The 68,443-nt window shown below is 60.7% G+C and overlaps 1 protein-coding gene and 1 long non-coding RNA gene across 9 annotated transcripts; one reads left to right on the top strand and one right to left on the bottom strand.

Moving 5' to 3' along the window:
* Positions 1 to 35,661: 35,661 nt before the first annotated feature.
* On the bottom strand, positions 35,662 to 39,260 carry LOC137210646 (uncharacterized). 3 transcript variants are annotated; one of them, XR_010936675.1, is made up of 4 exons: positions 38,869 to 38,961; positions 38,228 to 38,299; positions 37,571 to 37,744; positions 35,662 to 36,120 (listed from the first exon to the last, which is right to left on the bottom strand). It is a non-coding gene; the product is annotated as an uncharacterized lncRNA (long non-coding RNA). The 3 variants fall into 3 exon arrangements; XR_010936670.1 differs by lacking the exons at positions 38,228 to 38,299; positions 38,869 to 38,961 and adding an exon at positions 38,998 to 39,260 and having other exon boundaries at positions 35,664 to 36,120; XR_010936667.1 differs by lacking the exon at positions 38,869 to 38,961 and having other exon boundaries at positions 35,664 to 36,120; positions 38,228 to 38,360.
* A 256-nt stretch (positions 39,261 to 39,516) lies between these two features.
* On the top strand, positions 39,517 to 65,371 carry CEP170B (centrosomal protein 170B). Of its 6 annotated transcripts, none has more exons than XM_067712567.1 (19): positions 39,517 to 39,668; positions 42,586 to 42,717; positions 49,663 to 49,752; positions 51,176 to 51,256; positions 52,023 to 52,079; positions 53,131 to 53,269; positions 53,926 to 54,030; positions 54,178 to 54,660; positions 54,903 to 55,627; positions 55,709 to 55,885; positions 56,310 to 56,400; positions 56,552 to 58,264; positions 59,617 to 59,755; positions 61,935 to 62,094; positions 62,328 to 62,471; positions 62,586 to 62,674; positions 63,122 to 63,215; positions 63,348 to 63,399; positions 63,551 to 65,371. In XM_067712567.1, exons 2-19 carry the CDS (start codon positions 42,613 to 42,615, stop codon positions 63,772 to 63,774), a joined length of 4,668 nt encoding a protein of 1,555 aa, XP_067568668.1. In that variant the 5' UTR covers positions 39,517 to 39,668; positions 42,586 to 42,612; the 3' UTR covers positions 63,775 to 65,371. The 6 variants fall into 6 exon arrangements, with proteins under 6 accessions (XP_067568668.1, XP_067568506.1, XP_067568461.1 ...); XM_067712405.1 differs by having other exon boundaries at positions 59,512 to 59,755; XM_067712360.1 differs by having other exon boundaries at positions 63,122 to 63,399.
* Positions 65,372 to 68,443: the final 3,072 nt, after the last annotated feature.

Below are 68,443 nucleotides of genomic sequence, written 5' to 3'. Positions count from 1 at the left end.
GACAGTGTCCAGGCCCCCTGACCCCGGCTCCGGCCAGGCTAGCGGGTAGCTCCGCAGAGAAGTCAGTGACCTGAGGGATCTCGCGAAATCCGGGGGCAGGGCCTCGCCTCCCTGAGTTGGACCCAGATGGGTTTGTTTTCACCAATTTGAACAGAAATCTGTGTAAAGAGAAACCTGTTCCCTTGCCTCCTTGAGCAGACAGCTGAGGCCTTGAACGTTAGGTTCTGGACCCAACTCCATTCCGTGTGTGTGTGTGTGTGTGTGTGTGTGTGTGTGTGTGTGTGTGTGTGTGTGTGTGTGTGTGTGTGTGTGTGTGTGTGTGTGTGTTGGGGGGGGCGTTCGCACTTTCTCTAACACCGGCTGGGCGTCCTGCAATTCAACTCCATTCCGACACTATCTATCCAGGTAAAGCCGGATCCCACAGCTAAGGGTTCAGCCCTACCAGACGGCCCACCCACTTGAGACGCAGGTCGTCACCTGTGCTTCTAACCCTCGGGCTATAGAGCAGAGGTTCCCACGACCCCTCGCTGGGTTTGATTGATTTGCTAGGGCAGCTCCAGAACTCCAGAGAAGCTTCCTCACTAGATCACCGGCTTATTATAAAAGAATATAACTCAGGGAGAGCCAGACAGAAGAGGTGCCGGGACGAGGGGTGGGGAAAGGTGTGAGCCTCCAGGCTCCCCCTGAATGAGCCACTCTCCCCTATTCTCCACGGGCTCACCAGCCAGGAAGCCCTTCTGGGGTATCGTGGAGGCTGCATGTGTGGGCATGATGGATGAAAACATTGGCTATCGATTTTTTTTTTTATATTTATTTATTTGGTTGCACCGGGTCTCAGTTGCAGCTCGCAGGCTCCTTAGTTGTGGCGTGCATTTGGGAGCTAGTTCCCTGACCAGAGATCTCACCCGAGCCCGCCCCCTGCGTTGGGAGCGTAGCGTCTTACCCACTGCGCCACCAGGGAAGTCCCTGGCCATTGACTGTTGATTCCACCTCCAGCCCCTCTCCCCTCCCCGGAGGTCAGGGATGGGGGGTGGGGGGGGTGGGGACTGGCGGTTCCACCCCTGTCATCACGTGGCTGGTTCTCCTGGCAACCAGTCCCCACCCTCAGGTGCTTCCGAAGTCACCTCATTCACACAACAGAAGACACCTTGACGACTCTCTTCACCTAGGAAATGCCGAGGGTTTGAGGGGCTCTGTGCCAGAAACAGGGACGAAGACCAAATATGTATTTCTTTTTTTTTTTCTGGCTGCGCTCGCTGCGTGGCTTGGGGGGTCTTAGTTCCCCAACCAGGGACTGAACCCGGGCCCTCGGCAGTGAAAGTGCAGAGTCCTAACGACTGGACAGCCAGGGAATTCCCTGTATTTCTTATTATAAATCATAATATCACGGGTTGTCATTGGTTTCTTCACTGGTGGTGCTAGTTTGCTAGGGCTGCTGTCACGCAGACACCACAGGCAGGGGCTTAGACAACAGGCGTCACTGTCTGGCGCCCTGGAGGCTGGAATCCCAGGTCCTGGAGGTGCAGGGCTGGCTTCTCCCGAGGCCTGGCTCCGTGCCGCGCAGACGCCGCCTTCTCCGTGTCCTCACGTGGTCGCCCCTCTGTGCGTGTCTCTGGCCTCGTCTCTTCCTCTTATCAGGCTGTGAGTCAGGCTGGACTAGGGCCCACCCTAGTGGCCCCAGTTTAACTTGGTGGCCTTTGTAAAGGCCCGTCCCCAAATGCAGTTGCGTTCTGAGGTCCCGGGGGCCAGGGCTTCTACAAGTGGAGTTGGGGCACAAAGTCCAGCCCGCACCTTTGGTGTTTCAGACGGGCATGGAGGCCGGGGGGCCCTGGCCTAGGAGCCGGGAGGCCCAGATCCCAGCCTGGCTCTGCGCAGATCCAGACGGGTCACTGCAGTTTTTTGTCAGTGACATGTGTTGATGTTTCCATTTCTGCCCGCCAACCCATGGGCTGTGGGCCGCCCGGCACTCAGAGCCACAGCTTTGGGGACATCGCCCTCCTCAAGAGCCTGCAGGCCCGACACCAGGCAGCCCACACCCCCTCCAGGGGCCGCCGTCGCCCCCGTTCCGTCGCAGGGCAGACTCCTCCTCCCCAGGGCGGCCCCTTGCCTGGTCCCACCTGAGCACCCCGCGCAGACTCTGCTTTCCTTCAGGGGGCACGGACGAGCCTTTTCTCCCATCAGCCCCCAGCAGCCGGGCCAGGAAGGGAAGCACATGTGTCCCCATCGCCCTTCACAAGACCCCAGCCCTCTGGAGGCTCGTGCCATCCTTGCCCCTCTGGGACCTCTGCCTGTCTCCCCTCCGCCATCTCCCTCTCCCGTTGCCAAGGCCTCTGAGATTCAACCCTGTGCAGGCAACGCAGTGCCTTCCCTGCCCTGGGCTCCCGGGCCTATTCCATCGCCCCCCAGGCCACTCCTGGCTCTGTCACCGCCAGCAACAGCATCTGCTCTGGGATCTGAACCTCAGACTCCCTTGCTCCCCGTTGACCTGATCAAGCTTCTCCGTAATAATTCTTCGGCCTCGTGGTTGTGAACCCCCTGACCTTGCCATCTTCTCACCACGTCTCCCGCGCTGCCCCCCTCTTTACTCACTCCCCCTGCCCAGACCTTGAGTCACTGGCCCTCTTTTTCTGTCAGACTCCTGGGCAAAACCAGAACCTGGACGGCTGTAAACATTCCCTTCGCTGTGGAGTCCAGGGAAAAGGCAGGCCTGATGGCGCTGCCTGACCTCCGTCATAACGGTATCGTAACAGAGACATGCAGATGAATCTCACAGCGTCTGCGATGCTGGCGGACCACGGCTGGACCGCCGCCCACCCCCACAGACGACAGTCAGAAATGCTGGACAGAAATATATGTTTTAAATAACACCTGGAAGGCACTGGAGAGCGAGTGAAGCAGGCAGAAACTGGACAGGAGCCCATCCTTGAAAAACAGAAGCTGCAACCAGCCAGACGCGTGCGTTTGTAGCCGCAGGGTCTAGAGACGTCCCAAGGGAAGTTACACACATAAATGGCTGAGAGGCACGTGGAAGAGTGTGAAATAAAACCACAGCGAGCCGTCACCACACGTCCATCCTGAAACTCAACGACCGACACCACCAAGCGTGGGTGGGGGACTTGGAGCCTCCGGAATGCTCCCACACTGCGTGCAAAAGGGATCGCGTTTCTCACCAAGGTCAGCTCTGCTCCGGGGCGCAGCCCAGGAGAACTGACACCCGTGAGCACAAAGGGACCCGACTCCAATGTTCACAGTGGCTTTTCCCTATTACCTGGAAACTAGAAACAGCCCAAATGTCTGTGAATGTGATGGCAGCACACTCACACCACAGCATAGAACAGACCCGAAGGGGACCAGCGAGTAAGGCACAATGTGGGTGAACGTCACCGTTCGGAGGGGAGAAGGCGGCCGGCCACGCACACTGACGGCAGGAAGCTTGAGGGCAGGAACAGCTGTCTAAGGGGGTCTGGGCGGAGGGGAAGGACGGACTGGGCAGGATGTAAGCAACCTTCTGGGGCGACAGACACTTCTAGAGCTTATTGGGGGTGTGCTGTGCAGGTGTAGCGTTTGTCAAGAGTTACAATTAAGCTTTGTGCATTTCAACGCATGTACTGTCAAGACTAAAACAGTTGCAGGAGGACAAGAGCAGGTGAAGGTCTAGACACAACTAGAATGGCAGAAAGAGGGTGGTCGCTGAAACTGGTTGACGGGTACAGGGAGTTTATTGTACTTAAAAGACACTTGTGTATTTGAAACTTTCCGTAATACGTTTATTTTCAAAATTTTTAATTTATTTTATTTTTGGCTGCCTTGGGTCTTCGTTGCTGTGTGCGAGCTTTCTCTAGTTGCGGTGAGCAGGGGCTACTCTTCCTTGTGGTGCACGGGCTTCTCATTGAGGTGGCTTCTCTTGTTGTGGAGCACGGGCTCTAGGTGTGCAGGCTTCAGTAGTTGCAGCATGTGGGCTCAGTAGTTGTGGCTCGCGGGCTCTAGAGCGCAGGCTCAGTAGTTGTGGCGCACGGGCTTAGCTGCTCCGCGGCATGTGGTATCTTCCCGGACCAGGGCTTGAAACTGTGTCCCCTGCATTGGCAGGCGGATTCTTAACCACTGCGCCACCAGGGAAGCCCCCCGTAATCACGTTCAGAGTAAAACAAATACACAGATACATTTTGCATCCGCCTGCCGAAGATAACAGCCTGGTACCACCCTTTCTTGGGGAGGCTGTGGGCATGACGGGCAGGGTGCAGGCTGGCACGTGTCCGATGTGGAGGGCGACTTGACAACTGCTGTCCACGTCACAATGGCAATGAACGCTTGGACCCAGAAGTTCTAGGAAGCTGTCCTACAGATAGGCTCACATATGTGCCGACGACTTATGTATACGAGTATTTATCCGAGCGTTGCCCAATGTAGCAAAACACTGGAAACGGCTTAAATGTCCCGGGGCAGGGGACTTCTTGTGTGTATTCTCCATTGTTTCTTTTGTAAATACAGGCAAATATTCTTTCCCCCCATTATCACCCCCCAAAAGTGGCATACTATGTATGCTGTTCTGCACGTTGCTTTTGTTTTCTTTTCTCACTTAAAAAAGGACCACAGAGACCTTCCCGGGTCAGCACACAAAAATTTCCTTGACCCTTTTATTTGTCAGTGGCTGCTCGGTGCCCCCTGGTGGGGCTGTACTATTGTATTATTTGGTCGCCTAGAGATGGACACCTGGGTGGTCTCCATGCTTTCGGTGTCACAGCAGTGCTCCGGCTAATAACCTTGATCGTGCACCCTTCTGCACAGGGGGCATTCGGAGTACACGCCCAGTAGGTGAAAGCACCTATGATCCCATCAGGGGCCAAACTGCCTCCGTGGAGGTCGCACCTACCTTCACCCCCTGCACCTGCTTCCCTACCACCTTGCCAGCCCAGTGTGGTCTCAAACTTTGGGATTTAAAAATATCTGACAGGTGAAAAGCAGCCTCTCGGACTCGTTTTATTTGCGTGTCTCTTGTTGCGTGTGGGCTTCCCTGCTTTCCTGTGCTCAGCCCCTGCCCACGCTCCCACAGGCATTTCTACCCCAAGGCTAAGGAATTCACCCAGGCCTTTCTAGCACTTTTACGGTTTCCCTTCTTTTACATTTATACCTTTGATCAATATTTTCGTTTTAACTGGTACATGCTCAAGCTGAGGGTCTAACTTTCTCACTCTTCACACGAGCAACGCTTTACTGCAGTGTCCACCGTCCCCCTCGCTGACTGGAGAGCGGCCCCTCCACAAATCCCCACGCGCGTCCAGGTCTGGCCCCTCCCGCTGCTCTCCCACCCCACAGTCCCCGCAGCCGAGCTCCAGGGCTGGACTGAATGGGCCTCATCACGTGTTCTGATATCTGGCGGGGCCAGCGGCTCCAATCTCTCTTTTTTTCTGTTTTTTTGGGGGGAGGGGGCTATTTCTGCCTGTTCATTTTCCACTGAACTCTCAAGTCAGCTCATCTAGTTCAGGGAGAAGAGCTGCTGTTTATTCTGTAATCCTCTCCAAGCAGCTTCTCTCCCAACACACCACCGAAACTCCAGGTCACCAGGTCAGAGGCCCTGCTGTCATTGTGCTCTGTACCAACCACCCCCCTCAAACCCTCCTCCCCAGCATCTCCCAGTTTTCTCTCTACCTCCCTGGCTGCTCTCCACCCCATTCCCTCTCTGCACGTGCTGGCTCTCCTCAGCAGCCCTCCTAGGCACCACCCCTGGCCCCGCCACGGTTAGTGCCCCCTCCCTAGGGAATCTCATCCTTTCCCATCCTGCGGGATGCCATGTCTTGCTGGGGCCTCCTAAACTGACGCTGCCTGTCACGAGCTCCCCTCTGAGCCCAGTCACGTATGCAACACCCACACAACTCCTGAGTGCCTTCCAGGAACACAAAGTGAAACCTGTACTTCCCCCCACAAACCCACTCTTCACCCGGCTGCCCCCATTCGGTAAATGAGGGCATCAGCGAGCCTGCTGTTCAAGCTGAGAGCCTGGATGTCACCCCTGGGTCCCTCCTCTGCCTCACTCCCCCCGGACCAGGCGAGTTCTGAAGCCTGTCCGCAGAACAGAGATCCAATCTCTCTCCTCCACTGCCAACACCCTACTCCAAGCGCAAACATCCTCCACACACTCCCCCCCGTGGCTTAGAATCCCCCGCTGGTTCCTTACCGCACTGGCAAAGACATTCTATCTCCTTCCTCCCCGAGTGACCAAGTCCCTGCCCTCCCTCTGACCTCATTTCCCAGCATCGTCCGGAGCCTTTCCTCTCTGAGGCCTGGCGTCACAGCCCAGGCCCAGGTCCTAAGCGTGCTGGGTGCTTTCCTGCCAGGCTGGGTTTTTTTCTGGCGGGGATGGCTGTCCTAGCAGCGGCTCACGGGTGGCCGGGGTGGGGGCTGGGGTCCGCGGTCTGGGATCCAGGGTCCGAGGACTGGGATTTGGGACCGGGGGTCTGGGGTCCAGGGTCTGGGATCCGGGGTCCGGGGGCTGGGGCTCGAGGGCCCGCGGACCCCGCTCCTTCTCGCCCCCCAGGTCCCACGTTACCCGCTGCCTCCTCACTATTACGAACGACCTGCCTGTCCTCTGATGCCACCTGCGGAGGTTCGAGAGGGGACAACTCGCCACGCCCCCCTCCCCGAGTTGACCCTGCAGCCAGACGGGTGGCGACGAAAGGCGGGCGGCTGGAGAAGCTGCCCTGACAAGTCCAAATGAGAACAGCAGGGAGCTGCCGGGGCGGGCAGTGGGCCTGGCGGGCCCCGGGAAGCAGCGACCGGGCGCCCCCGCCCGCAGCCCGCCCGGAAGTGACCGGCGCAGGCCGCGCATGCTCGCTCCCTCCCCCGGCGCGCTCGCGCGTCACGTGGGACGGCGCGCGAGTCGCACCGGGAAGTTCCCCCGGAAACGCGAGCCGCTGGGCGGCGGGTTCCGGCCGGCGGCAGTGGGCGGTGGGTCACGTGTTGTTCATGGCCCGTCCACGGCGCTGAGCGCCGCGGTGCGTGGTCTGAGCGCCACCGTCCGCTGGGCTCCCGTCGTGCCCGGCACGTCCTGCAAGCTAAGTGTGGGCGGCTGCAGGAGTGAAGGCTCAGTCGTTCGCTGACCGACTGACCGGGCGGTGGCCGGCCTTGTCCGGCCTGTCCATCAGTGTCCGGCACGGTCACTTCATGTTGGAGGCGTGAATAAGGGGGCATGGTAGATGGGTCATCCCTACGCACGGTGCGGCCATCCCGTGGGACAGCAGGACAGAAAGGGACAGGCCAATGCCTGTCCTGGGTGACTGGAGGAGAGACCGAAAGCCTACCCACGGATGGGATCTGCTGAGTCTAGGGCTTTGTTCAGGCCTCGCACCCCCTGTTGAGCCCTCCTGCTTCCCGTGTGCAGCTCCAACCCTACAGATGAGTAGCGACCGTGTGGTCCTGCTGGTCCTTGCTCAGCCCTGGGGCACAGGGGCAGGGCAGCTCTGTCCTGACTCTCAGCAAGGCAGTCTGCATTTCTTACTTCCAAGTCCAAGTCTCCAAATGGGAACCCTTCCACGGCCTGACTGGGCCCGGCTTTGGGGAGACATCTTGGTTTTGTCCCCAGCTGGGCTCACCGAGAGCTCACCAGGGCGGTTGGGTGATGGAACCAGCTTGCAGGAAGCTGCGGTGGAGCGTGGATTTCTCTCCAGGAGGCAAAAGAATGTTAGAGGCCTCAATGGGATGGAGGGGAATTCTGACCCATCTCCAAAGCCTGAGATAAGTGAGCTCTAGGAGAAGAACCTCCACTACTGTAGAGGGCTATAGTGCAAGTGGTATCCCCATTGGAGAGCTTGGTTTTGTACAAATCTAGGAATTCTTCAAAACTTTCCATTTCCCTAATCTTACCTCTGACAGTAAACAACTTGCTACAGAGGACATCCCTGGCATGAACTCCTACTCCATGCCCACTTCTAACTTCCGGTTGGTTTCTGTGCCTCCTGTCTCCTCCAAGTCTCTCAAGTAAATTTAAGCAGATGTCTCTCATTTCCTTAAAACCATTGTTAACTCTAGGTGGATGGATGGATGGTTGGCTATGTTAACCAAAAACAAAATAGCCAGTTATCTTTACCAGAAAAACAAGTTTATTCTGGAGCAGTAAAGAATTGAAATTCAGGACTTGCGACTATGGCAAACCACACGGAAGTCTGGCAAGGCAAAGGAGAGGACACTCTTTTCTAGAGAAGGGGAAGTTGGGACGGGCTGTTAGGAAAAAAAAAAGTCTGTTGGAGGAAACTGGGAGATCAGAGTATGGTGGGTTTTCATTGGCCAGATTGTGACTGTCTCTCATTGGCTGAGCTGTTGCCAGGCAAGGAGAAAAATCTTCCTTCCTCTGCTAGTGATAAAGCAGTGTCACTTCCTGCTGGGGATGAAGGTACCGATCTTCCTGTCCGAATCTGTGTTGATGTGGTACATGTATTGAGTAGTACCTGTGTGTGAGCTCCTCCTTCTGGCCTCCTGATTGCATTTGAGTGAGGCTTCCCATTATTAATTTTCACAGATACATGGATGGATCGTGGGATGAATGGATGGCTAGTATATCAGTTAGAAGCACTTTTAGCTTCAAGTAGCAGAGATTATGACAAGTGCAGTGGTTTGAACCAATAGGGGTTTATTTTTCTCCCATAACAAGAATCCTGGAGACAGGCAAGTCTGCGTTAGTTCAGCAGCCCAGTCATGTCAGACCAGCATCTCTGCAATCATACCAGGCTTCCTTTGTGCTCACAGAGGGTTGCCACAGCTCCAGACACCGCATCCATGTTCCAGGCTGGACAAAGAGGGGAAAGGATAGTGAAAGGGATGTCTATCTCTTTTATCATGGAAACAAAATTCCGCTTCCGGCGGTGACATCTCACTGGCCAGAACTGTGTCCCATGACCAGCGCTACTGCAGCACAGCTGGGGGAGTGGGCATTAAGCTTTTCCGGTGTCTATAGTGGAAGAGAGAAGGGGAGAAGAGCGTGGAGTTATGACTGTGGCGGACGTCTGGCATTGCGACCGCCCAGCATATTTTGAATATCCTCTCTGCAATTTGGTAGTTCCCACATCGTGAATTCTTTCTCTCCCACTTAGAATCCAGAAGGATTTCGTTGGTCAGCCTCCCCTCACCACTAGGGGCAGATGTCTGACTTGACCTGGGAGAGGGCGGCTGCACCAGGACCCCAGTGGGCTGCTGGGGCGACCGTTTTGCTGGACTGGTCCCAGCAAAGGCAGCTTATTTCTGGGGCGGGGGGTGGTGTCAGCTTCTTGCTGCTGCCGACACAGCAGCTCTGGGCGTGGTGGGGGCAGCAGAGCCTGAACCCAGACCAGTCCTGGCAGGGGTTTTGGGTACTGTTCCTGGAAGCTTAGCTAGATCCTCGAGCCCTCTCCCAGCCCCTTATAAATCCATATCTGCTTAAACAAGCTAGAGTGGATTCCTTTATCCACTACTGTTATGGGGTGGATTGTGTCTCCCCAGACGCTACGCTGAAGTCCCAACCCCCGGTACCTGCGAATGGGACCTTATTTGGAAATAGGGCCTTTACAGATGTAGTCAAGTTACGAAGACGTTATTAAGGTGGGCCTCAATCCAATATGCTAGTGTCCTTATAAGATGAGGGGAATTTGGACACAGACCCCCAGGGGAGAAGGCCATGTGACGGCAGAGGCAGACGTGGAGGGGCTGCGGCTTCGAGCCCTGGAAGGCCAGGCTGACAGCGGCCCCAGCAGCTGCAGGAGGCGGGGAGGACGCTTCCCTAGAGCCTTCAGAGGGAGCACGGCGCTGCCCACACCTTGACGTTGGACTTCTGGCCTCCAGAGCGCGAGAGAATAAACTGCTGTTAAGCCCCCGATTTGTGGTGCCTTGTTACAGCAGCCCCGGGACACGCATACAGCAGGTGAGGACCCCAACCCATCGTCCGAGCAACAGTGACCGGGTGAGTGGAGCGGGGGCCGCGGATGGACGTGTAACCAGGTATGAGTGGTGACGTCTGCTGTTAGCGGTGAGGCCCCCACACCCTGAGGAGAGCTGGAGCAGCTGACCCAGACCCCCTCCCCACGCTTTCAAAACAAGTTCTGCTGAGAGCTGCCACCCAGGGCCGCCGGCCTCCTGCCACGTGCCCCCACCCCTGACCTGTCCTGCCTGAGCCCGGAGAAGACGGGGTAGGGGGGGAGCCGCACAGCGTCCAGGCAGAGGCAGCGCCCCTGCTTCCTGTCAGCCCTGGAGCAAGGCGAGGGCCTGGCGAGGGCTCCACGGTCCAAAGTGCCCGCACGACAGACGGGCATCTCGCTCCAGCGGCGGAGTCCTCCGGCACCCACCCCGTCGGAGCAGAGCCAGCCGCAGGGGCTGGGTTTACCCTCCCTGAAGGCGGGCCGCACTCCGGGACACAGTGCCCACTCCCCGGAGTATTTCTGAGAGCGAGAGGCCCCTTAGAGCAGAGGGCACCCAACGGGTGGGAGGTGGGCCTGGCCACGGGGGGCCCCGGGGGCCGCAGAAAACAGCTCACTCTGCAGGTTCAGATGCAGAGGCGGCAGTCGGGGTGCGGTTCATAGGGGTGCAGGGCGGGGTGGGGGGCCCCTCTGTGGAGGGGCCGGAGAAGCTGGGCTGCTGTGCTCTGAGGGCAGTGGGCTTCCAGCCTCAGGGGCCTCACCCCCACCAGCCCTTCCACGGCTTTGGGAGGGACCCCAGAAATGTATTCTCATTGTCACATGTTTTTGAAAATTTGTAAAAGCTGTATAAAAAATGAATCTAAGTATATATGAAAGATGTGTGTGTGTGTGTGTGTGCGCATAGATATATACATTATATATTATGTATATCTACATGCGCTTGGGCTGCCAAAACAAAGTACCACAGACTAGGTGGTGTAAACAACAGAAATCCGTTGTCTCCCTGTTCCAGAGGCTGCAAGGCTGAGCTCAAGGGGTCAGCAGGCACGGCGTCTCCTGAGGCCTCTCTCCATGGCGTGCAGACGGCCGTCTCCTCCCTGGGTCCTCACGTGGTCGTTCCTCTGTGTGTGTCTGTGTCCTCACCTCCTCCTCCTATAAGGACACCAGTCTTGGGACTTCCCTGGGCATCCAGTCGTTAGGACTCGGCGTTTTCACTGCTGAGGGCCCGGGTTCCATCCCTGGTTGGGAAACTAAGACCCCACAAGGCACGCGGTGTGGCCAAAAGAAAAAAAATAAAGGACACCAGTCAGACTGGAGTAGGGCCCCCCTTAGTGACCCCACTTTAACTTGATTACCTGCGTAAAGACCCCATCTCCAAATGCAGTCACATTCAGAGGTGCTCAGAGTTCGGGCTCCAGCAATGAATGTTTTAAATCTGGGGGACACACAATTCAGCCCATAGCTATAACTGGATCTTTATATATATATTAAAAAGACTTTTTTTCTTAAAGAAGAGCTCAGAAACGTGTGCTCGTCAAGCCCAGGCCCACTGGCCACACCCGCAGGAATCCAGCAGCCAGGGAGCCAGGCGGGCAGCGGGCGGCACGCGGCGGTCAGGGGGCGGGAGGGAGGGACAGAGCCCCAGCAAGGCCCAGCCCTGTGTGGCCATTCCTGCCCCTTGCCGGGCTGAAGTCCCCCCACCAAGCAGGAGGAAGCGAAGTCACCAGGCAAGGCCAGGGAGGCCACGCGCGCAACTGAACCCTCAGCTGAGCGCTGGCCTCCACTGCCGGCTCCTTGGGAAGTGGGGGGGGAGAGGGCGTCAAAAGAAACAGCAGATTAACCTTAAAGCCTGTGTCCCGCCAGCCTCGGCCCTAAGGTTTGCTGAGTGCAGGGCCAGGCACAGATGGGAGGCCCCACCCAACCTGCACCCTGAGGTCCCCCAAGGAGAGTGTCAGCACCCCAGCCTGTCACCGCCTGCACACACCAGAGCACCCCCCACCCTGGGCCAGACCCAGAGAAGGGCCTGGCAAGCGGGGGAGCAGCTCGGGCCATCTGGGCCGGAGCTCTGGGGCCCAGGTACCAGTGCCTGGTCGGGCAGGAAGGGGGATGGGCTGTGAGGGACACATCCCCCGGCTGCAGGCAACTCTAGTGAGCGGCCCCGGATGGGCCGCAGCTTCTGGGCCCGACGGCTGCACTGCCCACTGCTGTCCACACTGCAGAAGCCGGTCCTGAGGCCACTGTCGGCCACAGGCTCTGTGTGGGGTCGCTAGGCCTGACGTAACAAAGTGCTATACGCTGGTGGCTTACAGCTACGGTCTTTTCTCTCGTGGTCCCAGAGGCCAGAAGTGTGAGGTCAGGCTGTCGGCGGGCTGGTTCCTTCGGAGGCTGCGTGGGAGGCTGTCCCGGGCGTCCCTCTGAGCTTCTGGCGGTTGTGGCGTCTTTGGTTTTCCTTGGCTCGTGGAAGCGCCACCCTGGTCTCTGCCGCAGTCCTCACGTGGCTCCTCCCTGTGCGTGTCTTGGTCTGATGTCCCCTTTTGTGAGGACACAGACACGTGGGATGAGGGCCGCCTGCTCTAGTACGACGTTGTCTTAACCCATCTCGTCTGCAGGGACCCTATTCCCAAGCAAGGCAACATGCTGAGGTGCCGGGGTCAGCACTGCGGCCTATGAACTGGGGGCATGATTCTCCCCATCGCAGCCTCTTTCCTCTCCGCCAGGTGCCACATGCTTCTCTCTCGCTGCCAGCACTTAGCCGGCTGGGGTTTTCACCAGATGGTGGGACCCGAACCCTCGTTCGCGAAGCTCCGGGTCCTCAGTGGTTCTCTCTGGGTCCCACAGTTTTTACGGCCCTTTACCACCACCCGGGAGGCTGTCATGTGGCCCCCGAGGCCCTGGGTCCCTGACACGGGGCTCTGTCCCACCCCACGTCTCCCTGGCAATGAGGACTGACCCCCTGGCTGGCACACTAGCCCCTTCACCAGCCGCTGGTCCCACAGCAGGAGGACGCCAGCGGCCCCGGGCAGTCTCTGCTCCACGTGCAGGAACAGTCCACGTTCCCTGGACGACTGGGGACCGGGACCCCCAGTCCTGTGGATCCCGCGTGGCCAGGACGGAAGGAGAAGATCCTCTGCTAGATTATCAGACGTCACAGTGAGTGGTCGTGCTGCCTCTACCCCGTGGTTCCCAGACGCGTCATGCATTGGTCCCTGTTGTGAGACTGTACCCCGTCCTGCTGGACGCATTTCAGCATCACTGGGGCCCCAGGAGGCCAGGCCACCTGTGTCGGGTGAGGGGCGTGGGACAAGCCCAGAGAAGTTCGTGGACACGAGGCCACTGCCACATGTCGTTGCTCTGAAATGAATCCCTTGATTAGAAGTACCGTTTGCAGAATGCAAGTGTCAGTCCGTTCGGGCTGTAACAAGGTGCTAGCGACTGCGTGGCTTACGGAGAACAGGAACTGATGTCTCGCGGTTCAAGGCTGGAAGTCCCACATCAAGGTGCTGGCAGGGGCCAACCTGCCTCCTGGTTCACGACTTCCTGTTGTGTCTTCTTGCTGTGCCCTCAAGTGGTGGGCGGGGCCGGGGGCCCCGCGGGAGCTCTCTTATGAGGGCACTAATCCCACTCCTGGGGGCTCCGCCCTCCAGACCTAATCACCTCTCTAATGCATCACCTTGGGGGTGAGATTTCAACATCTGGATGTGGGGGGCACAGGTGTTCAGTCCTCCTCACCAGGATAGCAAGTGAGGAACCCTGCAAATCCGCGATGGCAGCGCTCGGGGGAGCTGTCCAGGGGGGAAACACGCAATCCTGGGACACAACCAGCCCTGACCCCTCCCCCTGCTTCCAGGAAGCTAGGCGGCCCCTGGGGATGGAGCCGCGTCTCTCTCTGCTGCTGAGACAGGCACCTGGCAGTGAGGGCCGCTGGAGGGGCATGGCGGGGGCCGGCCGGGTGTGGGGGCTGCGGCCACCGTGCCTGCCGCCCTGAGCCCGCTGTGCGAGGGGGACGAGGTGACCGACGCCGCAGAAGGGGCCATTCTGTTGACCTGATCTTCGAGCGTCTCCTGGGCGGGTGTTGCTCCTGGGGGCGTTTCCATGGAACACGGGTGGCGTCAGGCTCTGCCCATTTCACGTGGTCCCTTAGAACACCTCTCGCCGACCCTCCGTGCCGCCTGCCACCCCACTCGTGAGCCCCACCTCGTGAACCAGGGCAGTCGTGCCCCAGGCTGTCCTTGTGACCTGTCTGGTAATGGCTTCACCACTGTCCTCCAGGGCCTCCCTGGGGGGCTGCAGCACTGTGAGGACAGCTGCCCGCTCAGACCCCGTGTCAGTTCGTTCCCATCTTCTCTCTTCTGTTAACCCGTCAATTGGGCACCGCGTGAGGCCACAAACACACCCTGAGGGCGGAGGCTGAGCAGCGGCCTCAGCGTCTCAGGAGGCGCAGCGTCTCGGGAGGCGCAGCCGTCTCGGGAGGCGCAGCCGTCTCGGGAGGCGCAGCGTCTCGGGAGGCGCAGCCGTCTCGGGAGGCGCAGCCGTCTCGGGAGGCGCAGCGTCTCGGGAGGCGCAGCGTCTCAGGAGGCGCAGCCGTCTCAGGCAAACACTCTCGCCTTCTGGATCTGGGGGGCCTGGGCTCACGTCCACTGTCTTCAGTTAAGGATGGGCACGCTGCGAGGCATGCTCAATTTTCCATTTGTGTGGAGGGACGGTCAGTGAGGGCAGCGCGGCAGTCACCCCAGGGCCCGCGGTCTCATCTCCCGGGCCCAGCAGCTCACCAGGAGCCTCTCCCACGGAGAGCTATGAGCTGAAGGGAGCACGACCTCGCTCCAGACATCTCGGGGTCTTCCCTGTGATTCTCCTGTTAGAGCCGCCAGAGGTTCCCCACAGAGCTCCACCTTCTGTGGGCCCCTCAGCAGCGCGAACCCCGAAGGAGTCATAAGCCTCAGATGGCAGGACAGCCTGGACCATGCCTGGCCCCACGCGAGAGCTCTCTTTCCCGCTCTGAGCCCCACCCAAACCTGGAAGCCCACGTGTCACTCAGTAAATACGCTGGGGAAACATATCCAAACAGGGTACGTGCTGCCTCCCAAATCCAAAATGACTCACCACGGGACTTCCCAGGCCGTCCAGTGGTTAGGACTCCGCGCTTCCTCTGCAGGGGCACGGGTTCCATCCCTGGTCGGGGAACTAAGATCCTGAAGCTGCCAGGCGCGGCTGGCCAAGCACGGCGCCCCGTTTTTCGAGGTGAGCGGCACAAATGATAGCTACTCATCTTTCACTTTGCAGGGAGGGCTGGCCACCACGCTCCAGATCACCAGACCCTGGAAACATCACCACCTGTACTTCCACGAGGCTCACCTCCCACCCTCTGACACACGTCTTCCCAAGGCATCTGGTGTCCTTACCGCTTCCTAATACTGGATCCAGTTAGGGTTATACAGTCAGTGCAGGGGCACAGGGCAATGTATCAATTGTGGCACGTCAGTGTGACCCAGTTCCCCGGGAGCCACGCCGGGACAGGTGCAGGGGGTGGGGGGGACGGTGCCATGAGGAGACCGGCAGCGTTCACTGATACCCCTGCCAAGTGAAAGCAGACGGCTTCTGATTTTCTAGGCTAGTCGGGATTGAGGGGAAACCAAAACAGAACACCAGACAGGTCACTAGCCGCGTGCTGGGTGCAAAGGGTGCAGTGGTTTGCTCCGTGAAGACACAACATCTGGAAAAGCTGCAGATGTCGCCACCTGATTAAAATGATCACAATATCCCGTGGTTCTTCCCGCCCAACCTGCAGATGCAGAGGGGGAATAAACACACCGAATGGGACGTGTGTTAGTTTGTGGTGATCAGGGGCTTCAAATAGCCCACGTTTATTCTCTCACAGTTCTGGTGGGCAGACGTCTAACATCAAGGCGTCGGCAGGGCTGTATTCCTTCCGCAGCCTCTGAGGGAAAGATCCATCCCCTTGTCTTTTCCAGCTTCTCGAGGCACCTGCGTCCTCTGGCTCAAGGCTTTTTTTCCACCCTCAAGGTACCGCCTAACCCCTGGTCCCTTTAACTCTGATCCCCCCTCCTCCCTTTTTTTTCTTTCTTTTTTTGCGGTACGCGGGCCGCTCACTGCTGTGGCCTCTCCCGTTGCGGAGCACAGGCTCCGGACGCGCAGGCTCAGCGGCCATGGCTCACGGGCCCAGCCGCTCCGCGGCATGTGGGATCTTCCCGGACCGGGGCACGAACCCGCGTCCCCCGCATCGGCAGGCGGACTCCCGACCACTGCGCCGCCGGGGAAGCCCTGTCCTCCTGTTGTAAGGACCCTTGTGATCGCTACGGATCACCTGGGTGACCCAGAAGCATCTCCCCGCTACGGATCAGCTGGGTGACCCGGAAGCATCTCCCCGCTACGGATCAGCTGGGTGACCCGGAAGCATCTCCCCGCTACGGATCAGCTGGGTGACCCGGAAGCACCTCCCCGCTACGGATCACCTGGGTGACCCAGAAGCATCTCCCCATTTTAAGATCCTTGCACTAATCACTGCCGCAGAGTCCCTTTTACCACGTAAGGTCCCATATCCTCAGGTTCCAGGGTTTCAGAGGTTGGGACACGGACCCCTCTGGGGGACCATTATTCAAAGAATCACCGCCCCTGTGTTTTTCAAGACTTTCACAGTGACACTCCTTTCATTCCCCTCCGGGATATACCGTGGGTTTGCGTCACAGTTTTGGCGAGGTTGGAGTGCAGGCTTGTTCTGCTTGGCCCTTTCTACCCGCGGAATAATAAAAATGTATTTGGTCTTTGTCTCCGTTCCCGGCCCAGAGCTCCTAAAGCCCTTGGAATTTTCTGAGTGATAGAGTGTCTTTTATTCTTCACAAGGAGCCATTTTTGATAATACCTGGATTAATGCTAATGAGATGATTTGGGTTGAGGCCCCTAGATGGCTTCAGGATGGGGCTGGTCACCAGAAAGGCCCAGCCAGTGGCAGAGGGTTGGAATGCTCAGCCCCACCCACTGACCTCCTGGGAAGGGGGAGGGGCGCTTCAGATTAAGCTCTATGAAAACTCTCCAACAACAAGATGCGATGGACTTCTGGGTTGGGAACACATCCAGGTGCCGGGAAGGTGGCGCACCCCAGTTCCATGGGGATGGGAACTCCTGTGCCCAAGACGCTTCTGGACCGCAGCCTTTGGACCTCTGCATCTGGCTTTTCTCCTGTATCCTTTACAATAAACTGGTAAATGTACGCAAGCATTTCCCTGAGGTTTGTGAGCCGTTCTACAAATTATTGAACCTGAGGAGGGCATCATGGGACCCCCGACTTACAGCCTTTGAGTCAGAAGCACAGGTGACAGCGTGGACTTGCGACTGGTACGGTAAGGGGCATCCCTGTGGGACTGAGCCCTCAACCTGTGGGATCTGTGCTATTTCCAGGCAGATAGTTTCAGAATTGAGTTGAACTGTAGGACACCCAGTGGGTGTCCGCTGAGGACTGGAAGGGTGCTTGGTGTGGGAAAACCCCACACCTGGGGTCCAGAGGGTTGTGAGAAGAAATGAGTTTCCCTTAAACTAGTTTCTTAGCTCTTATCCCATAGGTCAGGGAGCCAATATGGAAATGACTCCCGTGCCACGTCTGTCTAAGTCCAATACATCCAGGAGCGGGGAAATGACCGGGACGGTCCACGGCCCACTGGCCTCACTATGAGATGGACTTGGGTCAAACTTTTTCTATCACTTGACCTTCCTAAGCCTCCCCTCTGACGTGGTGGCACTTGGAGGCCCAAGGGACTAGTTCAGAGCCAGTATGTGGCCACTCCCAGAGGATGTGGCTGTTCTCCTTCCCCAGCTCACATGGTTGGTGCCCACGATCCTCTGGGACAGGCCTCCCACGTGAGCACCCACAGGGCCCCACCCAGTCTCGCATTCCACCCTCCCTGGCCTCACCCCTTTGGTCTCATCCTTTCATGGACAGAATGATTCCGGAGTGCCTGCCGATGTGAATTGGGGAGCTCTGGTAACTCACTTGGTGTCCCGTTAGCTCCTCCTGGACCACATCTGCAGTGGTCCCCTGGGGTGTGCTTGGACGGCAGTGACAGTGGTGAGGCAGGGAAGTAGGTGACTGTCCACCCCAGGGACGTTATTGAGGGATGGTCAGGAGGCCAGGCCCGTTTCTCCAGAAAGGCAGCTGCATCTTACCCACCTCTGGCAATGACCTGCGTAACTGAGGTCACTGCAGGCATGGAGTCTCGGTGCCCCGTGGCCCCTTCATGGGAGCCCGCGCTTTCACCAGTCCCGAGATCCATTTGGAAGGTCTCTTTCCTGGGGACACTCCTGTAACCAGCACAGGTTCCAGGATCAGTCAGGAAGCTCTCTTCATCCCAGACCGTTTGAATGCAGAAACGTTACAAAAGGTGCTACTTATGGAGTTGTGGGCGCACCTTGGGAAGCAAAGGGGAGGTGGTGAGAGGCACTGGAGCCTCTCAAAGTCAGGAAACCGTCACCACCTTTCGAGCCGAAAGGATAAGCGTAGCAGCTAACGTTTCCAGAGCCCACAAGGAGCTGGGCCCATGGAGGAGGGCTGCCCAGGGGCTGTTGTCATGGAGGGGCGTGGCTGCTGCCGGAGACCTGGCACTGACGCTGGGCAGAAGCTCAGAGAGATTACCTAAACTACCAAAGAATTCCCTCCCAGGTCACTTGCTCGTGTCCCCTCGGGCTGAACCCGCCAGAAGCCGGCTGGTGTGGGAGCCCGCATCGGTGCAGTCCACAGGGGCCAGCCTCCCAGGGCACAGAGCAGGGTAGAGGCTCCAGTGAGGGGTGAAAGGGAGGCCAGGAAATGAGACACCCAGGCGGTCAGCTGGCTGGGGGCTGCCACCTTGGAGAAGGGCCTGGAGCCAGGGACTGCTGCTGGGGCCCATGGGACACACAGCTGCCCTCTGGGGGCTCAGCAACGGGGGGGTCCGGCTGAAGCTGACTACTGCCCCAGGACAACCACAAATGATCCGCCACGACTGCGGAGACATCAAGCTGTAGGGATAACAAAGGCCGGGCAGGGGCAAGAGCAGAGATGTGTCCCCGCTGCGACGGCCCTTGCTGCCCGCCACACCTCCTCGCCCCCAAACAAGACGGGCCAGAAGCCAGGAGAGGGAGGGAAAGGCCTGCTCCGGAGGCAGATCCATCGCGCTTCTCCTCGGCCCGGGTTCTAGAGCAGGTGAGCTGACCACCCCCCCACCCCCCCACCCCCCCCACCCCTGCCAACTCAGGTCCGGTGAGTCACGGGTGTGGCCAGCAGTGAGGGATTAGGGAGGGGAGCGGGGCTGAAACTGGGTATGAGATGGGTATTTTAAACTAACCGGGATGTTTTGATGCCCGAATGTTGTGGACCCTGCCTGAGCCTGAGATGTGATTATGGGAGGGAAAGGGGGGATTGGACAGAGCACAGGGACTGACAGAGACAGCTCATTACACCCTAATGACTGAGACGCCTCAGAAGAACTGACACAGGTGGATGTTTGGGATGGATGGATGGACAGGAAGAGGACTGGGTGGATACAGGTGGATGTTTGGGATGGATGGATGGACAGGAAGGTGACTGGGTGGATACAGGTGGATGTTTGGGATGGATGGATGGACAGGAAGGTGACTGGGTGGATACAGGTGGATGTTTGGGATGGATGGATGGACAGGAAGGTGACTGGGTGGTTGCAGGATCACCAGGGATGTTGCCTGAGAGCTCTGGGAGGTTCAGAAACCTGGATCACGTCCTCCAGTGGATTACTTTGCTACCCTGTCTGCTCCCCGCTACCCTCTGCTCATGCCTGACTCAGTGACCTGTCGATGGGCTGAGAAGGCAGGAGGGGGGCAGCTTTCTCCTGGGCCAGGTTGGGGGCAGAGGTGAGGCACAGATAAGAAAGAGGTGCAGGTATACTCTGGGGCATGGTCGGGGCTCTCCTGGGGAAGCTCACCTGGGGACTCCAGGGGACTCTAGAATGCCCCCAGGGCCCTTCTGGGTGGGAGTCATGAAGGCAGGTCGCAGGATCCCGTGGCCCAATAAGCAGAGAGAAAAGTAAATATTTGGGGTGCCAGCTTGGCATATTGGTGGGAGGTGCAGGGCTGGCTGGCTGACCCGGGACGTTTGAGCAGAGGCGGGAAAGATACAGGCAGAGATTGTTGGTGTGTTGCGGGTGCAGCAAGGAGGACAGTGTGTCTGGAGCTGAGGCGGGGAGAGGAGGGGGGACAGGGAAGGGCACAGAGGCCTCGCCGCCATTGTAGGGATTTCGATTTTTACTTTGAGTGGGAGCCTCTGGAGGGTTCAATCCACTGGATTCTGACTGCATCAACTGCTGTGTGGACAGCACACAGGGCAAAGACGGAAGGAGCAGGGGACAGCGAGGGGGCCACTGCGATAGAGCAGGACAGCAGTACAGGGGAGATGCTGGAGGGAGGGCTGGGCGCGGGGGTCAGCGGCGAGGCTGGAGGATCTCGGTTCTTACGCTCAGGCCAAGGCGGGCACCGCCCCGAGGGCTCACTCAGCCAAGCCCTGCAGGGTAAACTGAGGGCTTTAAAGTTTCCAAATGAGGGCTCCTGAGCGAAAGATTTGGTCTATTTGGGCAGTTGTGAGGACTGAGAAAGTTGGGCGTCCCAAGTCATCCTCAGGCCACAGGGTGGCCAACCCTGCGCTCTTGCTCTGCGCAGAGGAGCGCCAGCCTGGAACCAGGTGTCTGCATGGAGAGGCCCCTTTCCTGCGGCGCTCAGGCGCCCTCAAGCATCCCGGACGGAGGGCTCTCAGCATCGGGGGCCGCTGTCAGCATCCGCGGCGCTTCTAGAGGCAGAGCCGCCTGGTTCCCGCAACCAGCGCGCCACCTGGCGGCGTCGCTCCGCCATAGCACCCCGCGCGGGCCTCCCCTCTTTCCCTGCCGCTAACGCGCTTCTCCGCGGAAACCCCTAACCCGCGGCCTTCGGAGCGCAGAACTGTGAGCAAACGCAGCCCTTTGAACACAGCTGACGCCGGTGGAATCTGGGTTCCCGCCCCGCGGGGAGCGGAGGGTCGCAGGATCCGGGGGTGGAGACCCGGAGCGCCCGTCGTCCACCCGCGCTGGGCCAGAGGGGTGGGAGAGGGCGGCGAGGGTCCGCGGGGGCGGGGGGCGCTCACGCCGGGGGAGCTGGAAGGCTGCGCCCAGTTCTCCGGGAAGGGGCGGGGCCGGGGCCGGGGGCCGCACCTGCCAAGACGCCGGCAGCCCGGACGCTCGGTCCCGCCTCACCCGGGCGCAGCAGCAGTCCTGGGGCTGCAGGTGACCAGAGAGGAGAGGGGTGAACGGGGGCTAAACTGTGTGGGGGGGTCCTAGGAGAAATGGGGGAGCACAGGGGATTTAAGCAGGCGCGACCCGGTCGGGTTTGCGCGCGGGAGGGCTGCTCTGTGCACTCAGCGGAGAATGGTTGGGAGAGTTGAGGCGGGGGCTGTCCTGGACGCCCCCACGAGTGCTGAAGGCCTCGGCGGCCGGTGGAGGGAGGGAGGAAGGGAGGGTGCCCGGGGCTGGGTAGCAGCTGGACGGAGATAGAGGCACCGGGGGCACTTCAGCTCTGGCGCTTCGATGGAACCCGAGGGGCAGAGAGAGGCCTGGGTGGTGGTGCCCAGGGTTTGGGAGCCAGCACGGGCCTGTGGTGAATCCTCGGGCCGGCCGCCCACCCCAGCCCGCCGGTGGGTGGAGGCAGGGCTGGAGGAGCGCCAGGGGGCACCCGGAGAGCCAGCCCTGGACCAGGTGCGGGTGGGGACCCGGCAACGGTCTCGTGTGCCGGGGGAGGGGGCGGGGTGATGTCCTCAAGGCAGCTCCGGTGCCCACACCCAGCCTGCCCTGTGCCCCTTCCTCCTCTTCTGCCCGCCGGGAGCCCGGGCAGCCCGGGGCTGAGGCCTGGTGGTGTGGGGACACACCAGCGCCCCGGGCTCCCCCATCTGCTCGATTCTCTCCGAAGCCATCACCAAAGCCGCTCCCTCTGGGGTCTCTGGACCCGCATGCGCCTCCGCGTGCCCCAGGCCCTGTCTCGGGTGGTCCCAGGTGCGGTGGGAATCCCTCGTGGGGGTGAACTGCCCGCAGCTTCTCGCGGGGTCGGGTCCTCCGAGAGGGGGCGGGGGGAGGGGGCGTGGCGCGGTGGCCTGGACGGCGGGGGCGGGGACCGCGCGGATCACTACCCCCTACGCGCAGGAGCGAGCGGGCTGGGGACTCAGGGAGGCCGGAGGAGAGTTCAGGGATCCAGGGCCCCGATGAGTTCGGAGAGAAAGAGGGATGGCCGGGTAGGTGAGCGGGGTCAGGGGAGGCAGAGAGGGTGACCCGGCTCCAGTGGCCGCAGGACTAGGGCAGCGCCCCCGGGTGCCCAACGCCGCCGCCTCCTCCATCGTTTTGCTTGGCCCCTCCCGGAGTCCCTCCCGGCCTCGGCCGCTCCCAGGATAAAGTGTTCATGTTGGTTAAAAAAAAAGTTTAATCTTGTTTCCTGTGTGATTTTCAAACTTACATGAGTAGCAACGTGCTAAAAAGCATGCTGTTTCTTTCTTCATGTAACGCATTTTTATTGCGGTATCCCGTACACGCAGTACCCGCCCAAATCTTAAGTGGACAGTTATATAATTTTTACTTGTGTAGACATCCCTGTAAACAACCGCGTTCTCCGTGCCCCCACTGGACACCCCTGTGCCCACTCAGCGCGGCCCAAGGGGACCACTTCTCTGGCCTTCACACCACACCAGTTTTGCCTTTTTTTGAACTTCCTCTAAGTGGACTCAGGGTACATCCTCTTCTGCATCCAACTTTTTTTTTTTCACGCAATAACATGTCCATGAGATTCATCCACGATGTGCGAGGAGCGGTAGTTGGTTTTTCCTGGCTCAGCAGCTGATGGCCCATGTACTGACACTTGGATTTCTCCAGTTTGGGGTTATTAGGAATAAAGCCACTCTGATGGTTCTGGCACATTCTTTTGGTGGATACAAACATGTGCTTATTGTGCTTTTTTTTTTAACTTAACTCACTCATTTTTACTGCAAATCTCTCCATTTTTATTCATTCACTCATGAACATTTTCTTGAGAAAGTTTACAATGCAAGTTTCACTAATATGACCATGGAAAGAGGAGGTCATAACACAAAATCCTGGGTCTCCAGAAGCACACAGCCTAATAGGCAAAACAGACTGGAGAGAAACAGGTGTCCTGGCCTCCCAGGGATTGGAAATGCAAACAGTATTCCACTTAAAAATGCGATCTGGTTCTCATAAGGTTTGGGAAATAGACTTTCAAACAGCGCACCCTCCAATATTCTAGGTATGCAACGCGAGGCGCACACAGCTTGAGACAGTGTGTTCCTGATCGTCTGAGTCATTTCGATGAGCTCCTCATAGAAACCAAATTATATCTATTTTCCTTAAACTCCATAATTTCCTTATCAACCTTCCTCACATGTTTTGGAAAAAACTTGCAGGCCTTCCGCTTGCTTAAAACGGATTTGTCAGTTAGATGGAGACTTTCCTGTGCTTTGATCACAGTTCAATGTAGGATCTCATGTTTGCATTGAAAGACCATTTCCAGTGGATGCTTCCTTCACACTTCTTAACCACAGCCATTCTGTCACTTATTCTTTCGTGAGCTTGCGATTCTCACAGCTGGAGTCCCTTATGCTTCTACCTTACCTGCCACGTCGGTGTATTTCTCTAGTCCCCCATTTTAAGAGCCCCCCGTAAACGGAGGCATCTTTCCTCAAATGTCGACTCACTTTGCTGCTTAGTCTTCGTCTCTTTTCCCTTTGAGACGTGATCTTTATCTGGATACGGGTTCCAATAAGGTGCTAAAGTAATTTCCAAGCTTTCTGTGTTTTAAGAGGTAACTCTACCCTAACTCTTCTTCTTACCACATCTTTATTTTGTTGTATGCGTTGGCCAAAACGTTCGTTCGGGTTTTTCCATTACATGTTACGGAAAAAAACCGAACGAACGTTTTGGCCAACCCAATAGTTCTAATTTCCTGTTGACGGACCATAGTTTCGATTTGAAAATTTTCCCTTTCGTAGGTTACTCTTTGTTTTTAATATTTATTTATTTATTTGGCTGCACCAGGTCTTAGTTTCGTCACGCGGGATCTTCCTTGAAGCACGCGGGATCTTTCGTTGCGGCACGCGGGATATAGTTCCCTGACCAGGGATCGAACCCAGGTCCCCTGCATTGGGAGCATCCTTTTGCTGTTATTATGTTTTATTCCTTTATTTTTTGTTGACATATAATTCAGTATAATTTACAATGACAGGCGCAGATCTCTTGAAAAACGCCTGTAGAATATTGGCTATAACACAATGTCTGTGACGCCTCTTTTCAGTCTCTTTTCTTTTTAAGAACTTTGAACTGAGATATAATTCACAGACCATAAAATTCACCCATTTAAAGTGTATATAATTCAGTGGTTTTCAGTATATTCAGAGCTGTGCGAGCATCACCCACCACCAAGACCTAATTCCAGAACATTCCCCCTCTGCGCCTATGAAGCATTGCTCGTTGGCCATTTGTGTGTCTTCACTGGAAAAATGTCTATTCAGATCCTCCGCTCATGTTTTAATTAGGTTTCTTGTCATTTTATTATTGCTGAGTTGTAAGAGTTCTTCATATATTCTGGTTATTAGACTTACCAGATATAAGATTTGCAGATATTTTCTTTCATTTTTTGGGTTGTCTTTTAACTTTCTTGAGAGCGTCCTTTGAAGCACAGAAGTTTTAAATTTTTTGAAAAATTAAATTTATCTATTTTTTCTTTTGTGGCTTGTGCTTTTGGTGTCCTATTTAAGAAAACTCTGGCTAATAATCTAAGGTCATGGATATTCATCTCTATGTTTTCTTCTTAGAGATTTATAGCTCTAGCTCTTACATTTAGGTCTTTGATGCATTCTGAGTTAATTTTTGTGTACGGTGTACGGTAAGGGTCCAACCTCATTCATTTGCATGTAGATATCCAAACTTCCCAGCACCATTTGTTGAAAAGACTGTCCTTTCCCCCAGTTAAAGGGTCTGGACACCTTTGCGAAAAATCACTTGACCATATATGTGAGGGTTTGTTTCTTGGCTCTCTGTACTCTTCCATTGGTGTATATATCTGTCCTATGCCAGTACCATAGTGTTTTAATTACTGTAGCTTTGTGGTAAGTTTCAAAATCAGGAAGTGTGGGTCCTCCAACTTTATTCTTTTTCAAGACTGTTTTGGCTATTTGGGGCCCCTTGCAATTCCATATAAATTTGAGAATTGGCTTTTCTACTTCTACGGGAAAAGGCCGTTGGACTTTTCACAGAGGTTGTGCTGAATCTGTAGATCCCTTTGGGCAGTGTTGACATCTTAACAATGTTGAGTCTTCCTGTCCATGAACACGGGATGTCTTCCCATTTATTTCATTTTTCTTTAATTTCTTTCAGCAGTGCTTTGTCGTTTTCAGCATACATGGCTTTCACCAAGTAGGTTAGGTTTATTCCTAAGTATTTAATTCTTTTAGATGTTATCTTAGATGGAACTGTTTCTTAACTTCCTTTTATCTCCGGAATTATCTGTGGTCTTAGGTACTTTCCACTACCTAACATTTTAAGTATATATATTTGCTTGTCTTCTGTCTCCTTTACAAGAATAAACTTCCATAAGGGCTAGAGTTTGGACTTGTTTGTTGCCATGCTAGCTTAACAGTGTCAGGCACACAGCTCAGTGCGTAACTGTTGAGAGCATTAACAATGACAACCATTTACCTATATCGGCGTTCACTTCCTTTACCGTAGCTTTTTTCTTGTGCCACGACAAAGAATGCTGCACTGGATAGCTGTGAACATATATTTCCTGCAATGGAGGTTTTATTTTTATGGCAGAAATTCTCCATCAGGGGATTGATGTCCACTTGTCTTTTTAATCGTATCTGCAGTTTTCAGACTGCTTTCCAAGGTGTTGTAATGATTCTCATTTCTGCCATCAGCATACAAGGGTCCCTGATCCCTTACACTCCCAGGACCACTAGGCCCGTTTTCAGTGTCTGGCAGCCTGAGGGTGGAGCTCTGTGTCTCTGGTGCTTTAATTGGCATTTCCCTGATGGCTCGTGACTTTGAACGTCTCCTCCTGTTTCTCAGCAGATTGTCAATGAGTTGCTCTTCTGTGAATTGCTTATTTATATCCTTTGTCCATCTTTCTACTGGTTCCTAAAAATCTGTTTCTTGTCAATTTCCAACAGCCTTCAGTCTATTATAGGTATTCATCATTTGTCCGTCGTCTGCTTTACAAATATGTATTTTTCCAAATTTATCATTTTTATATTGTTTGTTTATGGCTTCTTTTTCCACACAAAATTTAATATTCCTACAAAGTCAAATATATCTACCTTTCTCATATAGCTTTAGGGTACCTGGATTGAGGTAAGATGTTCTTCTTGACACTAGATTACATGTGTGCTGATTACATATGTGTTTTTTCCAGTTCTTTTGGCTTCTGCATTTATTACTTAATCAATCTGGCTCTAACGTTGACACACTATGTAAATTCTTCTTACAGATGGTTATCTGTTGTGCCGGCACATGGTTAGTAGATAACCCATCCTTTCCCACTGAACTTACCTTCCTCTTCTGTCATGAATGAAATTCTGCTGGAAAATAGTGACTCTTTCTAGCATTTCTATTCTGGGGCATGGGCCTATTTATTTATTCCTAGATCGATACCGCATTTAATCGGATTAGTAGCTTTAGAGGTTGGCCTCATATTTGGGATGGCAGACCCTCCCTTGCTCTTTTTCAGTCTTTTCTTGCCTGTTATTGGGCATTTATTCTTACATACAAATTTTAAGATTATTTTAGCCATTGAAAGGACCTTCCTGGGCTCTGCATGTACTCCTTTCTTTTGTTCAGGTCTTGCTTTATGTCGTAAGATTTTATAGCTTTCTTCATATAGACACTGTGCCCTCCTTAGTGGACTTCTTAAGGTTGTGTGTTTGTTTGTTTTGTCACTGTAGGGAATGGAATACATTCCTCATTTCTAGAGGCTCATTATCGGAATAGAAAAAGTGATGGATTATTCTATATTCTTCTCTTCCTGACTGTTCACCAGATTATTTTATTCACTCCAGTAGTTTTTACTAGAGCCTCTTAGATTGTCTGGTGTTCAGGCATATCCTCCTCAACAAGAGGGGGCTTTTCACTCTTCTTTTTCATTGCTTATGCTAATCCTCCCACCTCCATCTATATTCATAAGTGGGGTGGCTATCTTTTTGTACCATCTGTCCTCAGCTGCGGGGGAGGGGTCCCGCCTTTCCCTGTGGAATGGAATAGAGTCAACGCTCAGGCTGTCTGTTCTCTGAAGGCGAGCGAGCAGAGGTCTGCTCTTCCTGCAGCCCCGCTCAGCCCCCAGCTGTCACCGCCCGGCCTGGGTTCCTGCAGGACAAACCAGCTGCCCCCACCAGCTCCCGGGCGGCCCTCCCCGCTCATCACAGGAGGCCTTGATGGCCGGTTCCTGCCCACCTGGAGCCAGGGGTCTTTTAGCTGATGGCTCCTCTCAGCCTGGGGTGTAACTGTGAGACCCCAACTTGTAGGTCTGGGGGCCGAGGAGGGGGAGCCCAGAGCCTGCCCCCCACCCCGGGGCGGGGCATGGAGGAGACAGGCCAGCCCCTCTGCTGGGCGTGTCACCCATGCTGTCACCCGTCAGGGTCACAGAGACTTCCTGGCTGGCCCACCTGTAAGTGGAGGTGGTGTGCGCTGCTCTCAGGGACAAGGCAAGGCCAGGCCTCCAGGGACCGGCACAGGGTAGTGCTCAGTCCTTGAGGGGTCCCTCCCTCCCGCCTGGGGCCAGTGCTGACTCTCTCCACCCCAGGCCCCAGGGCCCCTCCTACCGAGTCTGGGCTCCCTCTTCCGACACCTGCACTCTCTGCACGGACGCCCTTCGCTGCCCTTCCCATCCCCGAAAAGGAAATGGGGCTGAGCGCAACCCTGCCACCTCGTCCCAGCGGCCTCCATCCTCTCCTCCCCCGCTCCCTGTGGACCAACACCTTCCCGCTTCCTCTGGCCCGTGCTCTTTCCTAGGTGTGGCGAGGGGCAGGTAGCAGACTGGGGATTGGGGGGGGAGGTCTCATGTACTTGACACCCTGGCAGGCGCAGCTGAGCTTGGACCGGTTTCAGGGTCCTGGGCTCAGGTCCTCCGGCCCCGAGGAGTTCTGCAGGAACACAGCAGCCACCAGCTTAGCAGAGAGCTTCCCGGCCGCCTCGTGACTCCCCTGCCCTCTCCTGCCCGCGGTGACCCCAGGGCCTCTCGGGGTGGCAGGACACTACCTGTCCGTGTGCCGGCCCCCTGCCCCCTCCCCGCAGGCTAGTCCAGGGCCTGCCCCTACAAAGCAGAGCCCCTTCTCCGCGAGCACCTGCTACTGAAAAGGAGAAGTGGGTTGGCTTTGAGACTAGGGTCTTGGTTGGGGATCTGGTCACTCGGAAGGGACAGAGGGACCATCTCCCCAGGTCCCTCCACTGCGTGCGGAGGTGTCTCAAAGTCCGGTCTGCCACCTTCTCCCAACTTGGAAAAGAGCACACGTTTAAAACCTTCTTGGGCTTCCCTGGTGGCGCAGTGGTTAAGAACCCGCCTGCCGATGCAGGGGACATGGGTTCAAGCCCCGGTCCAGGAAGATCCCACATAACGCGGAGCAACTAAGCCCGTGCGCCACAACTACTGAGCTTGCGCTCTAGAGCCCGCGAGCCACAACTACTGAGCCCACATGCTGCAAATACTGAAGCCCATGCACCTAGAGCCCGTGCTCCGCAACAAGAGAAGCCACGACAATGAGAAGCCCATGCACCGCAACGAAGAGTAGCCCCCGCTTGCCATAACTAGAGAAAGCCCACGCACCGCAACGAAGACCCAACGCAGCCAAAAATAAATAAATAAATAAAACCTTCTCATCTGTCTCCACTTCCTGGCCAGGCTCCCACACCTTGCCCCTGGAACGGGGCCTCCCAGCTCCCCTCGACGCTCAGTGGTTCCAGGCCCTTGCCCCGGGCCGTGGCTGTGCTACCACATTCTCCTTGGCCTCCAGTCTCAGCATCACCCACAAATCAGCAAGCTTCCCCACGGAGGAAAGCGGCCGAGAACGACAGCTCGTCTCAAGGTGATTCCCTCGGTCAGGGTCTCCAGCCCCTCAAGTCCCGGCTGCCTCGGTTGCTCGCCGATGCCTTCAAACAGCTGTTTGGTTTTTAATGTTTATGTATTTATTTTGGCTGCGCCAGGTCTTAGTTGCAGCACGCGGGATCTAGTTCCCTGACCAGGGTCGAACCCTGTCCCCCTGCATTGGGAGCATGGAGTCTTAACCCCCGGGCCACCAGGGAAGTCCCCATCTGTGTATTTTTTAAAATCAATTAATTAATTTATCTGTTTTTGGCTGCGTTGGCTCTTCTCTGCTGCGCGCGGGCTTTCTCTAGTTGTGGCGAGTGGGGGCTGCTCTTCGATGCGGTGTGCGGGCTTCTCATCGCGGTGGCTTCTCTTTGTTGTGGAGCACGGGCTCTAGGTGCACGGGCTCAGTAGTTGTGGCGCACGGGCTTAGTTGCTCCGCGGCATGTGGGATCTTCCCGGACCGGGGCTCGAACCCGTGTCCCCTGAATTGGCAGGCTGATTCTTAGCCACTGCGTCACCAGGGAAGTCCCCCCAGCTATGTATTTTTAAATATGGCTTTTAGAGTTGCTTTTGGTACAAGGTTTTGTCTGATGTTTGCTATCTGTCATATCTGGAAGCACGATTAAACATTAAGTGGTCTTATAAACTATAGTGAGTGCTATGGACTTGCTTGGTACGTGGTGAAAATAATCTACTTGATTTACTTGACGTAAGAAATTATCAAAATTGCGTGTGTGTGTGTGTGTGTGCGTGTGTGTGGCCGCGCCATGTGGCATGCAGGATCTTAGTTCCCCGACCAGGGATCGAACCATGCCCCGCCCCCAACATTGGGAGCATGGAGTCTTAACCACTGGACCACCAGGGAAGTCCCTGTGTGTTTTAAATTTTATAACAGTAATAAGAGAAATCAAGTTGCATTTATTTTAGTAAGAACTATATTAAGAAAGGAAACATATCAAGATAGAGTATTTATTTATCTTTTCTTTTCCTGCTCATGAAACTTCACCTGAGAGAGCACAAGAATCTTAAGCCCGTGTGATTCCCCAGGCGAGTGGTTTCTGCATGGGAATCTTACACCTAACTCAGCCCTAGTCCCATTCCAGAACAGTCTGAAAGCCGCTTATGTACCACAAAGGGAAGCAGCGTGCTAGCCACATGCAGGGTCTTGTTCTGATACCTGGGAGTTCGTTCGTTTGGCCTTTCCTGCCTCAGGGAGGCTGCAACCACTTATCTTTACTTGGAAGAATTCTGGTTTCTGCTTATTTGATCTGGGTCCGGTTTGAGACCATAAGATCTTGCTGCGTTTTAATACTTCCTGTTTGAGCCATGGAACTAGGAGAAACGAGTCTGCACAGCGTTATGTGTTTGGGGTGCAACAAACATTGATGGGCATCATGATATGGGCTGAAATTGTAAAGCAAGGTACCTGGCTTGGAGCAACAAGCGGACAGGGCCGTGGGCGCTGCCAGGGGACAGAGCAGATGCCAGGCGCCGGCCAGTGCGCACATGGGACTCCAAGGTAGGTTGTGCGTAACGACGTCTATAAATGCTGATGTAATGCAGTTCAAAAAATATGTTGATTTTTATTAAAATTTTACAACTGTACAAAGAGCACATGTACGTGACTTACAATACACAAAGGAAGTAAATGTCGAGAGTTAAAAAAATAATATAAATCTGAGACATGAAGCAAAAAATTCCATTCTGTGCATCAAAATGAAAAGGCATTTGCTTAATAAGAAGGGGCATTTCAATATATTAAGAAGTCCTCGGTTAGGGCTATCACAGAAGATGCAGTCTCACTGACTACAGAGGCACCAGGGCGTTACCTCGGCAGCCCCGCAGGCTGCCACACGCATGTGCACGTGGCACCACGTTGGAGGGTTGTACACCGAATCCATTCTTATTAGCCGTTCAACAAATCACCCGTGGATGTTACCATTCACCTTCCAACGGGGAGACCTCACCTCCAGCCACTGTCTTCCTCCAGTGACCCTCAGTGGCCTGGAGTTCTAGTGGCAGTTTTCACTGTCCCACTTCAGATGCAGGAGGAGAAGCCAAGTGGCCACGAGGAAGGCCACCAGGCTGTCTGAGTGCCGCCCTCTCGAGCATCCTGACCTGTCGGGAGCCTGATTTCTTCTGCTGCTTCCTGAGGTAACACTCGGAGATCCACAGGCAGGTCTCAGCCCTGGGAAGGATGGCCGATAAGATGGCAGCACCACCACCCCGTTGGGAGAAGAGCTTCGAGAGGGTCACCTCTGCTACTACGCTGGCAGTGGTCACCATTGTCACCTGTGCCACCGCTCACCAGCGGTGGGTGGCACAGGGCATTTGCAAGAATTAACATCTGACAGAAAATTGCCAAACGAGTCTGTCGCAATAGGAAGGGAGGGGAAGGGATGCCGCGCACCGTTCCTCCAACATGTTCACAGTGCCTCCACTCACATCTAACTCACGTCTAACATCTAACAGTGATGCTCCTAGTTCGAGGTCAAAGGCTCTGGAGGAACAGCACGTCTTGCAGATGTCGATGTGCTCTTTGCCTTCCGTCCTAGCATGTGCTCCTCAGCATGGCCTGAGGTGTGTGGGCTGATGGAATGGACGACACCCAGATTCTCAAAAGCTCAGCCCCAGCGGGGTTCTCCAGGTCTCTGGCACATGCTTCATCCTGGAGGAGGGCTAATGGAGCCTATGTCCAATGTCACCATCCCTAGAGAGAAGGGACCTCATCGGTGGTTTCCAGGTGGTCATGCTTGGTGGGGGGATGGGTACCACATTTTTATTAAAAAAAAAAAAATCACCAAAATGGCCTTTTCTTTCATAGATGTAGTGATTACTAATATTCCAAGAACAGTTTGGAGAAAGCCGACCTGAACATGTTATGCTACACAGATGGCTGGGCTGCAATGAACACAGCATTCAACCCAAAGTAGCTTAAGAGACAATGAGGGCTTCTTGTCTGTCTGACTTAATAAGAATGAGGTGTTTATTCTGGGTCCAGTTCAGCAGCAAAGGCAGGGATCTGGACCGGCTTTGCTGCCCAGGTCCTGGTCTTCTCCTCTTGCTCATATCATGGCTGCTGGAGCTCCAAGCATCACACCTCAGCCAGCAAAGGCGGTGAGCAGATGGCTCACTGTGTCTCACAGTGTCTTACCTCCCCTCATCTCTTCAATGGGAGGAACAGCATTCCCAGAAGCACCCTTCTCCACTCCCTGGCCGACAGCAGAAGTCACCTCACTTGGGCAAAAACTGGGCCTGTGCCCACACCCAGCTTTGCGTCTGGCGCATCTTCCCTGAGATCAAGAGCTCTGCACTGATGGCTGAAAGCACCTGGTTCTGTTGGAAGGAACAGGGCGGGAGGCTTTGGAGTGGGTGCCCTCAGGATTGCCGTGGTGGAAGGAGGGCTGAGGCGGTGCTGCAGATGTGAGCAAAGCTATTCCTTGTTCCCTGGGGGATCCCTGAGAAAGGGTCACCCCGAGTCGGGAGGAGGTGACTCCTGCAGCCCTTCTTCACCCGCCTTGTCCGTCACGGGAGCTGCAGGGTTATGGGGGTGTGTGTGTGCGGGGGGAGTATAAGAGCCTGGACCCGGAGCAGAGATGGACTCTGCCCTCCAGCCTGAGGGCGCGAGAGAGGACACCCACAGCAGAGGAGCACAATGCTCACAGCACGTGGCCAGGATGTGAATGGGGGAGGGGGGCAAGGGGGGCACGAATGGGGGGAGGGGAGCAAATGGGGGAGGGGGCATACCTAGGGGAGGGGGCATGAATGGAGGAGGGAGAGAATGGGGGCATGAAGCCGGCGGGGTGTGTGGGGCGTGGCCACTGCCCTGCCCACCCTTGGGTTCCCTTTGAGGGGTGACTTCTGCGTGGGGTGCAGGCCGACACTGTGTCCTTCAAGAGGGAGGCTCAGGGGTTATGGGGATATAGCCTGGCAGCCCCTCCCACCTGCCCTCAGGTTTAGGGGTGCAGGGGCCAATGACTGTCCTGCCACAGTCCAGCACCCGCTGCTCCCATGCCAGGCCCCAGCAGGACTTGTGCCCCCCATCCCCTGGCCTGGAGCCTGACCCTTCAGCTGCGGGGCTCAGCTGGGCCGAATAATGAAACATGGACAAGTGCGGCCCAGGCTTTAGGACTGCCCCCCTGCCATTCGCGGATAATTAGGATAATTACCTCAGCCCTGAGGCTGAGCCCAGAGGACAGGGACAGTGGCCAGGGGTCCTCCCACCTCCGCTGGGCCACCTGCCTCCCCCCTCTGAGCGGGACCCTGCCCCAGCTGCCTGGCCCAGACCAGCCCCGCAGGACTCTCCCCGGTGTGGCAGGGCCCAGGCCTGCAGGCGATCCCTGTCGTGTCCTGGGCCGGGCAGCTCCAACAGGCCTGGGCAGCCATGCAGCAGACACACAAGTGGGAAGCCGGCCCCTCAGGAAGGCCCAGCTCCTGGCTGCAGCTGACCTTGGTGTCTGGTCAGCAAGGCCGGACAGACAATCGGGATGGGAAGAACGGGCCCTGCGCCTGACTCTGGGAAGGTGCAGGGGCTGGGCCCGTCACCTCTGTGTCAGCACTGAGGTTTCTTTCTCCCACTAGCAGCAAATGCACGTGAAACTAGGGACTAAATGCAAAAATCCAAAGGCAAAGGGACAGCCGGGGTTCCACGGTTCTCGACCACAGAGAACAGGGCCGCTAGGCTGGCAGATGCTCAGGTTATGTGAGTTCGACCAGAGAACCTCGGCGAAGTCCTGGCGAGCGGGGTACGGGGTTGAGGAGGAGGCCAGAGGAACGTGGGCCAGGCCGCCGAGTCCAGTGGCTTCAAAGGGCAGCAAGGCCCTAGGGCTGGGGACCGGATGGGAGGGGGATGGGAGGCCTGCTTTTATCTTTTCTCTGCATCCCCTGGCTCCACTCCCACCCCCCAGGGGGTCTGCAGCTCTACCTCAAGCCCCAGGCACCAACTCGGTGCCCCGCCCCACCCAGCCCTGGAGCCACGTGTCCCCAGGATATGCTGGCCGCTCCGCTCCCTCGCCTCTTTCTGCACGGGGACCCTGCCCCCTCCTGACTATTCCCTACAGAAAACAGCAAATCTTGTCATTGTTAATACAGCTTCCTCGTTTAAAAAATTCGGGCCAAGGGTGGAAATGAGGTCTCCCCAACCCCAGTTCCCGCGTGCAGGGGCCACCCCGCGACCAGACAGTGCAGAGGAGGGAGAGGGGGCTGCGGGTTCTCTGAGAACACTGAGGAGCTGGTGCTGTGCCCCCCAGGGAGCCACCGAGTGGTGCCCACGGCTGCACGGCATCTGGCGTCCCTCAGCGGTGCCCTTGGACGGACCGAGGCCGAGCCGTTTTCTAGCTCTGCTTTAGGTGCAAAGCAGCGATGAAAATCTCGACTAGGCCTGGTGCACATGCGCGAGTATTCCTGCAGGACAGATCCTGGGAAGCAGACAGGCTGGCTGGACGAGGGCTTTTGTAAGGTGATGGGCACTGTCGCCCCACCTCCAACCTCAGACTCACACCCTAGCTCCCGTCTCCCCACCACTCCCGTCCCGTCCCTCTTCGAAACCTCCAAAGTTTGAAGGTCACGTGCATTTGCATTTCTCTGCTCATGGGTGAAGTTAAGCATCTTTCAGCTAACAGCCATGTGGGTTTCCTTCTGCATGCGTCTGGGCTGCTTGCCCAACTTCCAGTGAGACGCTCGGCCCCCATCCTTACTAATTCACAGGCCCGCTCTGCTGGGGAGTTGGCCCTTCCGTTGAGGTATGAGTTAGCAACAAGCTTTTCCCAGTTTGCGGCACATCCTAGGACTTAAAAGGTTATATCTATGCAAAATGTTGCAATTTGTAATTTACTTAAATTTATCAAAAAATTTTTTATGACCTGTGCTTCTATCATGCTGGGAAAAGCTTTCCTCGTGGTGAGACTATTAAACTGTCTCCAGTCTCCTGTGTTTTCTTCAAATGCTTTTGTGGGTTTGTTGTTGGCATTTGTATTTCTGGTCCATGTGGAATTTACTTTGGAGTGAGATAGGAGTCCAATGTCATGTTTCCTTCCGATGGCTGCTCAGCTGTCCCAACACCCTTTATTAAAGAACGCCCTTTTCCTCGCAGATTTTAAATGCCAAATAATAGTATGCTAAATGATCACACGGACCTCTGATCTGTGTGTTCAGTCAACCACCTATAACAGAATGTTCCGGTCGGCTCTGTGACAGATTCTACCCTCTGGCAGGACTGGCGCCTTCTTTTTTAGAATTATACAGGCTATTGTTTTTGGGGTTTTTTTGTTTTTTTTTTTTTTTTTGTGATACGCGGGCTTCTCACTGTTGCGGCCTCTCCTGTTGCGGAGCACAGGCTCCAGACGCGCAGGCTCAGCGGCCATGGCTCACGGGCCCAGCCGCTCCGCGGCATGTGGGATCTTCCTGGACCGGGGCACGAACCCGCGTCCCCTGCATCGGCAGGTGGACGCTCAACCACTGCGCCACCAGGGAAGCCCAGGCTATTGTTTTTGGTTTTTTTCTTTACTTTTTAAAATTGTGGGGGCTTCCCTGGTGGTGCAGTGGTTAAGATCCGCCTGCCAATGCAGGGGACACGGGTTCGATCCCTGGTCCGGGAAGATCCCACATGCCGTAGAGCAACTAAGCCCACAAGCCGCAACTACTGAAGCCCGCACGCCTAAATCCTATGCTCCGCAACAAGAGAAGCCATGCCAATGAGAAGCCCATGTGCAGCAACGAAAGCCCAGTGCAGCCAAAAATAAATAAATAAAAATAATCTATAAAATTGTGATAAAACACATAAAAACATAAAATTTACCTTTTATCAAGAAATGTGAGCTTTCTTTTTTTAGTGTTTATTTATTTATGTTTGGTTGCGTTGGATCTTTGTTGCTGCGTGCAGGCTTTCTCTAGTTGTGGCGAGCGGGGGCTACTCTTTGTTGTGGTGTGTGGGCTTCTCTCATTGTGGTGGCTTCTCTTGTTGTGGAGCATGGGCTCTAGGCGCGTGGGCTTCAGTTGTGGCACGCGGGCTTCAGTAGTTGTGGCACGCGGGCTTAGTTGCTCCGCACATGTGGGATCTTCCCGGACCAGGGCTTGAACCTGTGTCCCCTGAATTGGCGGGCGGATTCTCAACCACTGCGCCACCACGGAAGTCCTAAAATTTACCATTGCAAACATTTTTAAAGGTACAGTTCAGTGGCACTAAGTACATTCATGTCATCATACAACCATCATCACCACCCACTTCCTGAACTATTTTTTTTAATAAATTTATTTATTTTTTACTTATTTATTTATTTTTGGCTGCGTTGGCTCTTTGTTGCTGCACGCAGGCTTTCTCTAGTTGTGGTGAGCAGGGGCTACTTTTTGTCGTCATGCGCGGGCTTCCTACTGCAGAGGCTTCTCTTGTTGCGGAGCATGGGCTCTAGGCGCGTGGGCTTCAGTAGCTGTGGCACGCAGGCTCAGTGGTTGTGGCTCGCGGGCTCTAGAGCTCAGGCTCAGTAGCTGTGGTGCACGGGCTTAGCTGCTCCGTGGCATGTGGGATCTTCCCAGACCAGGGCTCGAACCCGTGTCCCCTGCATTGGCGGGCGGATTCTTAACCACTGCGCCACCAGGGAAGTCCCCTGAACTTTTTCTCATCTTCCTAAATCTGAAACTGTCTCCATTAAACACTCACTCCCCATCCCCTAGCCCCTGGCAACCAACAACCTTTCTATCTCTAAGAATTGCATTACTCTAGGGACCTCGTAGAAGTGGAATCATAAAGAATTTGCTTTTTTGAGACTGGCTTAATTTACTTGGCACAATGTCCTAAAGGCTCATCCATGTTCTTTCCTGTTTAAGGCTGAATAATATTCCATTGTAAGGATGGACCACATTTTGCTTATCCATTTATCCACTGAAGGACATTTGGGGTGCAGCCGCCTTTTGGCTATTGTAAAAAACGTTGCTATGAACACAGGTGTACGAATATCTATTCGAGTCCCTGCTTTCAATTCTTTTGGGCATATATTCAGAAGTGGAATGGCTGGATTGTATGGTAGTTCTATTTTTAATTTTTTGAGGAACTGCCGTACTGTTTGCCATGGAGGCTGCACCATTTTACATTCCCACCAATAATGCATCGGGTTCAGTTCTCCACAGACATTCTCACCAACACTGATTATTATTATTATTTTTTGATAGTCGTCATGCTAACAGGTGTGAAGTGGCGCCTCACTGTGGTTTGGACTAGCATCTCTTTAATGACTAATGATGTTGAGCATCTTTCCACGTGCTTGTTGACCACTTGGTTATCTTCTTTGGAGACATGTCTGTTCAAGTACTTGCAGGCTAATTATTCTTGCACCTTTATTTTCCTCATGGATTTCAGGATAGGTTCACATAGTTATAAAAAAAAAAAATCCTGTAGCTACTCTTACAGGTTGCATTCAATGCAACCTTGGGGAGACTGTGGCCTCACCCCTCCTTGGGTTTCCTTTCCAGTCCTCACTGTGGATTCCTGGCTAGTCTACCTTGTTCTTTCTACCCTCCCTCTGGCTCCAAGTATCACCCACACCTGATGAGGCCTCCAGCTGCCCCTAGCTCTGTCCCGAACAGCTCACCTGAGTGTCCCCAGGTCTCTCCATCGTTCTGCATCAAACTCTCAACAGCTGACCCCTGCACACCTGCTCTCCTGGCCTGTTCACCTGTTTCCCAGTGACAGTAGGGGGTCCAGGTGACCACTGGGTGCCGTCTTTGCCTCCTCTCTCTTCCTTGACTTGGAGGAAGTCAGCGTCCTGGCAGGAGAAAGGTGCAAAGAGAGAAAAGGACTTTTATAAAAGGTCCATTTACCAAGGTGCAGGCAAGGGGTAGGCGAAACCAACAGGGTGGTGAAGACCCGGGTAGGGGCTGGCCTCAGAGCCCTAAGAGGGTAGAAAGGGCCTCAGGGTAGGGACTGGGGCCTCAGGGAGAGGACCTCAGGGAGAGGACCTCAGGGAGAGGAGAGGTCTGTGCCCAGCCGGGAGGGAGCTGGGGAAATTCCCCAACCTCTGGGCTGGCTTCCAAACTCACCCGGAAGCCAGGGGAGAGTGGGGGATGGGGCCACCGATGCGGCCCAGAGCGCAGGCCATGGGGACGGAGGAAGGTGGGTCTGGGGGGCAAACCGGGAAGGCCCAGCCCACTTCTCTGCCCCCACCTCTTCCATTCCAGGAGTAGGCTTGGACACCTGACCATTCCCCACCCCCCACTCCTGTTCTTCTTCCTTCCATGCCCTTTGGCACCTGGAGCTCTCTGAAAGCCTCATGTGAGCAGGTCTCAGCCAGCAGCAAACGCTCCTTGGGCGCCACGTTGTCCTTGGGACGAAGTCCAAGCTCCTTGATCACCTGGCTACAGGTCCCTCCCCTGGCCTGCCCCTCCCCCCACTACCCCAACCCCTAGCAGTCCGCGCTCCCAACTCAGGTTCTTCCGGTGCGTCCCGCACAGGTGGCGCCGCCCACCGTCCGGCACACTCCCTGCACCCTCATAGCTCTTCCCTCTGTAGGTGGGTTTCCAACTACGTAGTGGGTATGGGGCTCCCCTCTGTACTCGAGGGTGCTGGACCCCCTCCGCACTCCAACCCCCAAGCCTGGCTCTGTCGGGGGCTGGTGACCATGGGTTGGTGCTCCCGGTGTAGGGCACCGTGAACGCTCAGAAGCGCCAGCCGCCCAGGCCACAAAGCCCAGACTCCCCGGCACACGCCTCCTCAACCCCAGCTCCCAGGACTTCCCTGGCTTCGCTGCGCACCTCCTCCCTCGGTCAAGGCCAGTCCCCACCAGTAAAGCAGGAATGCCTGCAGGGCAAACCCCCACCTAGGCGTCTCCCACAGCGCCCCTGCCCGCAGCGTTAAGCCCTTTCCCCCTCTCGCTCTCGGGACACCGGATACCTCTATTGTAGCGCCCAGCGCGGAGCGAGCAGCGCGTGAGAACTCACTCCGCGACCCACGCCCCGCCCTCGGGCAGGGCCCGGCCCGCAGTCAGCAGAGGGTAGGACTGCGTCGACGCCCACGACCCACCTCACCCAGCCCGGCCGAAATCCCGGGGTTGGGGCGCGTGGAGCACGAGAGGGCGGGCGCGGGCCTCTGGGGCTCACCACACCTCCTTCGCCCTCCACCCCTCATTTGGGCGGGCGGGGCCAAAGGTTAGGGCCCAGGGGTGCGGTTCGAGTTACGGGCTCCCGGAGCTTGGTTAAGCGTTAACCGCGGGCTCAGAGCCAAGACGCGGGGCTGCTGCGGCCACCGGGTTGCCCCCGGCACGCAGGGGCGGGTCCCCAAGCCGAGGCGGTACGAAGACCGTGAGGGGAGGGGTCTGGGGACAGACTTGTGGGGGCGAGTGGGGGAGGGGGCTGGGCCCGGTCGGAGGGGGTCGGGGGGGTGGGCGCGGGGGCAGGGCCCGTTGAGCCGCCGGGGGCGGGAGCCGCGCTCACCTGGCGCTCCGGGCCCGCCCTAACCTGGATTTCCGGGGGGCGGGGCGGGGGCGGGGCCTGGCATGGGCGGGGCGGGGCGCCCGCAGACGTCAGGGACCCGCCGCGCGAGGCCGGGCCGCCGCTCTGCCCGTGGGCTCGCCGGGCTGCCGCGAGCGTGCGGGCCGCGCCGGGCATGTCCTAGGCGGCGGCCCCGCCCAGCGCTCGGCCGGCCGGGCGGGAGGGCCGGGGCCGAGCCGGGGCCGAGTCGGGACCGAGCTGCAGGTAAGACGCGCCGCTCTGCGCCCGCGGCGGCCGGGCCTCCCTGCTCCCGCACCTGCGCGCCGACGGGGCCGCGCGGGCAGCGGGCGGGGGGCGGGCGAGCGGAGCCCGGTGGGCCGGACAAAGGCGCGGGGGTGGGGGCTGCCGGCGCACCTGGCCAGGTCGGTCTTCGCCCCCGCGGAGGCGGCCCAGGTCTGCGTCAGGCCGGGAGGGACCGCCGGGCGCGCGTTTACGCGGCCTGGAGAGGGGGGCGCTGGCCCGGGCGCCGGGGTCCCCGCCCAGGCACCGGCTGGGCCCTGGCCGCCCCCGGCGAGCGCTGATTCAGGAGAAGGCGTCGCTCCCTCCCCCTGCGGGCCCGGCGCTCCCGCCTGGCCTCCTCCCGGCCTGGTCTCCCCTCCCGCGGTCCCTCCCTCCGTCTTCCTCCACCTCCCTCTCTCCTCATTTCCCTTTGCCGCCGCCGCCTCTCCGCTGTCCCGGCCTCCGTTCAGTCTGCGCTTTCCAGCCGCCCGCCGCCGCTCTCTGCCCCTCCCGACCCCTGCCCCTGGGCGACTCCACCTCCTCCCCTCCCCTCCAGGCGGGTGGTCCTTCTGGGGGGACAAGTTTGGGGTGTTTAGTATTCTCCCTCCTAGCAACGATGGCCAGCCTAGCCCTGAACCGGCCGCAGGCAGCTTGGGAGCGTCCACGACTCCAGGCCTGGGCCTTTTCGAGATGGGCTGGCAGCAGCAGGGGCGGCCTGGCTCCGCCACAGCCGCATAACCCGGCTCTGGGGGTTTGGCCTCCCTTTGCCATAAGCAGAGGCTGTGGCCTCCTCTGGGTGGGGTTCCCTTGCCAACTGCCCGTCACGACCTGGTGGCAGGTGATGGCAGAGTGTGGGAGCTGGGCTGGGCTGGGGGCTGGGTGGGGACTCTCCTGGAGAGAGCTCTGTCATCTCCTCCGGCTGTGCTGCTGAGGCCTCCGTAGGCTGCAGGGGCTCGGGAGTCCCCGCCCCTTCGGCTTCCAGAGCTTTGCCCCTCTGGCTGGACCCTGAGGAAGGGCAGGGGTTCCGGGATGAGGGGCTCTGGCCGGCTGGGGCTGTGTTCTGGGTGGGTTTTTCGACATCTTCCCACTTGCTTGCCTGAGGTGACATGAGGGTTTGCCGTGGGTTACATGGTCACTTGGGCCTTCACCGATGGGTGGGGCCTGGTTTGAGACCTGGCTCGTAGGAGCCTCAGGCTAGGCTCTGGGTGTGGGTGTCGCAGGGACGGGGCCTGGGGATGCTCCCTAGGTCCTCTGCTCCCGCCAGGTGCCAGCACCATCTTCTCTCTCCCTCGTTATTGTCTCATGGCTTAACTAGCCTCCTGCTTGACCTGCCATCTGTTCTGCACACTGTGAGTCAGATCATGGACCCAGGACCTCCAGGGCTGGCCTCACGGGTGTGTGACACATGCTCTTGCATGGGCCCCGCACTCAGACCCTGCACTGGGTTTAGCATTCTGCTCTCGCTGTTTTGAAATCCTTCATAATTTTGGAACAGGCCTACTGCATTTGCATTCTGCACTTAGGGATGCAGCATGTCCTGGGCCCTCCAGGGCCTCCCCCTTCGCTCCCGGACAAGCCACAGAACTCCCGGGAGCATGCGGCCCAGCGTCTTGGCCCTGCCTGTTCCCTCTGCCTGGAGCACGGCCCCCAGATGTTCACATGCCTGCATCCGCCCGCTCCCAGTTGAGCCTTCCCTGACCACCCTCCGTAGATGGACCCCTCGCGGCTGCGCTGCTGTCCCCACCCCTATTTCTCTCTGTGTCACTCGCACCTTCTCACAAGCGGTTTCCCTTCTTGCTGCCCACCTCCCTGGCTGGAGGGAAGCCCCGTGATGCAGGGACAGTGTGTGTCTCTCAGATTCCAGGACACTACCTGGCGCATGGCAGCGCTCAGGACACGTTTTACCCACTGTGTGTGTGTGTGCGCGCACGCGTGTGTGAGCTTCCACGGGAGAGTGGCCAGGGCACTTGTAGGCGGTGCTCCGGGTGTGTGTGTGCGCTGTGTGCACATGTGTGGGGCGCAGGTGTGTCTGCACATTCTGGTACCTGTGCCCCTGAGACACGGCTCTGGGCAATTGGCATCTGTGTGAGAGCACGTGCACACTGGCTGCGTGGGGCCTCAGGCTGCCCCAGGGTCTGGTCTCGGGTGACATCGGCCCTTGTCATCACTCAGGCTGTCCCCACTGTGCCCCTCAGGCACCCTGATACTCCCCTGTCCGTCCTGACCATATCAGCCCCCAGGATCTCAGGCACCAAAGCACCACCTCCCTCCTGGGCACTGGAGGGACTGCCTGCTGCCCTGACCACCTGGTACTGTCCTGGCCTGGGGGCGTCTGCAGGGCAGTCACAGTGACTGCCAAGGGACGTTCAACCCCCTCTCAGTGGCAGGCGTATTGATGGCTCAGGGCTCCGGTCTCCAGCCATCTCCTCCTTGCCCCCTGCCTGGGCCCACCCCAGAGTCTCCAGCAGGGGAGGCAGAGGCTCTGGTTCAGAGTCTGTGTCCTGGGTGTGGGCCTAGCCTGTGGGGACCCTGAAGGGCCACGCTGAGTCCCACCTGGGAGCAGCTCCTGCAGGTCACGGGGACACACGTGGGTCCACACGCAGGCAGTGTGGCTAGCGCTCCATGCACCCAATCTCTGGCACCCAGAGAGAGAGAGAAGAGGCTATGTGTGGACCTAGTGTAAGGGAGGACCGGGCGACCTTAGCCTGGGAGGGGTCCACAGGGGACAGGCACACTCGGTGAGGGGCTGGCCTGGAGCCCAGCATTTCTGGAAGCGGCCACTGCGGTGGTGCCGTGAAGGTGCTTGAACCTCATCGGGGCAGGATCTGTGCTGGTCTTTGGGGTGTCCAGGGGCCCGGGCCCAGGCAGGGGAGCCCTGCTCTGATGACCCCTCACCCCCCAGGGCCGGACAGGCCTCGCCAGTGCCAAGATGAGCGCCACCTCCTGGTTCCTGGTGAGCGGCAGCGGCACTCGCCACCGGCTCCCCCGAGAGCTCATCTTCGTGGGGCGAGATGAGTGTGAGCTCATGCTGCAGGTGAGTGTGGGCACCTGGGCTGGGGCGGGGCCCCTGGGGAGGAGGCCGCCCTGGACCCACAGCGGGGCACTCGTGGGTGAGGGTCCCTGCCTCTGCGTATTGGACCGTTTCTGATGGGAAGGTGCTACCGGATTCTGAAGGTGTCGGGGCCCACCTTGGGAAGGTGCCCGAAAGCAGACCCGTCCACATCCTTGTCCGAGGACCCCAACAGGGCCGTGAATCAGGGGGCCACAGGGTCAGCTCTGACCATCAGAGCTGTCCAGTGGAAGGCTGGTGCCCTGGGCTGGGGGCTGGGGGCCTTTCTCAGGCTCGAGAAGCTGGCAGGGCCCTAAGAGCCGGGACACCAGGCACTCGGCAATTTCTCTCTGGCCCTGAGTTTGAGTTGAGCCAACCTTGGCTTCCACGGGGTGCATGGGTCCGGCTCCTAGGAATGAGGAGGGGAGGGGGCGGGGGACTTGACCCTGTAGGGCCCACAGGGGTTCCCCACCCTCGTGGGGTGATTGAGTCGGGTTCCCTGCAGCCCTGACCCCTCCTCAGCAGAGCACCTGCGTCCCTGTCCCCAAGCCCTCCAAGCTCCATGCTCCCACTGTGGGACTCTCAGGGGGTGTCCTAGGTGGGCTGCACTGCCCGGTCCAACCAAGCGGCCCACTTGGGTGCAGGGTGAGACCCCTCCCCTGTTCCATGCGCCGCCCTGGCTGCTGCCGCCCACTCACTCCCTGGGATGCATGGGGTTTGGGCTGCAGCCGGGGGTCCCAACCATGTGCATGTCCACTTGGGCAGCAAATGAAGGCCTGTCCATGTCCAGACACCCTGACTTCCCCCAAACGTCCTCTAATTTGCCTGACTCCAGACGCAGCAGGACCCGCCCTTGCTTGTTCGGTCTTTTCAGTATCTTTGATCTAGGGCAGTCTCCCTTTTTGTCTTTGCTTCTTGCCTTGGAAGTCGGTGGGTCTGTGCAGGGCTGGGTGAATGCTTCCTGTAAAGGGCTGGGTATACATCTGAGGCCTTGCGGGCCACACGCCTCCATCACAGCCACTCAGCTTTGCTATTGTTGGGGAGACAAACGGGCGCGCCAGTCAAACTTTGTGTCTGTTGATATGTCAATTTCATATCATTTTCACCTGTCCTGAAAGTATCTTTTTTTTGACCACGTAAAGTGTAAAGACTGTTCTCAGGCCACATAAAGCAAGCAGAGGCCGTAGGTCGCCCCCCCTCGGCCTCCTGGGGTGGCCGATGCGGGGGTCTTGATGTGGCTGGTGGCTCCGTGATGGTGTCACGTGACATGACCTCTGTCGTCTGTCCATTGGTGAGAGATCCACAGGGGTCACCACATAGGGCCCTGAGCCCTGGCGGGGAGTTGTGTGTGCCCTGCTGTGACTGTGCGGCTTGTCGATGGCCCTGCCCTTCCCGGGGTGGCTGGGAGGGCCTCTCGTAGGAGGCGGCACTTGACGGGAGCCTGTGAGCGCTGGGGGCCCAGCGTGCTTGCTCCTCCCCCACCCGCCAGCTCTGTGCCCTGCACCAGGCCCTCACCCTGCCCGCTTCTCTCCCCAGGGGGTGGGCAGGGTGCGCAGTGTGAGTTTGGGGTCCAATTCCTAGTTTCTGGGCCGATCAGTGTGGAGCCCTGAGCAGGGTGGAGGGAGGGGGGATCCTCAGCCCTCCATGCTGGGCTGGCCCTGGCCTGGGTGCACCTGCGTTTCTGCCTCAGGCTGTTCTGGGCAGCGTGGCCATGTCTCCACCACACGGGGAAACTGAGGCTCAGGGAGGTCACGTAGCTGTAGAGTAGGTGTGGGAATGCCGCCCCCTCCCAACACCTCCCCCCTCCAGCCCACCTGCCCCTTGCTCAGGACGCCCATCCTCTTGCTGTGCTGTCCTGCCAGCCCCCTTCACCCCATACTCTTCTGTGGAGCCCCTGCTAGGGAGTTCCTCACCTGCACACCACGGCCTCAGTCCCCACGCCACCGCCCGGATGGCCACTGCACACGCCGTGCCCCCCGCCCCCCCACAGCTTCTCCCTAGGATGGCAGCTCCAGGCTCCCGGGCCTCTTGGCGCGTGCCTGGCGGCCCCTGCAGCTTTCCCACTTGGCCTGGGCTCTGGGTGTACGTGACCCCTCCCTGGAGGTCCTGTCCATACCCACAGCCTCGGTTTCCACCTCTGCTCACGTGATGCAAATGGTGTCTGTCACCGTGCTGTCCCCAGTCTCGCGCGTCATCAGCTCCTGGGCACCTCAGAGGCAGCCCGAGCCTGGTGCCGAACAAACCCCCTTCTCCGACGCCGCCAGGTGTTCAGGGGCAAACCCCGACCTTCCCTCTCCCTCCCTCATGCCTCAGGCATCCCCGGGTGCAGGGATAGGTACCCCCGGCCACTAGGCCTCCTGGGGGCCACAGCCTCTCCCCACCTGCCTGGCTTTCCGAGATCGTCCACGCCCGCCCCGTCCCCACCCTCTCCCTGCCACGTGCTCCCGGAGCACCCTGGCCTGCCCTCTGTGTGTCCTTGTGTCCATTCCCACATTTGTCACTCGATGGTCACTGGCCCCACGCTGGAGCCTGGGGTCTCCATTCCAGGGCTGGGCCGCCCACAAACACATAAGCAGGAGCCAGGTGACCCCCCAGGAGCCAAACCCAAAGGTGGCACCGGGTTTGGGACCGGGGTAGGGGGGGCTCTGGGGCCGACTGGACATGGCGACGTTGTGCTGAGAGCTGGGGAGTGGGAGGGGCGGTGCTGGCAGGGGGGCTGGCGGGGGGGGCCCTCTGCCCGGCGGGGAGGGTGAGGCAGTGCGGCGCGAGGAGACGTGGCTGGGGAACAGGGGCCGTCCAGGAGGCTGCACCACAACCCAGGCAGGAGCGCCCACGTGTGGATCTCGGCGGTGGGGGGCGGGCGCTGTGTCCCAGAGGCAGAGTCGCCAGCCTGGCCTCGTGCCGCCACGCTCTCCCACCGGGCCGCCCACTCGCCAGGGGTCCTGGCCCCCAGGGCGAGCCTGGCACAAGCTGGGCCAGTGAGGACGTGAGCGGGGCCATGGGCCCAGGTCTGCCTGGCGCCCGAGCCCAGGCTGCCTGCTGTGTCCCTGGGCTCTGGTGCAGGGCGTGTGTGTGTGTACACGTGTGGACGTGCGCGGGCGAGTACCTGTGCGTCGGCACACGTCTGTGCGCACGCAGACACGTATGCGCACAGGTGCATGTGTGCACATGTGTGTGGGGGTTGTACATGTCTGTGTGTGTGAGAGAGAGAGCCTGTGCGCGTTTGTGGCAAGGTGTCTTGTCTGCCTTCGCCTGGCTCGCCACGTGGGAGGGGCGACAGCTGGGATTCATCTGCACACATCCTTACCCGGAAACCGCGGCCCAGAGACCCAGCTCGGGGTCCCCCTGCACACACGCAGGTCGTGGGCGCTGTGGCCCCGCTGGGGTGGCGCTGGGTGTGAGCTGGCAGGAGGGTGTGCCCCGAGCCTGGGCTTTGGGCCGCCGCCCGGTGCTGGGCGGGGCTTTCGCTCCTGGAGGGCAGATGCTGGGCGGGGCTTTCGCTCCTGGAGGGCAGATGCTGGGCGGGGCTTTCGCTCCTGGAGGGCAGATGCTGGGCGGGGCTTTCGCTCCTGGAGGGCAGATGCTGGGCGGGGCTTTCGCTCCTGGAGGGCGTCAGACCCAAGTTTTGGAAGCACATCTTGACTCCGCTTTAAAGTGACTACAGACAATTAGGTCCTTTTCCAAAAGTCCGTGTGTTTGGAGCCTCTTACAGCTATTTTACGCGTCTGCGCCCCATCCGCTCCACTTGCCGCGTGGCCTGCTTTGCGTCCTTCTAAGTCTTGAGTCCTGCCTGGGCCAAGGGGCCACCTCCCCCTCTGGCGTGGGCTTCCAGCCTCTGGGCACCTGGGCTTGGGCCGAGAGGGAGGGAGGGCGGGCGGGCTCTGGCTGCGGGACCCTTCCTGCCTGTGCCCAGGGCTCCTGGCTCTCGGCAGTCTGGGGAGGGGGTGGGGCAGCCCAGGCTCTGGGTACAAGCGTCGGGGAGCCTGGGGCTGAGCGAGGCGGGGGGGGGGGGGGGGGGGGCGAGGTAGGGGGGTGTCTTGCCGGGAAAGGGAAGGTGGGCACCAGGAGAGCGTGGCCCAGGAGAGGGCATGGCACCTGCAGGGGCAAAGTGTCTGGCCAGCAGGCAGGCCGGGGCAGAGCGGCGAGAGGGAGGGCTGGGGAGGGCTGCGGGATGCAGGCGGGGGGCAGATTGAGGGGTGCCGCTGCTGGGGCTGAGGGGGTGTGGCCAGAGCAGCCGGGGCTGTTGGGGGCTTGGTCGGTGGCCTTCCCCAGGGAGGCTGAAGGGCCAGGCGGGCAGGGAGGAGGAATTGGGTTTGGCCAGGCTGGGCTTGAGTTGGAGGTCTGAAACTTGGAGAGGGAGAGAAGGTGTTCAGGCCGGAAAGGTCAGCCCAGAAGCCCCTCTAGGGGCCACACCTTGGCAAAGGTAGTGGCCAAGCCTGAGGCACAGAGCACCCTCCTGCTGTCGGCCACCACGTCTGCCTCAGGCCGAGAAGAGCCCCCGTCCCGCCACGTCCCGGTGTGCAGCCACCAGCAGCCCCTCTCAGGCCTGCGGTCCCCGGGAGCCCGATACCCGGCCACGTGGAGGGCAGAGTCTGGCCCCAGTGGCATCCAGGTGTTGGGCAGGGCTGAGGCGGGCAGGTGGCTGGGCACGGAGGGGGCGCAGCCCCTCAGTGAGCCCCAGGCCTCCCAGCTGCCAGGCTGGACTCTAAGGAATGCCTGACCCACGGGGCCACCCAGAGGGGCAGCTCCCTGGCCTGCGGTGGGGCGAGCCCGAGCACGCAGGCCCCTGGGACACCTGCTGATCCTTGTCTAGGCCGCCCGGGGCCCGGGGCCTGGGGGCAGCTCTGCCAGCACCTGCAGCCGGGAGACCGAGGCCCAGAGGAGGGCGTGTGGGCCCCCCCAGCGTGCCCTGCCCCCACCCTGCCTGGGCCAGGACAGTGGGAAGGGCTGGCTCGGGGCCCAGCGGGAGAGTCCAGTGGAGGAGGTGGTGCCCACGTCCGGGGCACAGGCTGCGGCCAGGGTGGCCCGTAGCTGTCTAGCTGTGGGTGCCGACTTTGAGGAATTCGGGACGGGGAAAGAGATGAGGCCAGGGGCGCGGGGCAGGGGGTCTCAAGGTCAGACTCACCTCGCCAGAGACCCGTTGCTTTGGGAGGCAGGTGAGTTGGCGCTGGAGCCCCGCCAGGATCAGCCCTGGGGACTTCCCGGGGAGGGAGGCCCGTGCTTCCCCTGGCTCACGGGGGTGGTGCTGGGGCAGGCGGCTCCGGGCTGGCCTCTGTGTCCAGGAGGCCCCGGCTGGCCCCGCAGACTCTGTGCTCGCCTTGAAGCCTCCCCTGCACCCCTGCTCCCTTCTGGAGGACCCAGGGTCCGTGGCAGCATGAGGAGTGGGCCGGGCCCCTGCTGCTGCAGCATCACTGTGCATGAAGCCAGCCACCTCAGGCCTCTGAGCCCAGGAGAGGCTGGAGCCCTCACAGGCCTGCCTGCTGCAGTCTCCTTGCCAGGCCCTGCCCTGGCACCTCGGCCAGAGCCCATGTCCACCCCACCCCACCCTGCTGTGCGCTCCTGTCTCTGGGTGAGGGAGGCCCAGGCCTGGGAGCTCCAGTCCTCGGGGGAGGGTATTGGGCCCCACCCCCCGGAAACTGGCCATTTCTGGACGGTGCCGGGGGTGCTGGGTAGGTGGAGAGAATCAGAGAAAGTGGCTCTGTGGAGGTGGCCGCTGGGGGAGGGGTCTGGGCACTCCCCTGTGAGAACTGAGAAGGTGGTGGCGGGTGGTGACGCAGGGACTCAGGTGCTGGCTCACCCTCCCAAGGGCCGGGCCATCCTGTCCCAGGCGGTGGGGAGCGAGTGTGTGGGTCCCGTCGTTCCCGTGACATGCTCTGGAAGTGGGGGTCCTGGGTGTCTCGTGGGAGCCCTGCCGGGCAGGTACTGTCATCTGCCCAGGGCTGGGCCCCAGCACCCCACGGTTGGCCGGTCCTGCCGGTGTTTCCTGGGGCTGCCCCAGGCCTGGGCTCCTCAGGTGGTGGGGGAGGGACGCAGCTGCCACCCAGACCCACGGGGCCTCCAGCAGTGAGGTGTGGGCAGTGGGCTGGGCGGTGGTGATGCGCTCTGTGTCAGGACTGCCTGCCCCCTGGCTGGGCAAGGCGGCTCGTGCTGGCGGTGCCTGATGCAGCAGAATGCGACCCTGTGGCCCTGTCCCTGCTTCTCTGTCCCTGGAGTGGAGGGGCTGTGGCCTCCAGCTGAACTGTGTGAGGGAGCTGGGTGACTGTCCTTGGGGAGGGCTCCTGGGTCGGCTGGTGGCCAGGGCAGAGCTACCTGCATGTGTTCACGTGCGTGTGGCATCTGGGTGGCAGGGTGTGCTCAGGACGTGAGCCCTGTGCATGCGAGCAGAAGGCAGTGGGGTCTGAGGCACGTCACGCGTGTGTGCGCGTGTCCGTCACTCCGAGAGGTGTGCGCTGTGGGCTAGGCTGGTGGGGGGAGGGGTCAGCCCTCTGATCCTGCCGCCCCCGTCCAGCCCGGCCTGCCCTTGGGAGTGAACAGCGTGTCCCAGATCTTCCGAGCATTCCCAGCCCCTCCCACGCTGACCCAGGAGCAGTGGCTGGGATGGCAGGGGGGGCACTGGCCTCCTGGTGCCGTGGAGGGCTGGTCACAACGGGAGGGGCCCGGGAGGCAGGCTGGGGCAGGGGGAACCCCGCGGCCTGCTCCGTGGCCAGGACGGCTGGCCGGGTCAGGCCTGGGTGGGCCTTCTGGGGCACACACGCTTGAGGTGTGGAGGCGTGGGTGGGACCTCATGGGCTGCGTGGCCAGGGGCCTGGTGGTGGTATTGTGGTGGGGTGGGGGAGGGTTGGAGAGTGGGGAGCAGGGCCTCCTGCGGGGTGCCTCCACCTCCTGGGCCGCCTGGCCCGGTCGGCCACCCGAGGCTTTGTGTCTCCCCAGTCCCGCAGTGTGGACAAGCAGCACGCTGTCATCAACTACGACCGAGACAGGGACGAGCACTGGGTCAAGGACCTGGGCAGCCTCAATGGGGTGAGTGCAGGGCCTTTGTGCTGGCCCCACCCCTCTTCCCAGCCCAGTTCCACCCACACCCTGGCTCCACCCCATATTGTGGCCCCACCCCCTGCTCCTCTCCAGGGCCCGCCCCCTGTGCTGGCCCCACCCCCTGTTCTGGCCCCACCCCTCCATGACCCCTCCCATGGTGCTGGCACCACCCCCTCATGGCCACACCCCTCTGCGTTGGTTCCCCACTCCGGCTGGGCCCCCCATGGCTCCATCCCCTCCATGGCCCTCCCCCTAGTGACGACCCCACCCCCGTTCATGACCCCTCCCTCAGTGCTGGCGCTGCCCCAGCTCCATCCTCACCCTGGGTCTGCCCCCTCATCACTGCCCCACGCCTCTGCTTTGTCCCCACCTGGCTCCCACCAGGACCTCCTGCTCCGGTGGCCTCCTTGGGAGGGCTCCCACTGGGTAGGGCCTCTGGGAGGTGGGGCTGCCTGCTGGGTGAGGAGGGAAGTGAGCCCTCTGGTGGGCAGGGGAGGCAATGGGACCTCCTGCAGGCTGGGAAATGGGGCTCCTGTGACGGATGGGGCTGTGCTGGGGTACCCTGTCCTAAGGGGTATATGTGAGCTCTTCTGTGAGTTGGGGGCAGCAGGGACGAGGAGGTGACCAAGAGGAAGTTCCTGGCTGCAGGAGCAGAGAGGGGTTCAGGTGGAGGCAGGGCGGGAGGGACAGGGCGGGGCTCTCTCCAGGGTCCAACACCTGTCTGGGTGCCTTGTTCTTTCTGTGTTTGGTCTCCTGGCCTGGGAGGCTGTTTCAGTAAGAAAACAAACGACCAGCCTCCACCCCCTTATACCAGCTGAGGAGGGCCCTTCCCCCCTCTCCCCCAGCCTGTGAAGTCTGACGCCCTGCGTCCTGAGCTTGGGGTCCCACAGCAGCCTCAGGCTGGCTCTGCCTCGGCCCTGTGAGCACACCAGCAAGTGCTGGCTGCCACCCCCCGGTCCCCCTCAGAGTGCCCCCAGCCGAGGGTCTCAGGCTCTGCTGGGGTCTCTGCCCCCTCAGCCCCTCCTCCCTCGGCACACCGTCTGACCGGCCTTGCCCCGGGGCCACCCTGTGGGAGTGCCTCGCCGCTCCTGGGGGCTTTGGGGGCCGGCACGAAGCTCTGTGTGGATGAGAGAAGGGGCCACCTCACAGGGTGTCCGTGGGTTCTGTGCTTGTGGGGCTGTGTCAGGGTCCCTGGGTGCTGGGTGGGGTCTGGCGCCTCGGCCCCCTCGGCCGGTCCTCCTGCGGCCGTCTGTCCTGTGGTCCCGTTGGGGTGTGAGGCTGGTGCACCCGTGCTGGGAGGACGGTGCCGGGCCCAGAGCAGCACAGGAGGGCCTGGTGGTCCACTTCTGGGGCCTCCAGAGTCGCCGGCCCGCCTGCCCCGGCTCATCTCCGCCACCTGCCTACTCCGCAGACATTCGTGAACGACGTGCGCATCCCGGACCAGAAGTACGTTACGCTGAAGCTCAACGACGTCATCCGATTCGGCTACGATATCCTTCCGGGGGCGCTCACCCCTCCTGGCCTCCCCCTCTGTCCCCAGGGCCTCAGTCGCCCTGTTATGCTGGAAGTGGGTGGGGGCCTCAGGGGGTTAGAGACAGGAGGGTGAAGCCCGGGCTAGGCTCCGCCCTGAACTCCAGCCCCTGCCGCCGCCTGCCCCCCAGCCAAGGCCCCAGCCACGGACACCTTCTGCCCACGCTCGGGGCTGAGCTCACAGAGAGCCCGAGGAATGGGAAAACTTTCCCGGGACCTGGAGTCCTGGTGTTTCTGGGGGCCGCCCAGGCATGGCTTTCTGTGCTCAGGACGTGGGTGAGTGGGGGCCATGCCTCCGCCCTGGGCACACCCGCTGGCGGGTGTGGACCCAGCGGCTGGCTCAGGCCCTCCGCACCCTGAAGCCTCAGGAGGCCGGGGGCTGAGGGGTGGTCTGGGACGGGCACTGGAGCTGGATGCAGGCGGCATGGCCTCTGGGGCCCTGCTGGGCTCCTGGGCTGAAAGTGGGGTGGAGAGCATCCCCGCAGACCTAAGGTACGTGTGTGCGGTGGCCTGGAGCAGCCCCTGTCCTGTCCCCTGACCGGGGACAACACGGCCTGCGGGCTGTCCCTGCAGTGTGGACGCATGGCCAGTGCACACACGTTGGGGGAAGTTTGCAGGCATCTGCACCAGCGCTCCGCCCAGCCCACCTTCCCTCTTCATCCACCACGCCTGGGCCCGAGGGCCCCGCCCCCTTCCTGCATCCTGTTCTCCTTAACGCGCTGTCACATTCCAACATGTACGTGCTGGAGCGGGTGCAGCACCGCGTCCCTGAGGAGGCGCTCAGGGTCAGTACCGGTGCTTGGCCTGGGGCCCCTGCATCCCTGTGTCCCTACAGCCCTCCGCTTCCCACTGCCCATCTCCCCCAGGCCTCTGGGCCGCTGTGCGTCAGCCTGGTTTGGCCTGCCCTGCCGGATGGCCCAGTCGGGCAGGTGGGGAAGATAGTCAGGCGACCCGCCCCACCGCACCCCCAGCTGATGCAGTCACAGATGGCGGGTGTGGCTGGAGCCCCAGAGGAGGCTGCTTTGCCCAGCAGGAGGGGGTGGGTGGGAGGGAGGGCCCAGGCCCACCCAGCATCTTGGGTACCGGGAGGACCCTGATTGGGCTACCATGGGTGGAGGTGGCCAGGAGCAGTCTGGAGGCTAGCAGGGAGGCAGCCTTTGGGGACAGCCTCGTGGGAGGTCCTGGGTGAGGGGCACCCTCGAGCACCCTTCCTTCAGCTGGGGCTCGAAGGTCCCAGGGTCGGTCATGGCAGGTGGAGCCTCTCCTTTCCCCTTGCTCCGTTGTGCAGGCGTCATGGAGCAGACTCAGGGGACCCTGCCCAGAGCCGCACCCAGGAGCCCCATGGCGGGGGGTTGGGGGGGAGGCTTAGTCCCATTTTCCAAAGTAACCATGGGCAGCACAGGGAGCGTGGGTGGCCTGCCTAGAGTCACACAGCCAGTGAGGGGCAGGGCCGATGACCGCTGAGCTCAGCCAGGTGGGGCCCGGCACGCGCACACACACGCACACGTGCACGCACGGACAGGCTGCTGCTCCCCACCTCCCACTGCTCCTGAGGGCTGTCCCACTCCCTCTCTGGAGGGGCCTGTGGGTGGCAGTCTCCCCTCTGACGGCTGCTGTCCACTCCCTCCTGGAAGCTTGTGGCCCTGAGGATGCCCCCAGCCTTGGGTGCGGCCCCCCAGCTTCGAGCCTCGTGACACGGGCAGGCCTTAGGCTGTCTGCTCCGCGGGGGTTGTGAGGGGGACCTCATGCCACTGTGGGGCAGAGGAGAGGCCACACAGGTGCCCTGGGCGGGGGCGTCCTGCCGAGGACGCGCCTCACCCCAGCCGCTGCCCACAGCACGAGAAGTACACCAGCCAGCTGCAGGTGAGCGTCAAGAGCCCGGCGCCCAAGACGGGCGAGGCTGTGCCGGAGCAGGCGCCTTACTGCGAGGCCGTGAACCCCAGGCCAGAGAGGGGGGACCGGAGACCGGGACCAGGTAGGATGGTGTGCAGAGGGGTGCGGGAGGGGCGGGGTGTGCACACAGGCCTTGGTCCACCTCATCCAGGAGCTGACCTTTCACCCCGACGTACACACGTTCCCCTCCCCGCACAGCCCCCCAGCATGTGTGCCTGCACTCCTGCACCCCTGTAGCCACACTCACCGTGCACTCCTGCACCCCTGTAGAAACAGCCACCTGCCCCACGTGGTTCAGTCAGAGCGCAGTGGCTCTCAGCCCCAGGTCACCTATTAGTGACCCGAACCGTTTACAGGCCCTGGGGGAGAGGCCAGCCCTGGGTGGGGCTCGCTGCTGTCCTCCCGCCCCTCTGTCGGGCAGGCCCTAGGGGCAGAGGGCCCAGGCCGGGCTCAAGGGATTGCCTGCCCCAGGGCCGCAGTGCTAAGGACAGTGCAACCCCAGGGACGAGCCTCCCTGGAACAGCCGCCCCATGGGGAGGTTGTCACTGCCGTTGTCACCCACCAAGGTTGCAGAAATGGGGCTCAGGGTGGCTGGCCAAGGTTCTGGGCAGCTGCAGACCCGAGCTGGGAGGTGGTGCCGGGGCCCCCTGCAGACCCCAGCATCTTCCGCAGCTCCGGGTCTCCGCCTCTGTCTGTGCTGGGGCCACAGGGACCCAGGCTCCAACTCTTCCTTTGCAGAGGCGGCGGCCTACCGCACACCCCTGTACGGGCAGCCCTCCTGGTGGGGTGAGGACGATGGTAGCAGCCCGCCCGAGGAGCGGCGCCAGGATGAGCCCGACACGGGTAAGTCCTGGAGGGCAGCCTGCTCTGGAGGTGCCCTCGGCGGGGCCGTGGGCAGGGAGACATGGCGCCCATGGTCCTCGCGGAGGTGGGTGGGGCGAGGGAGCCACCGTGAGCACGTGCCTGGCCTGAGCACGTGTTCCCCCACAGAGCGGCCCAAGGAGCTGGCTCAGCGGGACAGTGACCTCGTGGGGACGACGGCCGCCTTCCGGGCCCCCGCGGAGCCGCAGGGCTACTCGTTCCGGCGGGAGCCCAGCTACTTCGAGATCCCCACCAAGGAGGTCCCCCCGTCGCGGGCCCCAGAGGTGCCGGCACACGAGGCGCCTACCAGGGATGCGGAGGCGGGCGGGGGCGGGGTGGCCCCCGTGGTGCAGAGCCACGCCTGCTTCACCATCGAGTTTGACGACTGCAGCCCCGGCAAAGTCAAGATCAAGGACCACGTCACCAAGTTCTCCCTTCGCCAGCGCCGGCCCCCTGGCAAGGAGCCCACAGCCATCGAGGTGGTCTCTGCGGAGACCAAGGTGGCCGACTGGCTGGTGCAGAGCGACCCCAGCCTGCTGCACCGGGCCGGCCCCGCCGATGACCGGCACAGCACCAAAAGCGACCTGCCGGTGCACACGCGCACCCTGAAGGGTGAGTGCACGGCTGCCCGCCCTCGCCTCGGTGGCCTCGTCTCCCGGGTCCGTTTACATTGCCCGAGAGCCGCCTGCCCTGTCGGGGGCCGTCCGGCCTTGTCCTGTTGCTTCTCTGGGCCATGTGGGCTGGGTCCATGGTGGGGCAGTGTGTCCCCGACCACACGACGGCGGTGGTTGTGTGTCGACCCCCGGGCGTCTCCTTTCCCTCGGCCTCACGCGTCGGGCCCCTGCCCCCTCCAGGCCACAAGCACGAGGACGGCACACAGAGCGACTCGGAGGACCCCATGGCCCAGGCGGCCGGGGCAGCTGGGGTGCCCTCGGAGGCTGGCGGGGAGCAGGTGCGGCTACAGAGGCAGCTCAGGCGGGACCCCCAGGAGCTGCTGCACGGCCAGCAGGCGTTCGTCATCGAATTCTTCGACGAGGACACGCCCCGCAAGAAGCGTTCCCAGTCCTTCACGCACACGCCGCCCGGGGACCCCAGGCCCGACAGGCGCCGCGGCCCCGGGCCGACCGACAGGGACCGCCCGGCCGCCCCCGCCCCGGCCTCGACCCGGGGGGCGGGCGGCAGCTCGGGGCCGCAGCGGGCCGGCTCTCTCAAGCGGGAGAAGGCGGAGGAGCGGCTGGGCGGCCCCTCGCCCGCCGCCCGGGCCCCGGCTCGCCCTTTCGGCAGCGTGGGGCGCCGCTCCCGCCTGGCCCAGGACTTCATGGCCCAGTGCCTGCGGGACGGCTCCCCGGCTGCCCGGTCAGGCCCCGAGAAGACGCCCCCGACGCCGCCCGCCCCCCCGCTACCCCGCGGGGCCAGCCCCGCGGCCCCCTCGCTGCCGCCGCCACCCCCTGCTGACCCCCAAGTGACAAAGGCACGCAAGCAGGAGGAGGACGACAGCCTCAGTGACGCAGGGACCTACACCATCGACACGGAGGCGCAGGACCGGGAGGTGGAGGAGGCCCGCCGGATGATCGACCAGGTGGGCGTGCTGCAGTCGGAGCCCGGGAGGCCGGCCTCGGGCGCGGGCTCTGACCTGCTGCCCGGCTGTCCTTCCCGGCAGGTCTTTGGGGTACGGGAGTCCCCTGAGCTCTCCAGGGCGTCCTCGGCCGCCTTCCGTCCAGTTATCAGAGGGGACAGAGAAGAGTCCGGTGACGGAGTGGCCCAGCGGATGGCCTTGCTGCAGGAGTTTGCCTCCCGGCCAGTGGGCGGGGTTGGAACCCCCCCAGTGGAGCTCCAGGTGTGTGGGACTGAGCCCAGACACGTCCCTGGGGAGGGACTGGGCGGGGAAAGGACAGCATCTGGGCCGGGGCCCCGGTCACTGCGTCCTGTATGCACTCGAAGGCTCTGGTCCTGCCCGAGCTGTGGGCTCCAGGTCCTGGCGCCCACCTGTGCAGAGGGTCGGGGGTGCCTGCGTGTATGTGCCCACGGGCGGGGCCCGGCTGAGTCTTGGGGGGGCAGGGACCGCTGACCTCCAAGCCACTGAGCCGGGCTGAGACGTGGGTAGTTACGCAAGCCAGGTGAGGCCACGGGGGTCCTCTGGCTGCTTCTGTTGGGGGGCAGGTGTTGGGGCGGGCTGCCTCGCCCCCTCCTGCCCCCAGCACCTCCCCGTGGGGCTCCTGTCTCTCCCTGCCGCGGACACGCTCCTGCCCTCCTCTCCGTAGGGCCTCCCAGTACCGGGCTCCCCCGGGGGTCAGAAGTGGGTGTCCCGCTGGGCCAGTCTGGCCGACAGCTACTCGGACCCGGGCCTGTCAGGTAAGTGGCCCCAGTGCCGCAGCAGGGAGGGGGCAGCCCGAGGCCACCAGCTAGGCAGACGCGAGCGCAGGCCACTGTGCCCGGGGGAGGGCCGGCTCCTCGTGTGGGCCCGCGGGCAGCGCTCACTCGAACCAGCCCCCTTGTCTTCCAGACGACGGCCCCGGGCGCAGAGCCAGAGAGCTGGAGGGGGCCCTGCCTGTGCGCCAGCGAAGGCTGCTCCCACAGCTGCCCAGCGACAGGGCGGACAGCCCCGCCGGCCCCGAGGCCACCAGGAGGAGCGGGCCGGGGCCGCCAGAGCTGGGCAGCGAGCAGGCCGGCCTCTTGGGACAGGAAGACCTGGAGCCCGACAGCCTCAGTGACGCCAGTGGGTCGGACGGAGGCCGGGGCCCTGAGCCAGGCGGGGGCCTGCAGGAAGAAAGACGCGGGAGCCCCCAGGAGGGGCCGGCGTGGGCAAGGGGCCGGCGCTCACCGAGGGCCCCTGGGGAGCCGGCCCCCACCTCATTCTTCGCTGGGGACCAGAACGGGGAGGTGGCCTTCCCCAGGAAAGCGACTGTGGCTCCAGGGCAGGTGGAGGGCCCGGGGCGGGCAGCGCAGCCCAGCCCCCCGACACGGGACAGCGTGTACGTCAGCACCAGTGGGAGGATGGTCATCCAGCTGCGGACAGGGCAGCCCCCGGAGCCTGAGGGCCCCGCCCCGGCCCCCACCAAGGAGGCCCCGGCGTTCGTCCGGCAGGAGAGCTTCACCAAGGAGCCGGCCAGCGGCCCCGCAGCTCCTGGCCAGCTGCCGTACATTAGCACCCACCCCCTCCTGCAGGACCTGGCCGCGGCCCGGGCCTCACGCATGGACCTGCACCCTCAGGACACCCACCTGATCCTGAAGGAGACAGAGACGGCACTGGCCACCCTGGAGGCCAGACTGCTCTCCAAGTCCGTGGAGGAGCCGGAGGGTGAGCTGGGCGGCGCCCCTGGGCCGCCAGAGGACTCCCTGTCCGGGGACTCCGACGTGGACACGGCCAGCACCGTCAGTCTTCTCAGCGGCAAGAACGGGCCCAGCCCGCAGCCCTCGGGGCTGCAGAAGGAGAAGCCGCCGTCCCCGCCGGCAGCGCAGGATGTGGGGGGTGTCGGCCTGAGCAGCGCCCGCGAGCGTCTCTCAGAGAAGCAGCGTCGCCCGCCGGGCCCAGCGGACGCGGGACGCGGGGAGCCGGCAAGGCGCCTGGCCGCACGGCGTGGCCACGGGCCCCAAGGGTCCCTGGACTGGCCCGATGAGGAACGAGGCTCCAGCCTTGCCCACCTGCCCGGTGTGGACACGGTCACTTCTGACCACGAGACCTCCGGGGCCGTGGGGGCAGGGCGGCGGGGGCCTCGCCGGAAACCCACGGCCCCACCGCCGTCCCCTGCTGCCCGGGAAGAGCAGAGCCGCGGCTCAGCCGGCCTCCAGAAGGTGCAGCAGGCGCTGACCCGCTCCAACAGCTTGTCCGCCCCACGGCCCACGCGGGCCTCCCGGCTGAGGCGGGCCCGGCTGGGGGATGCCTCGGACACAGAGGCCGCAGATGGCGAACGGGGGCCCCCGGCCAATCCCGAGCCGGCGGGGCAGCCGGCTGCCGAGCAGGCCAAGAAGCTGTCACGCCTGGACATCCTGGCGATGCCCCGGAAGCGGGCCGGCTCCTTCACAGGGCCCAGCGACTCGGAGGCGGCCCCCACCCGCGCCGGCTTCTCCGGCCGCAGCGTCGAGTTGTACTGCGCCGGCCGCAAGCCCGCCGTGGCCGAGGCTCGGGCCACGGCCAGGAAGGCCGCCAACGCCACCACGCCCCCCCGCCAGCCCTTCAGCAGGGCCCGCCCGGGCAGCGCCCGGTACTCCTCACCCAGTGAGTGTGGGGAGCGGGAGGGCGGCCCTGGGTCCGGTCGGCACGCGCAGTGTGTCTGCAGGTCTCTGTGCGTCGGCCTTGCACCAGCTACGGGGCCCCCAGTGCTGGCCCTGGAGGAGCCCCTTTTCCCGTCGGCAGGTGTTTCTCCCTCTGACACACACACATACACGTGCACCCGGCTGTGCACGGGTGGCGGGCCTCCTGCAGCCCCCAGGCAGTCCTGGTGTGAACGCAGAAAACCCCGACCATCTCCAGCCTGGAGGGACTGCCCCGACTCGCAAGCAGGCCTGGGTGACTGCAGACAGGGGGCTGGGCTTGCCCCTCCCTGGAGTTGTGGCCCCCGTGTGTGCAGCAGGGAGGGACGGCTGCTGTGGCACCGGAGCCGGCTCCTGCTGGGGTGGATGTGGGCATCCCTGCAGCCAGGCTCGCCCTGCGTGGGGACTGACCCATCCTCTGAATGAATTGGTTTAAGGTGTCAGCACTGCTGGTCCAGCCCCGTGCTGCTGCTTCCACACCTGCCCCAACCCCCGACCCCTCCCGCACCCACGGCCTTGGAGTTCGGGCCCCTCCCTGCCTGCCAGGTCTTCAGGGGGCCAAGGTGGCATCTGCCCCATGGCCAAGGGGTGAGGGCCACACCTGCTTGGTGGGAACCTGCTGCCCCACCCTTCCTTGTACTGTGCATGTTTGCGGCCGCCACAGGGGCTCAGCGCAGCGGTGGGCGAGCAGTCGGGGCTGAGGCGGGCAGGTGCAGGGAGGGGCTGCGGCGGCTGAGCTGGGTTCTGACCACGGGCTGTGCGGCCACACGTACGGTCCAGCCCAGGGCCGTCGCTGATCCACGTGCAGTGGTTTACCCCCACCCGGCGTGTCTGCAGACACCAATTCCCAGTTCCCTCACCCTAACCCTAACCAAGGGCGCTGGTTCTGCCTGATGGGCACAGACCCCTCCCCCAGAACGTGGCCCCTGCCACCGCCAACCAGCCACGACCCTGAGCTGCTCCACGAGGGCCCATGGACACGCCAGGCTGCCCGTCTGTGTGCGTGCTTCTGGGCTGGCAGTGACCTTGCAGTCCCCGGAGCCCAGCAGCTGCTGGCTCTTCAGTCAAAGGGCGTCTGAGTGCGGGGTGCCGGCCGCAGCACAGCTCATCCTGCAGCACCGGGCCCTTGCCTGGAGGGGCCTCGGGGCTGCCGCAGGTGCTGACGGCCGCTCTGTTCTGTTCTTCCTTTTGGAACCAATTCACTCACCCGAGACGTGCGTCGCCGGCAGCAGGGCTCGGATTGCACATCCACATCCGAGGAGGAGTATGGCTCCCACCACGGCTCCCCCAAACACGCCCGCCCCCATGCCTCAACAGCCACGCAGACCCCACGGGCTGGCAGCTCTGGCCGGGCCCGACCCCGGGCCCCTGGCCTCCGGGACACAGACGACGAGGAAGAAGAGCCCGACCCTTATGGTTTCATTGTGCAGACGGCCGAGATCGCTGAGATTGCCAGGTGAGTGGTGATGGGTGACAGCACACGCTGCTGATCCACAGGGCGCCTCCCCTTGGGACTGGCCTGGGGGTTCAGTTCCTAAAGGGCTTGAGAAATGCTTGTCGGGGATGGATAGGTGGGTGGATGGACGGATGATGGGTGGGTGGATCGATGATGGACGGTTGGGTGGATGGGTAGTTGGATGGGCAGTGGGTGGATAGATCGATGATGGACGGTTGGGTGCGTGATGAATGGATAGATGGGTGGGCAGTTGCATGGGTAGCGGGTGGCTGGATGGATGGATGCAGATCTGCCCAGAAGGGTGGGGGAACCTCTGGTACAGGAAGGTCTTCACCAAGGTTTTTATTAAAGATGAGTTCCTTCATGCAGTCATTCAGTGGAAGGATCGCCTCCAGGTCAGGCGTTGAAAAGGATGGTGCAGAGGTGGCAGGGAAGGAGAGTGGGCTTTCGCTGAGTGGTGGTCGGTGCTGTGAGGGCTTGGCTCTGCAGGCTTGTGAGAGGGCAGGAGGGGAGCGGGGCTGGTGAGTGGTGAGTGCGGAGGTGGCAGGGAAGGAGAGTGGGCTTTCGCTGAGTAGCGGTCTGTGCTGTGATGGCTTGACTGCAGGCTTGTGAGAGGGCAGGAGGTGAGCGGCTGGGGCTGGTGAGTGGTGAGTGTTGGTGCCAAGGATGCTGAGCTTGCGCTGGTGAGGCACCTGGAGGGAGGTGAGCGGGGGCAGTGGCTCCTAGGACAGTGGCCCACGTGGGGGATGGAGGTGTGGGCGTCACCAGCATGAAGACGGTGACCAAGGCTGTGGGCGGTGTGAGGGCGTGGAGAGCATGAAGAGAAGAGGGCTGGGGCAGGGCTCTCGGGACACCTGGAGGGTGGTTGGAGGGAAGTTGCCTGTGCAGAGTGATGCTTGGGAGGGGGCCGAGGGGCCGGCCCAGGAGACAGGGTGTGGGGTTCTGGAGGGGGCGCCGCACCTGGCTGAGGGGAAGGGGGCGGAGGTGGAAGGAGAGAGGAAGGGGAAGTGGGGGCCCCAGGGGGCTTCCCGAGTGGGCGAGCTTGAACACACCAGCCTGCAGGCTGCGGAGGACAGAGGGAGCGGAGGGCGGGGCTTGCTGGGGGCAGGGGCACAGGTCACCAGCAGTTCAAAGGGGGTCCTTCTGTGTTTTTGATGTCGGAAGGGTTGGGCCAAGTCGGGGACCCCTATCTTGATGGGGCCTGGGGCAGCCCTTGGTGGGAGGCAGAGGCCAGCCGGGGAAATTTCTCCAGCTGTGCCCAGCGCCTGTTGGGAGGGGCTGTAGCTGCCGCGAAGAGTGGACGGGTACGAGGGCCGGCTCGGGGGGCGCCCTGAGCAGAGCTGGGACAGCTGTGTGCGGAGACCTGGTCCTTGGTCCTTGGTGGGTCCTGGGGTCCCGTCCCTGGAGTGACAGCAGGCGTCGAGGGCTGAGGGAGCCAGAGGCCGGAGCCCGTCCCCCTGCCCCGAGCCTGGCCAAGGGCTGGAGTAGCGCAGAGCGCGCCGGCCGTGGGGCTGAGGTGCTCCGAGGGCGGGCGACGGAGGCTTTCGGCTCCAGCCCTGGGGCTTCACGGGCAGTCTGCGGCGGGGAGCTGCTCCCAGCTGGCCTGTGTCCTTTCCTGGGTGGCCCGGGAGTCTCTCAGGGAAGTGTGTGTTACCATCGGCGGGGCAGAGGGGACGGAGGTCTGCGCTGTCTCTGGGGCTGCAGGCTTGGCCTCCCTGCCCTGTGGAGAGTCCCTGGCCTCTGGGCCTGCTTGGCTCTGACCCTTGTCAGTGACTCTGCCTCCGTCTCCCTGCCTGTGGAGTGGGGCTCATGTGGCCCTGGTGGCCAGGAGCCTGTGGGTGTATCTGCCCATCCCTCCTCCCAGGGCCCCGCCCCAGCCCCCTCATCTTCAGGGGGTCGGGCGCTGAGGCGCCCAGTGGGAGTCCCCCTGGCACTGCTGCTGGTGGCTGGTTGGGTGTAGTTTGGGCCAGGCTGGAGGCTGTGTACCCCTGGCCCTGCTCCTGACCCAGTGGCTGCCTCCTGGGAGGGACTCCCACCCCACCTGGGCGGGGGGGATGGGGGTTTCTGCCTGTGGGGGGGTGACGTCGTGTCCCGTCTGGCTCCTGTCCCCACACTTCCCTGCACTGAGGCCGGGCCCAGGAGGACCCCGCAGGACCTGTCTTCCCTCCTGCCGCTGCAGGCTGAGCCAGACGCTGGTGAAGGACGTGGCCACCCTGGCCCGTGAGATCCACGATGTGGCCGGAGACGGCGACTCGCCGGGCTGCCCGGGGCCTGCCCACAGCCCCTCTCGCGCCAGTGTGCCCGGCACCCCCGCCTCCACCATCTCCGCCCGCGAGGAGGTGAGCCTGCCCTCGGCAGCCCCTTGCACGCCCAGGTGGGGGGCCGTGGCTGTGAGCCCTCCCCGGGGCCACACCCCGTGCCCAGCACCGCCCCCCACCAGCCACCCTGAGAGTGCGGGCCCGGTACCTGCTCCACGAGGGCGGGGTGCCCAGGGACCCTGAGCGGCCGGGCGGCGTCTGCTCTGTCCACTGCCCGCCCCATGGGCCACGCCCCTGCTCCCCCACCTCTGCAGCTGGTGCAGCGCATCCCCGAGGCCAGCCTCAACTTCCAGAAGGTGCCGCCCAGCACCCCGCGCTCTCAGGACCTGGACCAGAACATGAACGACCGCTGCGAGGACCCGCTGGCCGGCAAGACGCGGCCTCGGAACCGCGAGGAGGCAGGCGCCCCTCCCCTCGGAGAGCTCGCTCTGGGCTCTGGGCCGCGTCAGGGCATGGAGGGCACAGGGCTTCCTGGGGCGTCCAGGCGCCGGGCTGATGCCAGGTCCTCGCAGGTGATCTTCGATAACCTGATGCTGAACCCCGTGTCGCAGCTGTCCCAGACCATCCGCGAGAACACGGAGCACCTCGCTGAGAAGATGAAGTGAGTCGGCCCGCGTGCCGCTGGCCAGTGAGAGCCCCTGGGACGGGCCGGGGAGCCACCGCTGCCTAGCGGACACCCAGCCTGAGGCCCTGACACGGGTACAGACGTGTGCCTGTGTGCCAGGACTGTGCCATGTGTGCGTGCACGCACGCATGCGCGTGCGGTTTGGCAACCAGACCCTGGGCCTGGGAGGGCCAGAGCCCCCAGGATGACCCGCCCCTCCCTCCCTGCCCCCTCCTTCCTCCCAGCTTTCCGCACATCAGGCCCAGAGACAGGACGCTGGGACCGGCCTGCCCAGGTCCTGCTCCAGGCCTCAGTTTCCCCGTGTGCCCAGGAGGGGCTGGCGTGGACCTCCCCGTGGCTGGTGGCGTGGCTTGGGAGGCTGCCATGCCTGGGTCTCTTGGTCACTGTCCTCTGCCTGTTCCCACCCCCCCCCTCGGGGTGCAGGATCCTCTTTCAGAACACAGGGCGAGCCTGGGAAGACCTGGAGGCCAGGATCAACGCGGAGAACGAGGTGCCCATCCTGAAGACGTCCAACAAGGTGAGGGGCCCCTCTGCGCCCCCGGCCCGCTTGGCTGCAGGGAGACTGGGGGGAGCTGCCCGAGCCCGGGACCCCAGGGAGAGGCGAGCGCTGGGGTCCGGCTCCAGCGGCCTCTTTCCCGCCTGCCCCCAGGAAATCACCTCCATCTTGAAGGAACTGAGGCGAGTGCAGAAGCAGCTGGAAGGTGGGTGTGGCCGTGCGGGGCGCTGGGAGGGCCGTCGGGGGCCTTGGGGAGCCTGGCCCACACTCACAGCTAACCGGCCGGGAGGCCCCCGGCTGGGCACGGGAGGCAGGGCAGGACCCTCCGGCCGGCCTGACCCTCCCCACCCCCCCAGTTATCAACGCCATCGTGGACCCCAGTGGGAACCTGGACCTGCTGACCGGAAACCGGGGTTCTGCGGGCTCGGCCCAGCTCGGGAGAGGCCGGCCGGCCTCCCAGAGTCCGTCCTCACCCCCGTCGGCCCTGCTGGCGAGGAGCTTCCCGCAGCGGGCAAACTGCGGGACCCCCGGCCTCCCGGACCCCTCCTTCCTCCCCGACACGGAGCAGTTCCTGATCTAGGTGTTGGGGCTGGGCAGCCTCCCCACACCCTGGGCCTGGACAGTTCACCACAAAGACCCCCACACGTGCCATAACCCCGTGGGTGCCCAGGCCCCCTCCTCAGCTCCCAGCGCCCCCCCGCCCCACTGGCCTCCTGGCCCAGCTCCCGCTGCGGCCGATGCCAAGGGCCAGTGTCCGGGCGTGTGCCCAGCCTCCTCTCCATCGCTGTTACTTTGTCGTTAGCTTTCAAGGAAGGAGTAGTTTGTGCCACTGCAGCAGCCTCCCCGGCCCGGGGGGTCCCGCTCTGCCTCGTGGGCTGGGGGCACGTGCGTACCCGCCCTGTTCCTCTGTGCTGGCTGGGACCAGGTTGGGGGAGCGGACTGGGCGATGCGGTCTTTCAGTGCCAAACACAGAGCAGGGTGGTGGGGAGATGCCTCGTGACGCCCCGGGACTTGAGGCGGCAGAGTGCGGGCTGGGCGGGGCGATGGCAGCTCCCAGGCGCCCCAGAGTCCAGTGGCCCGGGGCGAGCACGCAGCCTGTGGAAGCATTTGTGGCAGGAGCCCCACTGCTTCGAGCCTTTGGTGCCAACACAACTGCCAAACTCACCGAGCGCGTGGACCGGCGCCGTGCACACAGGCACGAGCACTCGTCAGGCACGCCTGCGCTCACACAGCCCGGGCTCAGCCCCCCACGCGGCACGTCCAGGGAGGGAGGCGGGCCCGGCACCCGCTTCCGGTGGTTCTGGGCCAGAGGGAGGGGAGCGATTAACCAAAGTGACCAAAAACCGGGCTTCAGAAGCTCCCTGGACAACGTCCCCTCCCCCCGCTCCCCTCCCCGCTGTCCTGCGGACTCTGTGGGCATTAATTGGGTGCCTCCCGGGCCTCTCTGCTCCAGGTCCTGTGGGGGGGGGGTAGGGGCAGCCCCCCAGGAACAGTTTTATTTCTCAGGATTCTTTCAGCTGGGAACGTGCCAGGCGAGCAGAGCCCAGCCCCCTCCCGGGGGCTGATGTTTCCGCAGCCTCGAAGCCAAAGAGCCCACTGGCTGCGGCGGGTGGGGCTGGGGCGCCCCCACCCTGCCTGGCACCTGCGCTGATATCGATCGCGGGGCAGGACCGACTGCGGGGGCCGGGGTCACAGCGGGCGCGGCTCTGGGGCCGCGGTGGGTGACGCGTGTGTCCGTGTTTACATTTAGCTGACGTGGAGCCCACGCCCCGGCCCTGTGCCCCCTCCCCGGTGTGTACGTGTGTGAGTGGCAGTGGGGTCCGCGGCCGGCCCCGTCCGCGAGCCTGCTGTGTGCACGCGGAGGGGGTGCCGGTCCTGGTACCCCGCCCCGCGCGCTCCGCGCAGCTGCCCACAGCCTGTCCCCCGGAAACGAGCAGTGGCCGTCCGTCCAGCACACTCCCATCCGCACCCCCCGCGGTCGTCGCCGCACAGTTGTTTTCTTCACAAATTCACGCTCCGCCCTCCAGCCTCCGCCCTGGGATTGGTGACTCGTTTGTCAGGCTCTTGGAGGCGCCTCCGTGCACCTTGTCCTCAGGTGGTCTATGGATGTCTTTCAGAAAATGGTTATTTTATATGATTTGTCATGGAATTTGTTCTAATAAATCATTCTTCTGTCACGTGGCAACATGCCGGCGTTTGTCGCCTTGGCCTTGTTTCTCCAGTGGTGGTGTTTGGTGCGGGGAGGGGCTCCCTGCCACCCCCGGGTGCTCAGCTCAGGGGTCTCCCTTCCTGGGCTGGAAAATCCCATTTGACCCCCAAGACCGGCACGGTGCGATGCAGACATGCTGCCACCAGGGGGAGACCTAGGCAAGAAAGCAAAGCAGGGAACTTTCCGGAGGTTTGCTCCTCAAAGAGAGAAAAGTTATTTTATTCAAGCCGTTCAGTGATGCAGGGTCCGAGAGCGCCCTATAAAATAGGCCATCCCGTGTGCACGTAGCGCAGGAGGGGCGCTGGCGCTGTGTGCTGGGGCCCAGCTGCTCCCAATTCCTTCTCCCTTTTTATGGCTTCAGAGGGGTCTGAGGCCTCACCCGCTCTGGGGTGACATCACATCACCCAGTGCCTCCAGCCCAGGGGCGATACTGTCCCCCACCTCCTGCTACAGGGAGGACCCAGAAGCAAGAGGGACAGGCAGCAGGAGCAAGCGGCCCACCCCAGAGCCTGCTCGCAGGTCACTTGTACCCAAGCAGCTCCCCATGCCTGCTCTGTCCCACACCTGCTCTGTCCCCTCGCCTGCCCTGTCCTTGCACACATCGTAAACCCCAGAGTCAGCTGTCAGTTCTTGTTGTTTTTTTTTTTTGCGGTACGCGGGCCTCTCACTGCTGTGGCCTCTCCCGTTGCGGAGCACAGGCTCCGGACGCGCAGGCTTAGCGGCCATGGCTCATGGGCCCAGCCGCTCCGCGGCATGTGGGATCTTCTCAAACCAGGGCACGAACCCGCGTCCCCTACACCGGCAGGCGGACTCCCGACCACTGCGCCACCAGGGAGGCCCTCGGCTGTCAGTTTTAAAGTCCATTTGCCTTTCCCTGCATGTACCTTTGGTATTCTACTTTGCCTCCTGGATTTCCATGTTTCCTTCCTTGATCATTTTCCGAAAGACCTCCACTGAGTTTGTTTTTAGTGGAGGTTTGCTGTGATGAGATGAACGCCAAGGATCATACTCAGCTGGATTTGGCCCAGGGCTATAGTTTGATGACCTCTGGCCCCAGCCACAGGCCCACCGAAGCGGGGAGTGCTACGCAAATCTGGGACCTCTGTAGGGGCTACACTCTCTGTGTCAGGATAGAAAGGCAAAAATCCACCTGTCTTCGAACTTTTTAAAAAAAATTATTGATTTAATTTATTTATTATTTTGGGCTGCATTGGGTGTTCGTTGCCGTGCGCGGGCTTTTTCTAGTTGCGGAGAGCGGGGGCTACTCTTCACTGCGGCGCGCGGGCTTCTCACTGTGGTGGCTTCTCTTGTTGCAGAGCACGGGTTCTAGGCACGTGGGCTTTAGTAGTTGCAGCACGCAGGCTCAGTAGTTGTGGCTTGTGGGCTCTAGGAGCGCGGGCTTCAGTAGTTGTGGTGCACGGGCTTAGTTGCCCCTCAGCATATGGGATCTTCCCAGACCAGGGCTCGAACCTGTGTCCCCTGCATTGGCAGGCGGGTTCTTAACCACTGCGCCACCAGGGAAGTAAGTCCCTGCCTTCAAACTTGAAGAAACCTGTCTGTCTCTGCCCCAGCTTTGGATGAAAAAAAAAAAAACCCAACAAAAACCCCCCAAAACTCTCTTGTGTAAAGGATACCGAACAGAAAGCCTTAGGCCCTGCCTGGTATACGTGGAAGATAGTGGGACATGGGTTAGACACACGTAAGTGAAGGAGAAACGCAGCACCCCGTCTGTAGGGCCCCACAGACTTGCACAGAGGCAAGCTCGGTGGGTACTGACGGGCCGGCTGCGCTAGGAAAAGGCGTCAGGGAGGGTGTCAGCCACACTTTACTATCTGTAAGTTGATGCTTTATCACCCGCCTGAGGGCCTGTTAGCCATCGCTAAGCACATGAAGACTCGCCTGGGGTACCTGGAGTCCTCACAGCCTCAAGCTATACGCCCGTCACACTCCCAGCAGCTTCTGGGGTGGGGTGCCCTTCAAACATAACCGGCCCATCCTCAGCCTGCCTGCCCTGCCTCACCCCCCCTTCCCGCAGAAACCGCAACGAAGGCGCTTCCTCCCGGTTCGCCCCCTGCCTTGCGACCGGCCCAGCACTGCCCTGGGTGCCCTGTGGGGCCAGCTGTCCTCTCCCCGTGGAGCTGGAGCATAGGTGCAAACTACCAGGTATAAAGTGAGTAAGTTACAGAAATGTGATGTACAGCACAGGGAATTATATTATAATAACTTTATATGGAGTGTAATCTCTACAGATGTGGAATCACTGTGTTGTACACCTAAAATTAATATAACATTGTAAGTCAGCTACACCTCAGCGGAAAAAAACCCAGGGAGACAGACCAGATCCCTGAAGATCTCTATGCCGTCAGTGGGAGACGGAGCAGATGCCGTCTGGGAGCTCCCACCGCAAGGCCTCCTGGCTGGGTGAAGACTCGTATTAAGAGTTTCTGGGTCCAGGACTCGATGTCAGCTTGTTCTTTCATTAATCCAACTTGGAACCGTTGCGCCAGCATCTTCCAAACCTACAGAAAGAAAGAAGAGCTGTGAACGCCACCCACGTGTGTCTCTTCTCAGTTTCCTTTGTGTCATGTGGGCCTGGGGCTCAAATTTATGTATACAGCCCCAGATGGGTAAAGAACCTCCAGGATGAGTGATGTACACAGAGTGGTTCTGGGTTGGTCGCCATCCCGGGTTCCCACAAAAGCAAATGCAAATCATGTCTGGAGAAAGGCCTCTTCAGCCCAGGACCCTCCACTGCCCCACAGTACGGCTAGCCCAGGATGAATTCCTGGTCAAAGGTCATAAAACACACCCTGAGCGACACTAGAATGAAATAACAAATAAAATTGTATTGGAACTTCCCTGGCAGTCCAGTGGTTAAGACTCCGTGCTTCCAATGCAGGGGTCATGGGTCTGATCCCTGGTAGGGGAACTAAGATCCCACATGCCGTGCAGATTGGCCAAAAAAAAAACCAAAAAAAGATTAGAAAAGAGCAAAAGAATATAAACTATAGCCAGAGCTGGAAAGGCATCACACTGAGAA

The sequence above is a fragment of the Pseudorca crassidens genome, chromosome 1 (assembly GCF_039906515.1).
Source record: "Pseudorca crassidens isolate mPseCra1 chromosome 1, mPseCra1.hap1, whole genome shotgun sequence".
NCBI lineage: Eukaryota > Metazoa > Chordata > Mammalia > Artiodactyla > Delphinidae > Pseudorca > Pseudorca crassidens.
Note: the sequence above shows the minus strand (reverse complement) of the source record. Positions and strands in the feature narration are given on the sequence as shown.

Excerpts from the sequence above, each read along its gene's own strand:
- CEP170B (XM_067712287.1), top strand. The coding sequence starts at position 42,613 with ATGAGCGCCACCTCCTGGTTCCTGGTGAGCGGCAGCGGCACTCGCCAC. Across the intron at positions 42,718-49,662 it reads AGTGTGAGCTCATGCTGCAG|TCCCGCAGTGTGGACAAGCA; the intron begins GTGAGTGTGGGC and ends GTGTCTCCCCAG. Across the intron at positions 62,095-62,327 it reads CCATCTCCGCCCGCGAGGAG|CTGGTGCAGCGCATCCCCGA; the intron begins GTGAGCCTGCCC and ends CCACCTCTGCAG.